General features: G+C 45.1%; 1 protein-coding gene across 2 annotated transcripts; it reads right to left on the bottom strand.

Moving 5' to 3' along the window:
• Positions 1–16,418: 16,418 nt before the first annotated feature.
• On the bottom strand, positions 16,419–63,074 carry LOC122556870 (M-phase inducer phosphatase 1-B-like). 2 transcript variants are annotated; one of them, XM_087995503.1, is made up of 16 exons: positions 61,472–63,074; positions 58,601–58,788; positions 54,417–54,499; positions 49,438–49,480; positions 47,326–47,359; positions 44,592–44,693; positions 43,277–43,372; positions 41,173–41,295; positions 39,907–40,020; positions 34,406–34,594; positions 32,102–32,191; positions 29,598–29,660; positions 28,528–28,626; positions 27,777–27,910; positions 25,002–25,113; positions 16,419–20,244 (listed from the first exon to the last, which is right to left on the bottom strand). In XM_087995503.1, exons 2-16 carry the CDS (start codon positions 58,777–58,779, stop codon positions 20,104–20,106), a joined length of 1,602 nt encoding a protein of 533 aa, XP_087851629.1. In that variant the 5' UTR covers positions 58,780–58,788; positions 61,472–63,074; the 3' UTR covers positions 16,419–20,103. The 2 variants fall into 2 exon arrangements, with proteins under 2 accessions (XP_087851629.1, XP_087851630.1); XM_087995504.1 differs by having other exon boundaries at positions 41,215–41,295.
• Between the last annotated feature and the right edge of the window lie 9,015 nt (positions 63,075–72,089).

The following is a 72,089-nucleotide window of genomic DNA, read 5'->3' as shown; positions in this document are numbered from 1 at the left end:
GGTCTGTCTCCATGCTGTACAACTCTTTGACTCTATAACCGGAAAAATCATATCATTATTAAAATGATGTCAGAGAGAGGCCCAATCTCTCTGCCCCTGATAACTCTCTGTAACAGCATTTCACCAAAGTCCCATTCACCTGCCGTTTCCCCTAAAACCTTACAGATTCTTTTTACTTGAGATCATTGTCCAGTTCTCTTTCCGATGCTCCAGTTAGCTCTGACTACACTAAGCTCTTGGGATTTGTGGTTCACCATGTGAAAGGTTTGTCATATTACCATAATCTCTTTCCAAATCAGCGCTGCTGTCTCTTGCAGGAACACCTTCATCCACGTGACTTTGAACCCTTCAGTCAGACCACCTCTTCATCTTCTCTTCTCTGATGGTATTAGCTGTAGCTTTTCTAAACTATCCACGTAGCTGTAGTTCCTTATCATCTCTGAAACCATCCTCACGGGGATTTTCAGTGCCCCCTGTTGAGATGAGTTAAAATTCCAACAGATTTTAAGCAAATACAGAGGCAGGGAAGGGGAAGGGTGGGAAGAATATCTGATGGCTATCACAAACAACTGAATAATAACAGAATTGTTACAGCACAGATGGTGGCCATTCATCCCATTGCACCTGTACAGCTTCTGTTATCATGTGTCAATCCTCTGCTTTCGCCCCATATCTCTGCACACCATGACCATCCATTGCCCCTCTTGAATGCCTCGATTGAAGCACATTTGCAGGCAGTTCTGTTTTAGAGATGTTGGTTAAGGGGACAAATGTCTTAGGCCAGGGCAAAGAAACATAGAAAATTGGAGCAGGAACAGGTCATTCAGCCCTTCGAGCCAGCTCCACTATCCAATATGATCATGGCTGACCATGCAATCTCAGTACCCCATTCCAATCCTATCCTCATGCCCCTTGATCCCTTTAGCCACAAGGGAAAACAAAAGTCAAACTTGCATGTAGTGTTTTTTAACTTGAACTGAATGGCAACTCTCCTTTCACATATAAACTGACTGCTGTGTGTTTTAAGAGAAAAAATATTTGAATTTACGAAGCGCTTTTTACCATAGGATGTTCCAAAACACTTTACATCAACAATATCCTTTTAAAGTGTGGCTACCATTGGGATGTAATTCCGATTAATGCAATTATTATGAAAGTGTAAGGAGTACTGTACCTTAAAGAGAGTTGAAAGCTAGCAAGGACTTACAGAGGCACAGAGAGTGCGGAACAAGGTAACAATCTAATGCTTGGTCAGAACAGCTAGCACTGGCTGGGTTGCTATGAGACAAAAACAAAATCAAGTTGGGCCAATCAGTTTAAATTATGCCCCAAGATACCAAACTCCAATCAAGTTTGAATTTGGTATTTTGACAATATTAAAACCAATGAAATGATGTGATGTTTTGGGGTGTAAAACTGGAAAACATGGAACAGGTCGGGAGAAGCACCAAAAAACCAACAGGTAAAGGCTGCTAGTAAGGTCTGTCTGCGAGGTACCTGTCTGGAGAAGGAGTTTGCACAGAAAAACTATTGACACCAATCTGGAGAGCAAATCTTCAGAGGAAGTTACCAAGAGAAGATGAGACGGCCGGCTGGTTTTGAAACTTGAATTTTTCTGTAAATCTTAATCGGGAGTTTTATCGGAACATTATTGTGGAGGAGAAGGTAAAAGATAGGTTTAGATAAATGAGTTGTAAATAATTGGTTCATTATTCTCTGTAAGGCTTTAAAAAATAGAATTGTTAATTTTTACTTTAAATAGAGACTTTTGGGATCGAATTTTCACAGATTAGAGCACGAGGTGAATCTTTTCTGTCTGTCAGGTTTAGCAAGAGAGGGCTTACCTCATGTCATAACACAATCCTATTTTTCTTCACTTTCAAAAATATTGTTAGAATCTTTCTAGCTCTTATTTAACACTGAGATCAATATACACTTTGCTAAATAAAAAAACCGAAAGAACTGTGGATGCTGTAAATCAGAAAGAAAAACAGGAGTTGCTGGAAAAGCTCAGCAGGTCTGGCAGCATCTGGCAGTATCTCAGAACACAAAGGTCACTGGACCCTAAACATTAACTCTGGTTTCGCTTTACAGATGCTGCTAGACCTGCTGAGCCTTTTCATCAATCACAGTGGTGGAGGATGGAGACTGCAAGTCCATCTGTCTTTTCTGTCTTTGGGTTTCAACCTGCTGCATGTTTCCCAAACATACACCACACGACCAACGCCCCACCCAGGGCTTCACCCTATCATATATCACACAACCAACCCCCCACCCAGGGCTTCACCCTATCATATATCACAGGATCCACCTCCAGGGCTTCACCCTATCATATATCACATGACCACATCCCCAGGGCTTCACCATATCATATATCACACGACCACTCCCCCAGGGCTTCACCCTATCATATATCACACAACCACTCCCCCAGGGCTTCACCATATCATATATCACACGACCATTCCCCCAGGGCTTCACACTATCATATATCACACGACTGCTCCCCCAGGGCTTCACCCTATCATATATCACAGGACCAACCTCCAGGGCTTCACCCTATCATATATCACATGACCACTCCCTCAGGGCTTCACACTATCATATATCACACGACCATTCCCCCAGGGCTTCACCCTATCATATATCACATGACCAATCCCCCAGGGCTTCACCCTATCATATATCAGACGACCACTCCCCTAGGACTTCACCCTATCATATATCACAGGACCAACCTCCAGGGCTTCATCCTATCATATATCACAGGACCAATCTCCAGGGCTTCACACTTTCATATATCACATGATCACTCCCACAAGGCTTCACCCTATCATATATCACATGACCACTCCCCCAGGGCTTCACCCTATCATATATCACAGAACCAACCCCCAGGGCTTCATCCTATCATATATCAGACGACCACTCCCCTAGGACTTCACCCTATCATATATCACAGGACCAACCTCCAGGGCTTCATCCTATCATATATCACACGACCACTCCCCTAGGACTTCACCCTATCATATATCACAGGACCAACCTCCAGGGCTTCACACTTTCATATATCACATGATCACTCCCACAAGGCTTCACCCTATCATATATCACATGACCACTCCCCCAGGGCTTCACACTATCATATATCACACGATCACTCCTCCAGGGCTTCACCCCATCATATATCACACAACCACTCCCCTAGGGCTTCACCATATCATATATCACATGATCACTCCCCCAGGGCTTCACCCTATCATATATCACATGATCACTCCCCCAGGGCTTCACCCTATCATATCACAGGACCAACCTCCAGGGCTTCACCCTATCATATATCACAGGACCAACCTCCAGGGCTTCACACTTTCATATATCACATGATCACTCCCACAAGGCTTCACACTATCATATATCACATGACCACTCCCCCAGGGCTTCACACTATCATATATCACATGACCATTCCCCTAGGGCTTCACCATATCATATATCACATGATCACTCCCCCAGGGCTTCACCCTATCATATATCACACGACCACTCCCCCAGGGCTTCATCCTATCATATATCACAGGACCAACCTCCAGGGCTTCACAATATCATATATCACTGGACCAACCTCCAGGGCTTCACACTATCATATATCACATGACCATTCCCCCAGGGCTTCACCCTATCATATATCACACGACCACTCCCTTAGGGCTTCACCCTATCATATATCACAGGACCAACCTCCAGGGCTTCATCCTATCATATATCACACAACCACTCCCCTAGGGCTTCACCCTATCATATATCACAGGACCAACCTCCAGGGCTTCACCCTATCATATATCACAGGACCAACCTCCAGGGCTTCACAATATCATATATCACACGATCACTCCCCCAGGGCTTCATCCTATCATATATCGCACGACCAACCTCCAGGGCTTCACCCTATCATATATCACAGGACCATTCCCCCAGGGCTTCACCATATCATATATCACAGGACCACTCCCCCAGAGCTTCACCCTATCATATATCACACGACCACTCCCCCAGGGCTTCACCATATCATATATCACAGGACCAACCCCTGGCAGTATCTGGTTGAGTTAAAGTGGTCCCACCAACTCTCCTTTCTACTCTTTTAAATAAACCTCAAACAAGTTAGAAAGCCCCAGACCTATTTCTAGTTATTAAAATTAACCTATTTGGACATGTTATGATATACATTCTGGGTCAGGTGGGACTTGAACCTGAACCTTCTGAGCCAAAGGTAGAGACATTACTACTGCTTGAGAATAACCCTCCAATTCTCCATACCATGCTGAGTCTAAGGGCCTATCTAATTAGCAATGATAGACTATCGAGTTCTAATGAGTCACAACAAGAGGAGGTACTTGTTTTAACAATAAAATGTAATTTGTTCCATAATAGCATTAGATACTAGATACATTGACAAGATGGATATAATGATGATGATTACCTTGAGCCAACAGGCAGGCACAACACATCTATCTCCAATGGGAGCTACTGCTAAACTGTTTCTTCTCCCCCCCAAGACAGTATGATGTCATCAGATTGGGTGCATGAACTCTTTCAAAGCTATTATCTTACCCCACACTCTTCTCCCAGGCCTTTCAGATAGTGTGTCCCAATCTCCCATCACTATCTGAGTGAATAAAAATCATCCTCAGCTCTCCAATTAGCCTTATGCCTCTTGCTAAAATCTATTGCTAACCAATTATTGATTCCTTACTAATGGAAACAGTGTCATCCAATCAATCTTATCAATGCACCTCATCACCTTATAGACCTCTCTCAGGTCATTTCTCAACTTCCACTGTTCCAAGGACAGCAGTGCCAGCCTATCCCATCTTTCTTCATTACTCAGACCCTGTAGGTAAAAACAATGACTGCAGATGCTGGAAACCAGATTCTGGATTAGTGGTGCTGGAAGAGCACAGCAGTTCAGGCAGCATCCGAGGAGCTTCGAAATCGATGTTTCGGGCAAAAACCCTTCATCAGGAATAAAGGCAGTGAGCCTGAAGCGTGGAGAGATAAGCTAGAGGAGGGTAGGGGTGTTGAGAAAGTAGCATAGAGTACAATGGGTGAGTGGGGGAGGGCCACCTTCTTTAGAGACCTCAATTTCCCTTCCCACGTGGTTAAAGATGCCCTCCAACGCATCTCATCTACATCCCGCACCTCCGCTCTCAGACCCCACCCCTCCAACCATTACAAGGACAGAACGCCCCTGGTGCTCACCTTCCACCCTACCAACCTTCGCATAAACCAAATCATCCGCTGACATTTCCGCCACGTCCAAACGGACCCCACCACCAGGGATATATTTCCCTCCACACCCCTTTCCGGTGTCCGCAAAGACCATTCCCTCCGTGACTACCTGGTCAGGTCCACGCCCCCCCTACAACTCACCCTCCCATCCTGGCACTTTCCCCTGCCACCGCAGGAACTGTAAAACCTGCACCCACACCTCCTCCCTCACCTCTATCCAAGACCCTAAAGGAGCCTTCCACATCCATCAAAGTTTTACCTGCACATCCACTAATATCATTTATTGTATCCGTTGCTCCCGATGTGGTCTCCTCTACATTGGGGAGACTGGGCGCCTCCTAGCAGAGCGCTTTAGGGAACATCTCCGAGACACCCGCACCAATCAACCACACCGCCCCGTGTCCCAACATTTCAACTCCCCCTCCCACTCTGCCGAGGACATGGAGGTCCTGGGCCTCCTTCACCACCAGACGCCTGGAGGAAGAACGCCTCATCTTCCGCCTCGGAACACTTCAACCCCAGGGCATCAATGTGGACTTCAACAGTTTCCTCATTTCCCCTTCCCCCACCTCACCCTAGTTCTAAACTTCCAGCTCAGCACTGTCCCCATGACTTGTCCGGACTTGTCCTACCTGCCTATCTCCTTTTCCACCTATCCACTCCACCCTCTCCTCCCTGACCTATCACCTTCATCCCCTCCCCCACTCACCCATTGTACTCTATGCCACTTTCTCCCCACCCCCACCCTCCTCTAGCTTATCTCTCCACGCTTCAGGCTCACTGCCTTTATTCCTGATGAAGGGATTTTGAGAGGCCTTTTTGTTTATATGTAAACAGATGAGAAGTCAGGCCAAAGTGGTCACGTTTTAGAAGTGACCTGTACAATGAAAGGGGAGTGGTCAGCTCTCTAGCTGAGTAGTTTAGTTCAGTCCAGAACTGGCAAGGAGTTCAACAGTGAGCTGTGTGGAAACTCTCCCTTCTGCCCTACCAACATCAACCTGTAAGCATTTGACCCATTTTTTTGTCCTGTGTTTTAAAGGAGGTTTGCTTATTGGGACTGTTGTGTGTATTCAGAACAGCATAATTAAGTCTAGTTTGGATAGACTGAGTTCTGTAGGGGTTCTTTATTCGGTTTGTCGTGTTTCATTGTGTAATTTTTGTGAATACAGTTTTTGTCTGTTTTAAATCTAGTCGTCAACCTCGCTTTCTTACTCCGGGTAATTTTCACTGTACACTTACTGAAACAACTTGCAAAGTTATGCTCTGGGCTGCCTGCTTAAGAATGTTTTGAGTGGTCTGGCCTAGTCCATAATACCTTGGAGCTGCTGACTGACCGTGTCTTAAAGTGGTAACGTTTCTAAGGAGGCAAACTCTCTCGTCTCCTAAAACTCTTTTCTCCAGGTAGAACGGATATTTTCCCATCACCAAAGATCCTCAGACAGCACCTTTCAAATGCACGACCATGTTCGTCCACAAGAGCAGCAGATATATGGGAACACCTCTCCCTGCAAGTTCCCCTCCAAGCCACTCACCGGCCTGACTTGGAAATATATCACCATTCCTTCACTGTCGCTGGGTCAAAACCCTGGAATTCCCTCCCTCAGGGCATTATGGGTAAACCCACAGCAGGAGGACTGCAGTGGTTCAAGTAGGCAGCTCACCCCCCACCTTCTCAAGGAGCAAATAGGGACAGGCAATAAATGCTGAGCCCAGTGATGCCCAAATTCCATGATTGAATAAAAAGTCCAGAGAAGTCAAGCTCCCCTGCTGCATTAGTCTGTGTACCCAGTGAGAGATGTCCCACAGTGCTCAGACATCTGCCACCATGGAACAGTATCCTTTTAAAACTCCCAATCTCAGTTCTGCACCGGGATAATGCAATTCGCTTTTCTCAATATTGAAACGGCCCACTTTAAGGTGATTCACTGCACTGCATCATTCGAACAATGCCAGGATTTGTAGCTCGCTTGCCTCACTGGGAACTGTTTTAAAACAGGCACAGGGCCAGCAGCGATCTGAAGCTGTATATAAAGCTCAGTCTCAGCCGGGAATCAGACAATGAAGCAATGACTTAGAAAGCGGTCTGTGTCAGGGCCAATGTGACCTGTCGAACTGACATGTTTCCCGCACCCTGCTCCATTGCTACAAGTGATGACATCTCCTTCCTTTCCCTTTTCGCCACGGCCTCTGAAGAAGTCGCGTGTATTGTGCACGAGCACACACTCCTGTTAACAGAGCTCCATTGTCCGTCCTCTGTTTAGTGGAGGCTACATTAACTGCTGTGGTTCCCAATGCTTCTATCCTCTTTATTCACACACAGGGCAGCACGGTGGCTCAGTGGTTAGCTCTGTTGCCAAGGACCTGGGTTCAATTCCAGACTCAGGTGACTGTCTGTGTGGAGTTTGCACATTCTCCCCGTATCTGCGTGGGTTTCCTCCAGGTGCTCCGGTTTCCTCCCACAATCCAAAGATGTGCAGGTTAGGTGGATTGGACATGCTAAATTACCCGTAGTGTTCAGGGATGTGTCAGTTAGGTGCATTAGTCAGGGGTAAATATAGGGGAATGAGTCTGGGTGTGTTACTCTTTGGAGGGTGGCTGTGGACTTGGTGGGCCAAATGGCCTATTTCCAAATTGTCGGTAGTCTAATCTAGAACAGGATGAGGGTGTCTCTGGCTAGGCCGGCGTTTATTGCCCATCCCTAATGGCCCAGAGGGCAGTTAAGAATCAATCACATTGCTGTGGGTCTGGAGGCCAGACCAGGTAGGGATGGCAGTTTCTTTCCTTAAAGGACATTAGTGAGTTGTTTGGACAATGGATTCATGGTCATCGTGAGATTCTTAACTCCAAATTTTTATTCAATTCAAATTCCACCATCTGCCATGGGAAGATTCAAACCCACTTCCCCAGTACTTTATAAGGGTCTGTGGATTAACAGTCCAGCGATAATACCACCAGGATCAACATTAGCCTCTAGTGTTATGGTCTCTTTGCTCAGTACATACATTTTCTATTAGAAGTTCCCCATCCTCTGTTTAGAAATAATCGCACTGTTTACACTCAAAGCATCAGCAAGTATATTCCTTGCAGCTCTCTGTGTGACTGGTAGGCTGGTATTCAGTTACTCAGTACATCATTGGCAGTAAATGTTGCACTCTGACTGTATACTCTCCAAACAATTGGTTCTTACCTCTTCCTAAATATTAACAATCTGTCAGCATATGAGGCAAGCAAACAATGAGTATACAAACCATGTGGAACAAGAGTAAACACAATGGAGGAGCACATTACTACAGATGCTGGAGTCTGTGGTCAAACAGCAAGCTGGAGATCAGTGGGTCAGGCAGTGTCGGTGGAGAGAGAACAAGCTAACGTTTCGAGTCTAGATGGCTCTAGACGTTTTGCCCGCTGTTATTAGGCTTCTGAATGGACCTCTCAAATTTTAAATCTAATGTTGATCTCACTCTCTGTGTACCTTCTCTACAGCCGGAATATTGTATCCCTTGCTCTCTTCTATTACCCTAATGCACTTTGCCTGGTAAGCTCTGCCTGTACTGTATGCAAAACAAAAGTTTTCATTGTAGCTAGCTACCTGATGAAGGAGCGTCGCTCCGAAAGCTAGTGATTCCAAATAAACCTGTTGGACTATAACCTGCTGTTGTGGGATTTTTAACTTTGTCCACCCCAGTCCAACACCGGCTCCTCCAAGTCAATTACAAATCTAACCAAACGTGGTGGTTTAAACCAGCCCATCTAGCGATGAACAGCATTTGAAAGGTTTCGTAACCTTTATTTTCAGCAGCAAAGTAAGCAAGTGACTTGTGACCGACTGTAAAATGTAAGCAGCGACAGAATATCTGCAGTGCCCTCTCAGCCTGTTCCTACTCCCTGCTCTCCCTCCTCCTCACAACAAGGCGATATTGCCATCTGCTGGCTGTAATTATCCATTACAGGAAGAGAGACTCTCTTTGAGAATAGGGTTTCATTGCATTTTCATTGACTTGACTCCAACTGGGTTGTAGCCTTACTATGAAACCTGGAAACTTTAAAAATGTAGATGTGAACTCTCCATTTGCTCTCTTCCAGGACTAAGAGTTAATGAGAGGCCAGGATTATGTGCATGCATATACAGATCTCCCTTGTTGCTGGGTAGCAAACAATGCCTGTTGGTACTTTAAACACTGGTCTGCCAGTCTCATATATCATCGAGGTATTAACCTATAATTGTCTTACTGTGATATCCCAAGGAAGGGGTTCCTAAACTCCAGTAGGTGTAACCCTGGGAGGTACAGGTCTAGGGGACTAGAGATTGCTAATTACGACAGATTCAAGGTGCAGGGGGGATGTTGGGGAGAGATGTGGAGGGATGTTTAAAAGAGATGTGCGAGGCAGGTTTTTCACACAGAGGTTGGTGAGTACCTGGAATGTGCTGCCAGACGTGGTGGTGGAAGCAGATACAACAGCAGCATTCAAGAAGCACCTGGACGGATACACGAAGAGGAAGGGAATAGAGGGATTTGGATCCTGTAAGTGAAGACAGTTTTAGTATACAAGGGCAAAATGTGTCAGCGCAGGCTTGGAGGGCCGAAGGGCCTGTTTCTGTGCTGTATTGTTCTTTGTTCGTTGTTCTAGAGTTTACATGGGAAAAACTGTGCACTGGTGAATTTAAGTTCTTTTGTAAACGATGAACAATGTCTACATTTATTTTGTAATTCTACATTTCATTGGGCATATGAAGAAATAAAATGTTAAACTTTGTGATCTGCATGTTGCACATTAACCAAGTACAAAGATGTATGACACAGACCAGGTATGGGATGATGGATTTGGCCCGTGGTGATTGGTCTCTGTGTCGTTCAGCTGTCATTGAGCATCTGAGTCTCTTTTTGTGATCCCGATATGGGTCAAGGTGGTGTTTTGGCTCAGTAGTTCCCTGAGTGAGAAGGTTGAGTCCCACAGCAGACTTGATGGTGCGGGAGCACGGTCGGGAGAATGTGGCCGAATATTCTTCTGTTAATTTCCCAAAACGACAGCTGATGGACTATCCACATGATTTAAAAATAAAAATGCCAGTGGACCAATCACGTTTGCTCTTTCAAATGTGCAACATTGTACTGTTCTGAGCCTCTAAGTTTGTGATAATTAATCAGTCTTAACCCAAACTCTTGAAGCTGTCAGGATTGGTATTAGATCACTGGACTAGGGAGGAATCTGTGGACTTCTGTTTGGGGGTGGGGGGGGGGGGGGGTCATTAGAGGCTGAACAAAGACTTTTGATTCGATTGCCATCCAGAAACCTATTTGAAAATTCCTGGTGAGCTGTCCACGTGGCCATGTCTGTGAACCATCCTGGCTACGACAGAGGGAAACGTTTTATAGGGATTACCAAAACCTGCTCCAAAAACAAGACAAAAGGCTTTAATGTGATTTTGAAAGGGACAGAAACTCTCATGTTCATCAAGTCTATACAGAGCCACTCAGTCTGTCCCATTCCCTACTCTATCCCTGTAGCCTTATCGATTTATTTTGCTCAAGTGACCATTGAATTCCTTTTAAAATTATTTATAGTCTCTCTTCCCACTTCCCTCATCGGCAGCAAGAGGAAATCATTACAGCATTCCATGCAAGAACTGCTTCCTCATATTCCATCTGTACATCTTGCCCAAAACTTTAAATCTATGTCCCCTAGTCCTGGTACAAGCATTTAATGGGAACAGCCTCTCTTTGCAAACCTTTGTTAAAGTGAACATAAGAACTCGGAGCAGGAGTAGGCCATTTGGCCCCTCGAGCTGGTTCTGCCATTCAATAAGATCATGGCTGATCTTTCCATAGACCCAGCTCCATTTACCCGCCCTCTCACCCTAACCCTTAACTCCTTTACTGATCAAAAATCTATCTATCTTAGCTTTAAAAAACATTTAGTGAGGAAGCCTCAATTGCTTCACTGGGCAGGGAATTCCACAGATTCACAACCCTCGGGTGAAGAGGTTCTGCCTCAATTCAGTCCTAAATCTGCCCCCCCCCCCCCCCCCCCCTTTAATTTGAGGCTATTCCCTCTTGTCCTAGTTTGATCTGCCAGTGGAAATATCCTCTCTATTTATAAAATTATGAAGGGAATAGATAAGATATATGTTTCTATCAGATCACCCCTCATTATTCTGAATTCCAATGAATATAATCCCAGTCTACTCAATGTTTTGTCATAAACCAACTCCCTCAACTCCAGAATCAATCCAGTGAACCTCCTGTGCACCCCCTCCAGTGCCTGTACATCCTTTCTCAAGTAAAGAGTCCAAATCTGCATACAGTACTCCAGGTGTGGCCTCACCAGTACCCCATACAGCTGCAACATAACCTCCCTGCTTTTAAACTCAATCCCATTAGCAATGAAGGACAGGCAGGAAATCAGGAAAGAAAGGCTAACAGGTTGAGTAGTGAGGAACCAGTGATAATTATAGCTCAGAGCTGTAAATCTAAGAGGGATTTGTAACAATGGACAAACCTCATTCCCGCTCACAAATGATAGACAACTACCATTTCCAAACGACGTGTGCATACTCAAACAAAGCTGATCCATAACATTAAGGGTGAGCAGTACTGTTAAAGCTGCATTTCTACATTATTACCTGCACATTTTGCACCATCCTGGAACTGCAAGAGAGTTACAGTTGAAGGGCAGTATGCTGAAGGAGGGCACAGTTGCAAGTGAATTCAGAACACATAGCTATCCCTTCACTTTGAGGGAGCAGGGAATGATGCAAAACAGCCATTTCTCAATCAGACTTAGCAACGCAATGGGGGAACTATTGCTGCTTCCTTTGAGAGAAGCAGCAATGAACTGTCAATCCATCAGAATCTCCAGGGGTAAATGCTAAGCACCCCATTTTGTTGCAGGTTTTGTGTGATGGTGGGACAGCGAGACCAACCTCCCACTGCCAGCATCTCTATCATCGCTCTGCATAGGGTCGAAAGATTTGGTGTGTCCACTCTAACATGCACATGTCAGGACTTGTGGAATAACCTCAAGATGCAGTTTAAAATTTTAAAGTCAGAGAGCAAACGGACAGGACCATCCAACAGATTTAAAACTAACTTTAAAAGCGTGGCCAGGCCTAGACTCCTGTACTTCATTATAACCAACACCCAACCATTAACAGCATTCCCTTCTCATTGTTAATGTCTGTTCATTTCAAATATCTCAGTAAGGAACATGTGACTGGCTCAGCAGTGAGGGAATAGTGATGATTATAGCTCACACTTGATGGTACAGCCAAGAGGGACTTGTAACAATAGACAAACAATACCATTGGCTAATGGCAAAAGGATGCAGTGATGAAAGTACGTATCTGCTTTTAAGCAAGTCAGGGATTTTACAATCCAAAAGCTTGATACTAATGCAACATAAATTAACGTAAACATGGAGTCTGCCAGGAGTGTACTTTTGTGCTAGAAGTTCTGTCTTTGACACATTGTTTGGGAAACTCATTGACACCTTTTCTTGAAAAGATGATTCCCAAAGGGATCCGTAATATTCAGACAGAAATTCCCAAGGCTTGCTCACAACTCATCCCAGGATTGCCGCGGAGGTACTGGTGTTGGACCAGGGTGGATGAAGTCACATGACACCAGGTTATAATCCAACAGGTTCATTTGAAATCACAAGCTTTGGGAGCGCTGCTCCTTCATCAGGTGAAGGACTGATTTCAAACAAACCTGTTGGAGTATATCCCGGTGTTGTGAGAATTCTGGCTTTATCCCAGGATTTGTAGCTTTGTACGGAGATAGGACAGTGGGCAAGAATACAGGGGTAATACTGACCTGGAGTGAGAGTGGATGTAAAATGATATTTGAAGAATCTGTGAACAGGTGCATTAACTACCATCATTAACAGGAAAAGTAATTGAATGTCACAGAAAGAATATTGCTAACATTTGCACAGTCAGACTAGCTGTTCCTCAGCTTGTAGAAACAATACTGTTGAAAAGGTGGGTATTGTGTCCTGTCAGCCAGGAGTCCGATCATATTTCACACATAAGTAATTTAGCTTAAATATGTTAGCGAACAGATGATCCCTCAATCACTTCTGCTATTGCTGCCCTGAGGACAGGGAAAAGCAAAGACTTTGGAATTGACAAGGGACACAGATGGTTCGGTAGAGAAGAGACAGTGTCAGAGATAGAGAGCAGTTGAGCGCGGAGGTGTACTGACAATGCAGTACCTTGAAGGGATACGATATTTCAGCTCCAAACATTGACTCCCTCCATTAGCCAGTGCTCAGAAATAGGCTTGCGTACTACCTACAAAATGCTCTGCACAGAACCTTCCAGAATAATGATTGTTATTGATAAGGTTTAATATGGAGGAGTACCTTAAGCATTAACCATTATAATGAAATCATACAAACTTGGGACATTGGAGAAGTTAACATCAAGTCCAGGAACTCCCCAGTCTTCTGTAACAGATCTCTTGCTATCCCCTTTGTTAGATGACAGGTTAGTAACATGATCTGTGTGTAAGGACACGAATGAGAGTGAGTCAGGTCTGTTGGTACCTAGTTTCCTGCCTGTCTGTCCAATGTAGTGTTTGCTGCAGGGTATTCTGTAAATGATGTTTGATTTGTTGGTTGTTGGTATAGGGCCCAAATGTTGGTCTAGCCAGTGACGCTCTCATCCCACGAACGAAGAAAGAAAACAAAACATAAGGGACAAGGGCAGCAAATGCATGGGAACACCACCCACCTGCAAGACTCCCTCCCTCACAGCATTGTGGATCTACCTGCGACACCCAGACTGCACTGATGTAAGGCAGCAGCTCACTTTAACGTCAGTCAGTCAGGAGTAATGCATGTTGGCCAAGCCAGCAGCAACCACAGGGGGCCATAGTGGAGTAGGGGCAATATTCAGGATCCTCACCCCAAGGCATGTCCACCCTTCGGCTTTATTTTTTCCTTTTTGTTTCCCTCACCCTTTAAGATTTTTTAAAAGTTTTTCCTTAATAAGGAAACTGACCTTGGAACAGCTGAGAGCAGGAGCGGAGTGGGCCAGAGGCTGGAGGCCTGGAGACGGGTTTTTGGCCTGGGGTCTGGGTTGGTTGGTCCGACCACATGTGGAATGCCCCTGCACTGAGCTACTGCAATGTCACTTTTACCTGCACTCTGTTTCAGACTGTAATGTCTATCCTCCTAACAGCGTCTTACTCCTAATATATTCTATGAAGCACAGTATGATAATACAACAACCTTCCTTCTTTATTCCTCTTTTATGTATCTAAGATTTGTACCTAAAATGGTACGAGAGGTGGGATTGTAAACTTTTCACTATACTCTTGTGCTGGAGTACATGACAATGGAAAAAATCTAATACAGACAAAAGAAAAACATGAAAAATCAGAGATTTCAAAATTGTAGATCAGGTTCTGAGAAGCCAGCCCCCCTAAATACTAACCCATTAGTGAGCTCTGGCCCCACATTTTCTGCATCGTCTGATGCACATTTGAAAATACCTTGTTGGGGGTGGCGGCGGTGGGGGGAAGAGATGAAATTGGGAGTCAGGAGTGGGGAGGAGCATTAATCCAGCCCCACCGTGATCAGACAGACACTCCCTGAACACAGCCATGGGCTATAGGCTCAGGACAAAAACTCCAAATTACACGCACAAGAACGAGGAGCAGGAGTAGGTCATCTGGCCCATCGAGCCTGCTCTCCCATTCAATAAGGTCACGGCTGATCTTTTCAAGGACTCAGCTCCACTTCCCCAGCCACGCACCATAACCCTTAATTCCTTTACTTCTCTCAAAAAAAAAATCTATCTTAGAACATAGAACAGTGCAGCACAGAACAGGCCCTTCGGCCCTCGATATTGCACCGAACTGTGAACTATTCTCAGCTCATCCCCCCCTACACTATCCCAAAAACATCCATGTGCTTATCTAACGATTGTTTAAATCTCCCTAATGTGGCTGAGTTGACTACATTAGGAGGTAGGGCATTCCACACCCTTACCACGCTCTGCGTAAAGAACCTGCCTCTGACATCTGTCTTAAATCTATCACTTCCCTCAATTTGTAGTTATGCCCCCTTATACACGCTGACATCATTGTCCTAGGGAACAGACTTTCACTGTCCACCCTATCTAATCATCTTGTATGTCTCTATCAAATCCCCCCTTTGCCTTCTTTCCAATGAGAACAGACCCAAGTCTCAGCCTTTCTTCAAAAGTCCTTCCCTCCAGACCAGGCAACATCCTGGTAAATCTCCTCTGCACCTTTTCCCAATGCTTCCACATCCTTCCAGTAACAGGAGGACCAGAACTGTACACAATATTCCAAGTGTGGCCGCAGCAGCGTTTTGTATAGTTGAAAAGATTTACTGAAGTAGTGCCAATTACTTCACTGGGCAAGGAACTCCACAGATTCACAACCCTCTGAGTGAATAAGTTCCTTCTCAATTCAGTCCTAAATCTACTCCCCCGATTGAGGCTATTCCCTCTTGTCCTATTTTGACCTGCCAGTGGAAATGTCCTCTCTACTTCTATCTCATCTATTCCCTTCATTTTATGTTCCTATAAAGATTCCCTATTCTAAATTCCAATGAGTATATTCCCAGTCTACTTATTTGCTCCTCATAAGCCAACCCCCTCAACTCCCCAATCAACCCAGTGAACTTCCTCTGTACAACGTCCAGTGCCAGTACATCCTTTCTCAAGTAAAGGGACCAAATCTGCATACAGTACTCCAGGTGTGGCCTCACCAGTACCTTGTACAGCTGCAACATGACCTCTCTGCTTTTAAACTCAATTCCTTTAGTGATGAAGGACAAAATTCCATGTCCCTTCCTAATTACCTGTTGTACCTGCAGACTAACCTTCTGTGATTCATGCATAAGGACACCCAGGTCCCTCGGCACAGAGCATGCTGTTTTTTTTTCAAAAACCATTCACATAATAGTCCTTTTTACTCCTCAACCATCTGAGGATCATTAAGTTTGCTGAAATTCTCTTCCCCTTAGTCTTCATAACAATCATCTTCCCCAGTTGAAAGCAGCTCAATGGCAAGAATTAAGGTGTTGGAAATGTGACAAACTTGAATTTTCTAGAATACATGTTAATAATTCACTCCCAAGACAAAGTAGGCTCACTGCCAAATGCTCAGATTTTATTGCATGTAACAAATTGAAGTGTATCACTGTCCCGAGGCAGCAAGTTACATTTCGATTGAAATAGTTTACACACAGATATTGAATTGAATTATTGACGAGCATCTAGTGGCTATGATTGGCTCAGTTTCGCTTCAAATAGGACACTGGAGATTATGAGCTTGTTATTTTGGAAAAGCAATGACAATTAAAAGGAGGACTAAAAATAAAAAATAAAATCTTTTAATGGCCATGTAAGAAAGACTAACAAAAACAATGCTTACTGAAGTGCACACCAATATGTAGCACTGCTTTAACTGCAACAAAATGCACAATTTTTTAAAAGTCCATAGGCAGCAATACAGAGAGATAGTAACAATGCAAATTTAATTATAAAAAGTTGTGTTGAGAATAAGAAAAAGGACAGTGTTGAAGGGGTAGTTATTAAACAGATAAACTGACTACATTGAGACCACAGTCTGCGTTCACTAACTTTGTCATTGCGGACAGCCGGTATCTAGCCAATGTGGAGACCCAGCACTCTGCTGTGGAATCTGACCCTGCTCCATTCCTCATGGGTATCAGAGGATCAGTTCAAGAGAGCGCGAGCGAGTGCACAGACAGAGCGCGAGCTCGGTATCTCTCCACCAGCTTTGAAATGTAACCACTCCAAAACCAATCACAGGTGAACTCAAGGGAAGGGAACCCACCTCTCAGCAAACACTGTCAATATTTACACGTGTGTCACTGAGACCTCCAAGTCTGAAGCGTATTCTAAGGAAATGCAGGAAGATGTCATGCCTGCAGAAATAATTAGAACATTGAACTTGGTGCCAGTGGGTGGAAGTGGGGAAAATAATTAGTATGTCCCTGGCTGACCAATAGGTCATAGGATCTGATCAACTACATCATGGATTTCAGCACCAAAGATAGATCCTAGACTTGTCAATGGAAAAAATAATTGCCATGTATGGGAAAATGAAGGTCTAATTTACATGGAATGATTACAGATATATTTCATACAACCTTGTAGCTTGAACATCCTCCCTGCCGTCCTCAGGGGTCTGGCTGGAGAGCTGCTGCTAACCAGGTTAGCTGCGTTATTTACAGTTAGCCCCACTTAGAAGGAATTTAGCTTTCAAATAAAGCAGTGCTCTCTCTCCACTGGAAGAGACTGGTGTTAGAGCAGGAGATGGATTCCCAGTAGCTATGGGCTGCCCCAAAATCATTGTATGTTGGTTTACAGGCACCTAATATGGTTTCCCAAAGAATGAAAAACAATGGATAAATAGTCAGTGCTAGGAGTATTCCCAGAGTTCCTCACCACTATCCAGGTGAAGATACCTCACCCCAATCTCATCTCCACAAGCTCCTTCTAGTTGGTTACACTTAATCAACATCATTTCTGAACAGCTTTTTCCTCAGCATCCCAATCATTAATAGAGCCTGTTTTACTTGCCTATAAATATGCATCCCATGAAAAAAAAAACAAATTAAAACATTTATGCTATATTATATTTGTCTTCAAATAAAACCCCTTTCAGAGCTGCATGCCTTAAATTATTTTTGTTTAAAAATATCCAGTTCCAGTTAAAAATTGAACCAAACTGCTAGTCAGCAACCTGGAAGTAAAAAGGGTTTAAAACAACAATAAAATCTGACCCTTCCAAAAAAAGAGATCCCAAATGTTTGAGGGTGAACAGGTCTCTGCACGTACCCAATTCTTCCTGTCTGAAATAAAAATTACATTTCAGCAAGGTAGCAATCAGCCCTTGAGCATTATGCTGACCCTTAAACTTTGGGATAGAGTGGGAGCATCAGGGAACTGGGAAAATCTGTGATCACCATCCAGTGAGTTTTGCGAGAAATCACTGACCAAGTGAAGGTAGGAACAAACTTCACCCAACGTTTTGACACAGAGTGGAACAGTTCAATGCAGTCACTAGACCGGAGGGAGAATGGGTGTGTGTAGAGAAGGCTAAATGGTACTTCAAGTGAGAGCTACAGAAGGAGATGGAGGATAAACAAAAGAGGTGCTATTTTTTCCTCCCCGCAAAAAGGAAAGTCTTATTTTGGATTTCCACTAATTAGAACCACAGTTCTTTAGTTTTCTGTACCCAGAAGCAAGTCTTCCTGTACTGAAATAAATAGCTATTATGGTAAGGAAATCAAGATTTTACCAAATTAATGTATGTTAAAGTAATGGAAACCAGGGTACTAATATAAATGCTAAGCACTTGTCTTCTGCCTTGTACACAGACACTGATGCAGTATTTTAGATACCAGACCCACAACTTGCTGCTACAGTGGGTAGAGCTCACAGCAAGCAAGTACATCACTTGGTACTTGCTTTCCCAGTGCTGGGGAAGCAAAGGGTTGTACTGCATTCGTTGATATTGGCCAGGGCAGCACTGGACAGAGGAGTGTTGCACAGTGTAAAGCTCACTGCCCAGTGCATGCCAGCTGCAATGTCCATGTCAGGCAGGATCAGGCCATGCCCACGCCCTTCACGGTCAAACACCCTGAGCCTTTTCAGGTAAAACCATAGCAGCACAAGTACCAGCCCCTTACTTTTCCATGACAGCCTGATTGGACGTTTTTCAAAAATCAAAAGCAAAAATCTCAGAGGCTGGAAATCTGAAATACAGCAGCATCTGCAGAGAGAGAGAAACAGGGAGTTAAGAACAGACTTGCCAGGTTATGATGAAAAGTCACAAGGGTCCAACGGTTCTGTCAGACCTGCTGAGAATTTCCAATTCGGTTTTTGAATAGTCTGGTTGGTTTCTCTACGGCACATGACAGAGCAGCAGGGTGGTGAAAGTAGACAGTTTTGGTCACTGCTCATTACACAACACTGACATCTACCACAGATGCTCTAAGAGGGTCCAGGGGCAGGTACCACATGGAATGTGATGTTGCAGAAGATCCTAGCACCAACAAGACAGCTTGTGAGACAAAATACAAACCCCGTTTGCCAGCATCTGCTCATAGTGTAAGGGGAAAGTCTACTATAACTGGCCGTTCCCAGTTCCGTAATCCTGCGAGCTCAAGGCAACTATGTGATGGAAGATCAGAGAGGTGGACACGTAGCCAGCTATTCTGCCAACTGAGTCATGAGATTGGAAATTTACAGCAAGGCCAACATAGTGGTGAAAACCATAAAGAACCAGGGTTATATAAACCAGAAACAGACATTGCCAGAAAAGCTCAACAGGTCTGGCAGCATCTCTGGAGAGAAAGCAGGGCTAACATTTTTGGGTCCAGTGGCCTGGTTCTGAGGAAGGGTCGCTGGACCAGAAATGTTAACTGTGATTTCTCTTCACAGGTGCTGCCTGACCTGTTGAGCAGGGGGTCAAGAGAGAGAAAGAATGTCACAAGGTCAAAACCAGGAGCTTCTATTAAATTAATGCGGTTATCCTTAAAATAAAATTCTTTGAAGTGATAGTGATTTTAAATTAAAAAAACTTTTGCCTTCCAAATCCACTTTGCACCAACTTGACACATGGTAATAATTATCCTGCTTTCTGACGTTGCAGGATTTAGACTGTCCTTTCGCTGCTGTATCGGGTTGTACAAGAATTGGAAGGTCAAAAATAGCTTAGGACCAGTTTTGGAGGAAACCAGTAAAAGGGCAGCGCCTATCAAAAGGCGAGAGAGAGTTCATTGGCTGCTCCTCTCAGCTGGTCACATCTTCCTGAGTCTGGAGAGGAGGTCCCGCCTCCGACGCTCTCCCGCCCAGGACTTGCTCTTTCTCCGCAACTTCAGCATCTCCTCCTGGAAGGCTTCATGGTCCATGGGACAGTATCTTGGAGGGTCGCAGTAATTCTGCATTACAGGAAAAGGAAAGGAAAGGATTTTTTTTTTTAAAAAAAAAAGCACATCAGGCAGTCCCAGATTTCAGAAGAGAAGATAATTCATAGTCAGTGCATGGTGAGGCGGCTGACTGAGAGAAGAATGACATGTCTGATCAAAACCCTTCCCCAGCACCCAGGAACCCTCAACATGACAGCAATGGCCTCACAACAGATGATCCACAAAGTGCATGTTTCACAATGGGCTCCTCTCCAGATGAGATTTCATAAAAGAATCCCGACAGTGCAGAGAGAGACCATTCAGCCCATCGAGACACTCACCAACCCTCTGAGGAGCTTCTCACCCTATCCCCTTAACTCCACATTTCCCTTGGCTAACCCACCCAGCCTGCATGCCCCTGGACACTATGGGCAATGTGGCACAGGCCAATCCACCCTAACCTTCATGGGTTTGGACTGTGGGAGAAAACCCACGCAGACACGGACAATGTGCAAACTCCACACAGACAGTCGCCAGAGGCTGGAATCAAATCCGGGTCCCTGGTGCCGTGAGGCAGCAGTGCTAACCACTTTAATTAAAGTGGGATGATTAAAGCCATTTAATTAAAGATTTTCACTTCCCATTAGATATAGTAGAGCAGTTTCCTGAACTTGAAGTTTCCAAAAGCATGTTTAAAAGAGTGGCAATGCTACTTTTGAAATATTGTTGCTCCTCAGAAACATCGGAAGCATTACTGATTTTGTTTTTTAAAAAAAGAAGGGGCCTTTATCAGACAGGTAATGAGGCTGCCTGTCAAAGTTGTTTAACATCTAGCTGAATTTTGGGTGCACCAGTCTCCAAAGGACCTCCACATCTTGGACATAGGCCCTCCCTGAGGATCACCACCTTGTGGTGGGAGGCTAAACCGCCTGGAGCATATCATGGCTGACCCTGCCAGGGGCTAAGGTCAAGAGGCAAGTTCCAGACAAAGTGCAATCCATGACAACCTCAACAGCAGAGGAAGATAGCTGAATTTTATTTTTATTCATTCATGGAATGTGGGCATGACTGCCTAGACCAGCATTTACTGCCCATCCCGAATTGCTCAGAGGGCAATTTGAGAGCCAACTACATTGCTGAGGGTCTGTAGGCCAGACCAGGAGGATAGCAGTTTCCTTCCCTAAAAAAAAGGCCTTAGTGAACCAGATGGCTTTTCTGACTATGGATTCATGGTCACCATTTCACGCTTAATTCCAGATTTCTTCCTATTGAATTCAAATTCCACCATCTGCCATGGCAGGATTCGAACCTGGGTCCCCAGAACATTAGCTGGGTCTTTGGATTAGCAGTTCAGTGATAATAGCATAAGATCATCACCTTGGAGAATCAACGGTTGCTATGATGAATGAAGGATATGACTGAGAAGGGTCACCAGTCATCTTGGTCTCGGAGGTCCATTGGGAGGGTGGACTGTACACCAGCTTCTCCACACCCGGGCGTCCTCCCACCAGCCTTACCCAGGCGATCGTCCTATGGCAACCAGCTAGTGGTGGAGGGAGCAGGACGGTGATATCTGGAATCTCTGGTCACAAGCGGACACACCGGGCAATGGGTGTCAGGTTCCCTCATCGCGCTCCTGGGCCAGAGCATTTCAGCAGCTGCTCCAATGACTGAGCAGCTGCGTTTAGGACCTGGTCTGTTCACCCCAATGGAGGGGGGGGAAAATAGAAAAATTACCCTAAAACTAGCCTGCCTCCAAACCCCCGACTGGATTACCGCATCCAGAGAGATTACCCACACTTGGATAGAGACAAAGAAGGATAGGCTTTGGAGCCTGGAACGTAAGAACCCTGACTGACCCAGCTAACAGTGAACAACCTGAGAGAACAGACACCATAACCAGAGAACCAAAGAGAGATTCAGATTGACCTAGCTGCTCTCGCCTACAGACGAAGGGCAGCTGCAGGTGGTGACACCTTCTTTGGGAAAGGGAAGCCCAGAATTCCTGGTGTTGGATCCATCAGTTGCCTTTGAACGTCCCATGGGGATCAACGTGAGACTCATGACCATCTGCCTGATGCCCACTGATCAGCAGATGGCTACGGTTGGGAACACTTATGCCCCAACCCTTAACTTGGAAGAGTACTTTGTATGCCAAACTTGCCACGCTGTCGTCAAGTATCCCCAAAGAAAACTATCATTCCTCTGGGAATGATCAATGCCAGGGTTGGTGAAGACCTTAACGTTTGGAATGGCACTATGGGAAGGGAAGGTGTTGACAATGTCAACCCCAATGGAGTCCTTCTTCTCAGTGTGCCGAGTACAAACTCACCATCACCAACACGGTCCATCAGAAAGATAAACTCAGTCTCTGGGGGGCACCCATGCCCCGAACAATGGCATCCCATTGATGACACCGTCGTTCGCTCCGGGAGGCTTTGGGACTGGGGGACACACGCGCATGCACACACGCACACACACCCGTAAAAGGGAGCCCAAAAGCAAAATGGCCAACTGACAATACCTTGGAAATGCAGCAGTTGGCAGATGCCAATCACAAGAGGCTTCTCCACCACCACATAGGATCCAGGCCACCATGGCCTAAACCCCTTGCTCTAGAGACAGTAAAGCTGCTCAAGGATATTGAGGCAATAAACATCCCCTGGACAGAGCACTTCCAAGACTTCCTCAACCGTAACAACAACATTAACTTGGAAACCATCAACCAAACTGCCAAGAGATCCATTCCAGTGTGACTCAAACACAGGATGTCATAACAAGGCTGCTGGTCCTGATGGGATTCCTGCAGATATCCTAATGGAGTATGGCCCACAGCTCCACGAACATATCCATTCTCATGAAGAACTTCCCTCGGAGCTCAGAGATGCTCTGATTGTGACCATGTTCACAAAAGGATGGCAAGGCTGACTGTGGGAATTTCAGAGGCTTCTCCTTATCAATCCCTGGCAAATCCAGTCACGATGTGTCTGCTCTGATTGGTTCATCAGGGAGGCTAAGGCTGCTTAATGCCGGTGACAGCACTGAGCAACCACAGATTGGCGTCTGAGCCTTTCACCATGGAGACTGGGGTCAAGTGGGACTGCATCATCACACCCACCCTGTTCACCATCCTCACTGTCACTGTCCTCTATCTCACGGGCCAAAACCTGCCAGAGGGAATTCAAGCTGTTTACCGTGTGGACGGCAGGCTGTTCAACTTTCATAGGTTCAAGGGCAAGGTCTCCACCACCACCACCATCTTGGAGGGTCAAGATGCTGACAACACCATCGCAGCACGCACTCTTCGAAAGACCTGCATCAGTGGCTTTGCCAAGGCATAAGCTCCGGAGCCTTATTCTTAAAACAAAAACTCTAGTACTGCATCAATCACCACCGAGCCCCGCCACCCCTCTTACAATAAGGAGGGGCAACTATCTCCCTGAAAATGTGGACCATTTCCTAGACCACTGCAGCCTTCTCTCTTCTAATGCCAATATCGACGTGCAAATCCAACAACCTGTGAGCCAGGCCGTCGAACCTGTGCCATTCTCAGAAGGGTGTGCGAGGACCATGATCTATAGGCCGACACTCTCCAAAGCTGGTCATCCTTCCCACGCTGCCAAACGGAGCTGAAACATTGACTACCAACAATAGGCACCTTAAAGGCACTGGAACAACACCAGAGATCCCGACGGAAAATCCTGTGGCCCAGCTCCGAAGGCAAGTAGAGTAACACCAGTGTCTTGGAGGCGGCCAACATAGGCAGCATCACCACCACCATTCAACAGCAACTCCAATGGACCAGCCATGTCATCTCCACACCCAGCTCACTCCTCTCAAAACAGTGAATGTTCTCCCCGCTGAAGAAAGGTCAGTGTGCCTCTCGTGGTCAAAAGAAACTCTTCAAAAGATAACATCCAGACTAACCTCCAGAAATTCCACATCAACAACTGGGAGGACATCACCTGGCAGGGAGTCACACTGTACAGAACCGATTTCCACTGAGCAAGGAGAGACAGGCATCACAAAGGCACCGTTCCGCCCAGCACCATCAACCTCCATTACCACCCACCAATAGTCACATTGGAATCAGAGACCCCAGACTTGCCATCTCAAGACCCACAAATAGGCACCCTTAGCACTGCTGCCTCAGTACCAGGGACCCGGGTTCAATTCCCACCTCAGGTGACTGTCCGTGTGGAGTTTGCACATTCCCCCTGTGTCTGTTACAGTTTCCTCCGGGTGCTCCGGTTTCCTCCCACAATCCAAAAATGTGCAGGACAGGTGAATTGACCATGCTAAATTGCCCGTAGGTGAAGGGGTAAATGTAGGAGAACGTGTCTGGGTGGGTTACGCTTCGGCGGGTCGGTGTGGACTTGTTGGGCCGAAGGGCCTGTTTCCACACTAAGTAATCTTATCTAATCTTGTCCTTGGGCTGGGAGTGGTAAAGATTGTGAAATGACAAGTTTTCCTGGAGAGGCTGGAGTGTGTAATCTCACTGATAAACCCACGTTACAGGCATCATCACAACGTTGGGAGGCACAAAGAGCCAAAAACTCAACAAAGGGCACTTACTGGTACTCAGGATTAACTTGGTTTATTTGATTTACACAGAGAAGGATTGCAGTCCCAACAGTGCATCATCCAGTGAGAATGTTCAGTCTGGGTAAGATGCTCTGGAGTAGGCAATAGGCCCAGATATAAAAAAGGTGATAAAACAACACGAATTCAGAATGAGTTTGTCCAGTGTGCTTCACTAGAATCCCTCCAGCCTCCCAGCCATTACTTACCACAAACTGAGGGAAAAAAGCCTTATAGCCTCCTTTCAGGATGTAGAGCTCTGGATAGTACAGGTTTGGGTATTCGTTCAGACTCCTGTCCTCCTCCCGCACCAACCGGCACCTTGGGGATGAAATAAACCAGATTGGTATACACAGTGCAGCAGTAAGACCCTTCAACATGCAAAGCTGCTTTGTGGTAAACGTCTGCGGTCATATGGGCCTTTCCCAACTGCCTTTCACCAAGGCAGAGACCAACACCACACCATCCCATTGGTGCAGCTTGTCCATAGAGATTTAACATCACAGCAAAGGAGCATCTGGGTTTTATTGTGGGGGGAGGGAGAGGAGAAGACAGAAAAACACACAGACAGAGACCAAGTCAGCAGTGGATGGCAATGTCACTAATACTCCTGAGATTCCAGCTAATGTTCCGAAACAAATGCGAGCACTTCAGACATGGGATCCAGGAGCTCCTACCTGCTGTAGCCTTGATACAGCCTTACTTATCCTGCCATTATGAATGAGTTTTAATTAATTAATTATCTTATTCACCCATGCTGCTTTTCATATACAAACTTGTGATAAAGTGTTAATATTCATAAAGATAAAAAGACTGTGTACCAGAGGGGCACCAAGCAGCTAGGTCCTTCCTCTACAGTACAGCAGCAGCCCATTTCCAACGGCTCCCAATGAACAATACTCCCTGTCTCAGATTGCCTGACACAGGATCCTTCATTCAGAGTAAATCACAGGCTCCTCCCCTCATCCACTCCTCTGGGTGATGCTGACTGCCCACCGAAGAGTGCTCCCATCACCTGCTCCAGTATTAGTGTCACCAGCCGTGCACACAGTCCCTTGAACAGAAAGCTACAGTACTTTTCCTGAAGAGACCAAACAGGGAGCTTTGTATTTTTGACGTGGACTGAACTCACCATAACCAGGTCCTGCTGGATTCGTAGGGTCAGATGTACAGCATGGAAACAGACCCTTCAGCCCAACCCATCCATGCTGACCAGATATCCCAACCCAATCTAGTCCCACCAGCCAGCACCCAGCCCACATCCATCCAAACCCTTCCTATTCATATACCCATCCAATTGCCTTTTAAATGCTGTAATTGTACCAGCCTCCACCACTTCCTCTGGCAGCTCATTCCATACACGTACCACCCTCTGAAAAAGTTGCCCCTTAGGTCTCTTTTATATCTTTCCCCCCCTCACTCCAAAACATGAATGTGCTTTCCCATAGTTGCTATTGCATAGCGATCAGGGTCACATCTGAGCTGAAGCTGAGTCAGCAGCAAGTGAGAAAGTTATGGGTTTAAGACTCAATCCAGAGCCTTGAGCACCAAATCTGAGTGGGTGCTCCTGGGAAGCAGTGAGGCAGTGCTGCATTGTCAGGGGCCAAAGCTTCCAGATGCAGGTCTTTGTAGGTTGATGTAAAATAACCCTAAGGTGCTACCTGGGAGAGAGGCAGCAGCTTAATTACCCCTGATCAACAATCACTGGATTCAGATTATGTAGCTATCACCAACTAGCTGTTTATGGGATCTTGCTGTGCCCAGATGGTCTGTTATGTTTCTTGCGTTACATAGCAACACTTCTAAAGTATCGCATTGCTTTTTTTAATGCTCTTAAAGGACCTAACAACCAATCATTTTGCATAACCATTTCCTCTCTTGATCTAGCAATAAAATCACATTGAGTAGTGCACAACCAATAAGCAATCAGGAAGACCTTCATGATACTCAAAAAGGGATGCTTTCAAGTGATCTGTTGAAATTTTAGGCAAGTTCTTATCTCTACACATCCTTGGCTCTTTATGCAAGTAATGTTAGCCTTACAGTTTACCCTAGAGCAGGTTTCTGCCTGAAATGTAAATCTGGGACCATCTCCTCACATTGGATGGCCTGGTGTGAGAATCATTACAGTAATTATAACACTACATTTATATCATGTGATGCACTCACCTCTACACAGGGGAAGATTGAAAATGTCATTTCACAAGAAATGCCCTTTAAAACCATCTGCAAGAGGAAAGTCATCCAGGATGGAAACAGACCCTTTGACCCTACCAGTCTGTACCGACCATAATCCCAAACTAAATCGCCCCACCTGCCTGCTCCCAACTCATGGCCCTCCAAACCTTTCCTATTCACGTACTTATCAAGATGTCTTTTAAATGTTATTGTAAATTGTACCTACATCCAGCACTTCCTGAGGTACATTTTGCACATGAACCTCTAAAAGAAAGGCCGCTCATGTCGGTTTTAAATCTTTCTCCTTTCACCTTAAAAACTCGCTCATCCTAGGGAAGAGACACCTACCATTCACCTTATTCGTGCCCCTCATGATTTTATAAACCTCTATCAGGTCACCTCTCAACCTCCTACGCTCCAGTGAAAGAAATCTCAGCCTATCCAGCCTTTCTTTATAACTCAAACCCTCCATACCCGGCAACATCCTGGTAAACCTCTTCCGAACCCTCTCCAGAGTAATAAATTCCTTCCTCTAACAGGACAACCAGAACTGGACATGGTGCTCCATGGTTGAAGTGCCATTAAATGATGGGATGGAGTACAAGGCTCAGTTTGGTCTAATGAGCTCTTTGTGGGAGAAGCGAGCTAACCCACACCATTCCTCAATCAGCTGAAGGCTTTCCTTCAGGTTTGGGTGGCTGAGAGATCAGAAACTGCTCATGGGGAGGTGCCAAATCCCTTTGCACCCTTCACTACGCTCAACACCCTCCTCATGGAGATCTTGAAAATAATTAAATGCAGCTCACATCTTCGGTCCACGCTCTGATGAAAATTCACAGTGGAAAACTATTATCAACCTCTTGGCATCGGAGCTGGGAATTATGGGTTTCTTGAAGAAATAGTCAACGCAATCGTCAGCTTTGTGAAGGTTCAGGGCACCCTGGGAAAAGCACAGGCAGCAGGAATGGTCAGTCTGGAAGGAGAATTAGCAGGACACATCCAAACAAGCATTATCCAGAAACAGTTACAACTGGGGCAAGAACACAATCAATGGTTAGTAACTGCAAATTCCCAACAATTCACATCCACACCCAACGGGGTAAATTAATTGGGAGTTCAAAATGAGAATTACGGGCAAGGAGACTCTGGCTAGGCAAAGACAGGAGTTCCCATTTGTTAACCTAACAACTGGCCACAACAAATTGTCCTTTCAGGATAAGGGGTAAGCCAATCAGGACTGAGATAAGGAAGAATGTCTTCACTCGGAGTCGCGAACCTGCGGAATTCTCTCCCACAGGGAGCTGTTGGGGCCAGTTTCTTCGATATATCCAAGAGGGAGCTGGACGTTGGCCTGGTGGCTCAAGGATTCAAGTGGCACGGAGAGAGGGCGGGAATGGGATACTGAGGCTGTATGATCAGCCCGTGATCATATTGAATGGTGACGCAGGCTCGAAGGCTGAACGGCCTACTCCATGCACCTACTTTCTACATTTCTTCACGAGGACATATGTAGGGTCACAATTTAAGAAAGAGCATTTCTCTATCCCCTGCACTTACCCGGATATGACCTCCCTCAAACTCATAGGGATAGCGGCAGTCAACGATGTAGCATCCTTCCAAAACATGGTCATATTCTCCACATAGGACCTTCACCATCTGTGGGAAAGCCACACTTTGTCAGCACAGGAAGTATCTATGCTGTACAGACACAGACAATTGGCTGAAGGATGGGAAACTACATCATAACTTGTGACATCATGTGGGGAGGGGTGCGCAGGGAAAACACAACATTTCAACGTCTTGAATTCCATCCTGGTAAAACCTGCAGGCCACCCACTGCAGTGTAATCACTCTGTGGTCTCATTCCCAGTGAGTCTCAGTCAAAAATACAAATGGCATTGGGCAAAAAAAAGTTAACAAAACAGAACAGCACCAGTGATTAGATTAGATTAAATTAGATTCCATACTGTGTGGAAACAGGCCCTTTGGCCCAACCAGTCCACACCGAAGAGTAACCCACCCAGACCCATTTCCCTCTGACAAATGCACCTAATACTATGGACAATTTAGCATGGGCAATTCATCTTTGTGACTGTGGGAGGAAACTAGAGCACCCAGTGCTGTGACTTAACAATAGTTGCAGATGTAGAGGCCAGGGACACTAGACTGCCCCCTGATCTCCCACATCTGACAGGAGCAGCATAGCATTGCATTGGCTGCCATCTCTGCCCCTTTAACAACTAGCAGACTTGTGGGGAGAATGGGGGAAAAAAAAAGACTTTTAGCTTACCCTTACCTTGTTGTTGCTCCCTCTTCACCTACACTCACTGAGATCTAACCAGCAGCACCTCAATCACAAAGCAGCTCCTTGTAGAAATGGCCATGGAACAAGCCACAGCCATGCTTCCCTCCCACACTGAGCTCAATGCCCTGCGTTTACCCTCTCTACCTTGTCACATGCTTTCCCAGATAAAGACCCGGATCTCCTAAGCTAGGGCCCAGAGGGTCTTGTTTGGAATTGGCGGCCCGGATGAAGTCTAAATGAAATCTCTCCACTTCTCTCTCCCAGCTACACAGACACCAGCTCTGTTATAAACACAAGCAGCTCCAGGTTCAGTGGAACATACCGTTTCTGGAGAGATGTACTTCAAATCGCCGTGCTTACCCATTACTGTGGGCAATGCATACACCTGCCAAACAAAAAGACAGAAACCGTTAGCACCTCAAACAGGAAGCTCAGGCTTTCAACATCACATCAGCCGCGAGCCAGCCTATGGAGGGAAAGGTGTCATTAGAATCATAGAACCCCTCCAGTGTGGGAGCAGGCCATTCAGCCCTTGAGTCCACTCCGGCCCTCTGAAGAGCTTCCTACCCAACCCAAATACCTTATCACTAATGCTGCACTTCCCATGGCTAACCCACCTAACCTGCATATCCCTGGACACTATGGAGCAATTTAGCATTAGATTAAATTACTTACAGTGTGGAAACAGGCCCTTCGGCCCAACAAGTCCACACCAACCCGCTGGAGCGCAACCCACCCAGACCCATTCCCCTACATTTACCCCTTCACCTAACAATACGGGCAACTCAGCCTGGCCAATTCACCTAACCTACACATCTTTGGACTGTGGGAGGAAACCGGAGCACTCGGAGGAAACCCACGCAGACGTGGGGAGAATGTGCAAACTCCACACAGGCAGTCGCCTGAGGCGGGAACTGAACTCAGGTCTCTGGCGCTGTGAGGCAGCAGTGGCCAATCCACCTTAACCTTGGACTGTAGGAGGAAACCGGAGCACCCAGAGGAAATCCATGCAGACAATCACCCTAGGCTGGAATCGAACCCTGGTCCCTGTCACTGTGAGGCAGCAGTGCTAACCACTGAGCTGAATCTGGTATTCCCAGGCAGTCTCCCACCCAGATATTAATCAGACCAGAGTCAGCTTAGCTTCAGAGATCAAGCAGCATTTTCAGACTAGCATGGCTGTAGGCACAGGCTACTGGTAACTCCCATCACAAACAACAGAGCATCAAAGCTGCAACACTATTTGCCTGTTTTAACACAATGAAGTTCCCCAAACTCATCCAGTTTCACAAAAGACCCCGATCGGATTTATTTTTCACTCTCATTAATTTTCTGTCTCTCTCCAGTTACTCTCAGGAAAGTTGTTGTGAGCTCTCTCTCTCTGCTGTCCACCTGGTATAGGTTATAATCAATAACACTGTCAGGGAATTCCAAGATTCTGACCCAGCGGAAGCAAATGAGCGGTGATATATTTCCCAGTCAGGATGGTGTGGGACTGAAGGGGGTGATGTTCCCATCAATCTGCCCTTCTCCCTCTAGGAGAGGTTGGTAGAGATGGATAGTGCAAATGGAGGGGGTTTGGAAATCCATGACACCCACTCTCACAACTAGGAGTGAGGGCTCACCATCCGAGCAGGGGAGAAAAGGGTCAGAGTTTGGTAAAGCTATCAAAGCCAAGACAGAGTTCAGGAGAAAGACTTTGACAACGTCAGGGCACAGCAACCGAAGAGTGAGCAATGGAGATATGTGAAACATTCCAAAGGCCTGGTGCTTCAAAAGATTTTGAATTCTTTCAACGAAATGTGAAGTGTTTTAAATATGAAAGAAAAAAAAGGTCACTTTGGATATTTGCTCACTAATTTGCCTGATCCAAAAAGTATTAAGCCAGAGACATCCTGCTCACTACGTGTCACAGGTACAGGTTGTTCTGCTGTAACACTCATTTCGTCAACGCAAATTGTGTAAGGCGATTGATGAATAAGGAACACTTTGTAAAGCGTGACCTTTTAGAAGATGTGTTGGCCCTAACGCAATTAGATTGCCAACACTAAGTGCCTTTTCTAAAGCGTGATTTTTCCATAACGACGTAGAGGAACTGCCTGTACAAAAGGTAAGGCACCAATGGCCGAGTGAGTAAAGGCACTGCGTAAAGTAGCACAAAAATCTCAGTCTGCAGGATTCCAGGACTGCATCATGTCATGGCACCAGGTAAGGCAAGTGATATTGATCATGTTGCTTGTGGGTTAGAGAGATGGACAGGAGAATCAGATACAAAGCCCCTTCTTGAAGGGTCATTTCAGAGGACAGGTTGTTTAAACTGGGGGGATTATTTCCCTGGGTTGCGAAGGTTCTGAGGAAATCTGAGATATTCAAAATAAACAGAAGGATTCAATCGAAGACACAGACAGAGACACACACACACACACACAGACGCTCTGGAACGAGAAGAGAACTAGGTGGCATCCCCACCCCTACATCAAGACGAGGAAATATTTAGACCCCTCTTTCCGCGAGGGGGCTGTGGAATGTCAGATCAATTGAAACGTTCACTAGAGATGGCTGGTTATGAGGTGGTCAGGCATTGATGTATATGGGTTGAAGCTAGGTAATGGACTGTGGCCTAATCATTTCTAGCCGAAAAGTTGAGCACGTCTGTGGAACCACATATCTCAGTAGCTCAACAACATGCATTGACCAGGCTCCCACAGTGACAACCAAGTGGAGGAAAGCATTGGGGACCTCTTGGCATGCAAAAAGCCCCTGGCAGGGGTTGGGAGAAATAGATTGTGTAGCAATAGATTTCAAAAAAGTTGAAAAAAAGCTCACTTTGGAAAAGTTCCCTATCAGCTCTACAGCATTCCTCTCCTCACCGAGAAGTTTGGTCACATCCACGTTGGAGGTGGTCACTGCTTGGCTCTGTAAAAAGAAAGAAGAACATCTAACAGTTTACATGGAATTTGTGTCAATTACAGAACTGAACGTAAATTAATTTTCAAACAGCTCTTGAGAATTAACAGCCAAAGATCAAAACACACGCAGGGCGTCCAAAACCCCTGTAGATTTCCCCAAGCCCCCAATGTGCCTGACAGAAATTATAATAAAGACAATAACGTTATAGCATTCACTACTTAAATTGCAAGGTATTAATTGTGCAGCATCAATCCTTCACAAAAGGCCATTTTCTTGGAATCATTGGCCTGTTTCCGCACTGTAAGGGATTCATTCAGCTCATCGCGCCCATGCTGACTCAACAAACAGCACCCCACCCATTCCCAAAGACCTGCTCTACCCTGTAATCCTGCATCTCCCATGGCTAACCCACCTATCCTGCACATTCCTGGACACTATGGGACAATTTAGCATGGCCAATCCACCCCAACCTACACATCTTTGGACTATGGGAGGAAACTGGAGCACCTGCAGCAAACCCACTCAGACATGGAGAACATGTAAACGCCACAAAGACAGCCACAGTGACCAGAGGGTGGAATCGAACCCAGGTCCCCAGACAGATAGCAGTGCTAACCACTGAGCCACCGCTCCGCCCAGTGATAATTCTAATCATTCCCATGTCTAGGAATCAAAATGCAAGCAACAAGGTCACTCACTAGTCCAATTTCAAATGATGCAGACTAAAAGGAATCAGCAGAAACTGAAGAACAACAAAACCAACAGCAGTATTTCACTAACTTACAGCAAGGAGTAAAGGCAGCCCTCAAGGCTGCTGGGAGGAAGGAGGTGGAGTATTTCCCCTGAGGTGAATAGCCTGAGATTCAAATTATTCAACATTCTGGTTTCTATTGGGAGTGGGCGAACAGTCCTATGAAGGAGGTGCCAGCATTTTCTTGCAGGGTGCTCAGTCTAACCCAGACCGGGAGTAACTGTACTTAAACCACCTCTGAATCTCCAAGCCTTTAGCACTCACCCCTCTCTGCTGTTGAGATAGCACAGCTGATCCAATAATCCTCACCTTCCCTTCCCTGGGTTTTCCCCATAATCCTCTATTCCCTTACTGATTAAAAACCAGTGTGTGATTCATCACCAGATTTCTTCGCTGTTAACAGGTTAACATAGAGATCGGTTTCAAACATCGTTGACAATCTCAATTTGCCCATCAGCCCCGTGGAAATCTGGGCAGGCAGCAGGGAGGGCCATAATGGATCAGCGTGTGAGGCAACATGGAGAGGGCAGCACATTAAACAAGTGACAACTCGTCCATGCTGCCCAAGCTTCCAGAACTAAACTAGTCCCATTTTCCTGTGTTTGACCCATCTCCCTCGAAACGCAACCCTCTTAAAAGCCATCCTAACAAGAAAAACATGAATTTCTTAGAAACTGAAGTATTTAAATTGACATGACAAGCATAAGATTGCAGAAAACCTTTTAGAATTATGCATTAAAATTAGAATCCCTACAGTGTGGAAACAGGCCCTTCAGCCCAACAAGTTCACACCAGCCCACTGAAGAGTTACCCACCCAGATCCATTCCCCTACCCTATTATCCTGTATTTACCCGAGTAATGCCCCTAACTTGCACATCCCTGGACACTATGGGCAATTTAACATGACCAATCCACACTAACCTGCACATCTTTGGATTGTGGGAGAAAGCCAGAACACCCAGAGGAAATCCACGCAGACAGGGAGAATGTGCAAACTCTACATGACCAAGACTAGGGGGCACATTTTTAAAGGAGAGAGGAGAGAGATTTTAAAAAAGACATGAAAGGCAAATTTTTTTATTTTTTTTTAAAAACACAGAGGGTGGTTCATGTGTGGAATGAATTTCCAGAGGAAGTGATGGATGTGGGTGCAGTTATAACGTTTAAAAGACATTTGGATAAGTTCATGAGCAGGAAAGGTTTGGAGGGATATGGACCAGGAGCAGGCAGGTAGGACTAGTTTAGTTTGGGACCATGTTCAGCATGGACTGGTTGGACCGAAGGGTCTGCTTCAATGCTGGATGACTGACTCTGTGGAGGAAGACACACTGCAATAGAGGACAATCAGGGCAGTGGTATCATTTTGGATCACTCCAACAAGGATCTAACAGGTAGATGGGCCAAATGGCTTCTGTTTCTGCTGCCAACTTCAGTGGTTCTAACTGAGTTAACAATTCAGGTTTGTTACCAGGAATCGATTTCCTCCTCTCTCCTGATCCTCATCCTCCAGCGAGCTGTCCAGACTCTTCTGCCGCTTACTCTTCACTGGAGGATCCACTTCCCCAGCTCGCTCCAGTCTTTTCAGGAAGGGTCTGTGCAGCCTCTCAGGCAAGGAGGGGGACCGATATAAGCCCGGCCGACTCTTGCACACCGGCACCTAATTAAATAAAACACACACAAAGCAAATGGCGATCAAAATGTAGAAACCCAATTTTGTGAACACTTAGCATGACCCAGTCTTCAACAGAATCAAACTATTCAGTCCCACTGACTCCCCACACTTTATACAGTCAGAGTCATCCAGCAGGGAAACAGACCATGTGGCCCAACCAGTCCATGCTGACCATAATCCCAAACTACACTAGTCCCACCTGCCTGCTCCTGGCCCCTATCCCTCCAAACCTTTCCTATTCATATATCCAGCCAAATGTCTTTTAAACATTCCAACAGTACCCACATCCACCACTTCCTCAGGAGGTTCATTCCACACGTGAACTACTGGATAAAAAATTTGCTCCTCTTCCCCATGTCTTTAAATCCTCTCTCCTCTCACCTTAAAAATGTGCCCCAACCCTTGAAATCCTCCATCCGAGGGAAAAGACACCTACCATTAGCTCTACCTATACCTCTCATTTGAGAATCCAAAGAGTTTTTACAAATACATTAAGGACAAAAGGATAACTAGGGGGAGAATAGGGCCCCTCAAAGATCAGCAAGGCGGCCTTTGTGTGGAGCTGCAGAAAATGGGAGAGATACTAAATGAATATTTTGCATCAGTATTTACTGTGGAAAAGGAGATGGAAGATATAGACTGTAGGGAAATAGATGGTGACATCTTGAAAAATGTCCATATTACAGAGGAGGAAGTGCTGGATGTCTTGAAATGCATAAAGGTGGATAAATCCCCAAGACCTGATCAGGTGTACCTGAGAACACTGTGGGAAGCTAGAGAAGTGATTGTTGGGCCGCTTACTGAGATATTTGTATCATCGATAGTCACAGGTGAGGTGCAGGAAGATTGGAGGTTGGCTAACGTGGTGCCAATGTTTAAGAAGGGTGGTAAGGACAAGCCAGGGAACTATAGACCAGTGAGCTTGACGTGCTTGGTGGGCAAGTTGTTGGAGGGAATCCTGAGGGATAGGATGTACATGTATTTGGAAAGGCAAGGACTGATTAGGGACAGTCAACATGGTTTTGTGCGTGGGAAATCATGTCTCACAAACTTGATTGAGTTTTTTGAGGAAGTAACAAAGAGGATTGATGAGGGCAGAGCAGTAGATGTGATCTATATGGACTTCAGAAAGGCGTTCGACAAGACTCCCCATGGGAGACTGGTTAGCAAGGTTAGATCTCAGAATACAGGGAGAACCAGCCATTTGGATACAGAACTGGCTCAAAGGTAGAAGACAGAGGGTGGTGGTGGAGGGTTGTTTTTCAGACTGGAGGCCTGTGACCAGTGGCATGCCACAAGGATCAGTGCTGGGTCCTCTATTTTTTGTCATTTACATAAATGATTTGGATGAGAGCATAAGAGGTACAGTTAGTAAGTTTGCAGATGGCACCAAAATTGGAGGTATAGTGGACAGCGAAGAGGGTTACTTCTGATTACAACAGGATCTGGACCAGATGGGCCAATGGGCTGAAGTGGCAGATGGAGTTTAATTTAGATAAATGCAAGGTGCTGCATTTTGGGAAAGCAAATCTTAGCAGGACTTCTACACTTAATGGTAAGGTCCTAGGGAGTGTTGCTGAACAAAGAGACCTTGGAGTGCAGGTTCATAGCTCCTTGAAAGTGGAGTTGCAGGTAGATAGGATAGTGAAGAAGGCATTTGGTTTGCTTTCCTTTATTGGTCAGAGTATTGAGTACAGGCGTTGGGAGGTCATGTTGCGGCTGGACAGGACATTGGTTAGGCCACTGTTGGAATATTGTGTGCAATTCTGGTCTCCTTCCTATCGGAAAAATGTTGTGCAACTCGAAAGGGTTCAGAAAAGATTTACAAGGATGTTGCCAGGGTTGGAGGATCTGAGCTACAGGGAGAAGCTGAACAGGCTGGGGCTGTTTTCCCCGGAGCGTGGAGGCTGAGGGGTGACCTTATGGAGGTTTACAAAATTATGAGGGATATGGATAGGATAAATAAGCAAAGTTGTTTCCCTGGGGTGGGGGAGTCCAGAACTAGAGGGCATAGGTTTAGGGTGAGAGGGGAAAGATACAAGAGAGACCTAAGGGGTAACATTTTCATGCAGAGGGTGGTACGTGTGTGGAATGAGCTGCCAGAGGAAGTGGTGGAGGCTGGTACAATTGCAACATTTCAGAGGCACCTGGATGGGTATATGAATAGGAAGGGTTTGGAGGGATATGGGCCGGGTGCTGGCAGGTGGGACTAGATTGGGTTAGGATATCTGGTCGGCATGGACAGGGTGGACCGAAGGGTCTGTTTCCTTGCAGTACATCTTGATGACTCTGACTCTCAACTTCCTACGCTCCAGTGAAAAAAGTTCCAGCCTTTCTTTACAACTCAAACCCTCAATACCCAGCAACATCCCGGGAAATCTGAGCTCCCTCCAACTTAATATCCTTCCTGTCATGACTTTGAACTCAGAGCCTGGAAGATTGTTCTTTTAACTCTCAAGTAGAACTCTTTAGCGATTTTAAATTTGAGATCAGTACAGTTGGAAACATGATAAAAGTTAAAAATCCCACAACACCAGGTTATAGTCCAACAGGTTTATTTGGAAGCACTAGCTTTCGGAGCACTGCGCCTTCATCAGGTGGTTATGGAGTACGAGAGAGTGGCATGGGAATTTCTGGACATTTATTCACACATTCAAGTGAAGCTTTTTAAAAATCCTTGTAACGAATAGATTGGAGGTTTTGAAACAAAGCGTGATGAGTGTAAGAAAAAGATTACACCGTAAGAAAAAGGCAAAAACATCAGAAGTTGGCTATTTAGCCCATTGAGTCTGCTCCATCATTTAGAGAGATCATGGTCGATCCTCAACTCAGCCCTGAATATAAAAGACCCAGTTTCGACAGCCCTCCACCAGTACCAAATTCCACAGATTTGCTCCCCTTCATCCTGGTCTAAAAAGGACAACACCTTATTCTCAGATGCTGGCCTCTGGTTGTAAACTCTCCCATATCTAACCTGTCAAGGACACGAAGAATCTTGATTGTTTCAATAATGTTATTTCTCAATCTTGAGCCCAACCTACTCAGCCTCTCCTCAAGACTGTTCCTCCAACAGTATCCACTTAATAAACCTGGTCTCCCTCTCCAATGAAGCTTACCTTTTCTTACATAAGGGGCAAAAACTAGAGTCAGATGTACAGCACAGAAACAGACCCTTCGGTCCAACTCGTCCATGCTGACCAGATATCCTAAATTAATCTAGTCCCATTTGCCAGCACTTGGCCCATATCCCTCCAAACCCTTCCTATTTATATACCCATCCAGATGCCTTTTAAATGTTATAATTGTACCAGCCTCCACCACGTCCTCGGCAGCTCATTCCATACACGCACCACTCTGCGTGAAAAAGTTGCCCCTCAGGTCCCTTTAAACCTTTCCCCTCCCACCTTAAATCTGTGCCCTTTAGTTCGGGACACCCCCATCCTGGGGAAAAGACCTTGGCTGTTCACCCTACCCATGTCCCTCAGGATTTTAAATCCCTTAGCGAGTTTTGAGAAGATTTGTAGCTCAGGTTGAGGTTTTGGATGTAGGTTTGCTCGCTGAGCTGAAAAGTTCATTTCCAGACATTGTTATCTTACTAGGTAAGATCTTCAGTGGACTTCATGTGAAGCAATGCTGAAGATTCCCGTTTTCCATTTATATTTTTGGGTTGGTGATGTCATTTTCTGTGGTGATGTTATTTCCTGTTCCTTTTCTCAGGAGGGTGGTAGATGGGGTCTAACTCGATGTGTTTGTTGATAGAGTTCAGGTTGGAATGCCATGCTTCTAGGAATTCTCGTGCGTGTCTTTGTTCGACTTGTCTTAGGATGGATGTGTTGTCCCAGTCGAAGTGGTGTCCTTCCTCATCCATGTGTGAGGATACTAGTGAGAGAGGGTCATGTCTTTTTGTGGCTAGTTTTCTGCCTGTTTATTACAGTCCTTGCACGCTATTCTGTAAATGGTGTTAGTTTTGCTCATTGTCTGTGTAGGGTCTTTCAAGTTCATTAGCTCCTGTTTTAGTGTTGGTGGGTTTGTGGGCTACCATGATGGCAAGGGGTCTGAGTAGGCTAGCAGTCATTTCCGAGATGTCTTTGACATGGGGGGGGCGGGGGGAGTGGATAGGGTTTCTGGATGTGTTTTGTCTGCTTGTTTGGGTTTATTGCTGAGAAATTGGCAGACAGTGTTCATTTATAAATCCCTATAAAGGTCACCCCCTCAGACTCCAACGCTCCCGGGAAAACAGCCCCAGCTTATTCAGCCTCTCCCAGCAGCTCAAACCCTCCAGCCTGGCAACATCCTTGCAAATTTCACAGCATCCTTCCTGTAGCAGGGAGAGCAGAACTGAATGCCATTCACTGTTTTCCAACTGTGGTGTGCCCAGTGACTTCGATAGTTTTAGAAAGACCGCCCTACTGTTAGATTCCATTCCCTTTGAAATAAAAGGCCAACATTCCATTTGCCTTCCTCATTACTGGCTAACTTTGCCTGATCACTTTCTGAGAGTTATACCAGAGGACTCAAATCATGCTGCACTGTAGTTTTCTGAAAAGATCAAAAATAGGAACCCGTTCTGAAAAGTCATCTGAAAATGTTTTTCTCCACTAATTAACTTGAAGAAATTGTGCATTTTTGTTAGGTTTATCTTCGAATTTTTTATTTTTAAAAAAGGAAAGCTTTTTTTGAACACTTGTAGGTTATTAATTAGCTAGGTAAATATTTAACACATCCCAAACAAATAAAGGGCATTATGTTTGCTTGTTCAGTGTCGGGAGGAATGGACAATAAATGTGGCCTGAAGTAGTCAACACGCCAAAACAAAGGAGAAAGAGGGAGACTGCAGACGCTGGAGAGTCAGACTCGAAAAGCGTGGCATTGGAAAGGCACAGCTGGTCAGGCAACATCCGAGGAGGGGAGCGGACGTTTCGGAAGGGCTTATACTCGAAAAGTCGACTCCTCTGCCCCTCGGATGCTGCCTGACTGGCTGTGCTTTTCCAGCACCACACTTTGATACAAAAAACAAAATCAAACGATTGTGAGCAGGACAGCAACCTAACGTACTGCCTTGTGCTTTAATCTGTTGCACTTGAGGGGTCACCAGCTATCATGAAAACTTGGAAATTGCAGAGTAGAACAAAGACATGAGGGGACTTTGTTGGCAAGTTGCAGGTAACATTCAGTTGGACAGTTCTCTGGGAGGAATCTCAGCCCATTGTCAGCAAGAACACTAACTCACAGTCAGACGACTCAAACAAACTCCCAGACACAAACTTCAGCAACCGTAAACACGGGTGGATAAGTACCTTCTCGTGTACAGACTCTATCGTGCTGACCATGCTCATGCTTGTGGTCTGGTTCAGGAGATCGCTGGTGAAAAGAGCAGCCATGCTGGATGACATAGTCACACGTGGATTTCCCTGTAGGACAAACATCACAGCTGATCCATTGGCTTTCCCGGTGTATTTTATTATATATCTATATACTGGGGTCTGCCAGTTCCAGAAACTGCAATTCAACCTCAGTGAACAAGTGTGCAGCCTGAAGCAGAAATTCACAACTCCAAACTGATTAAAGACACTACACTTTACATTGAATCATAGAATTTCCCAGGGTGGAAACAGGCCATCCAGCTCATCGAGTCCACAGCATCCCACTCAGATCCACTCCCTGCCTCATCCCTGTAACCCTGCATTTCCCATGGCTAATCCATCTAGCCTGCACATCCTGAGCACTCTGGGCAATTTCCCATGGCCAATTCACCTGACCCGCACATCTTTGGATTGTGGGAGGAAACCGGAGCACCCGGAGGAAACCCACACAGACAAGGGAAGAATGTGCAAACTCCACACAGACAGTCACCCGAGGCTGGAATCGAACCCAGGTCCCTGGCGCATTGAGGCAGCAGTGCTAACCACAGCCACCGTGCTGCCCACTATAGCTTTGCTGGTCTCAGCTAGTCTCTGTGGTGAACTCAGTATCTTTATTGCAACAGGTTTATTAAAATCTCCACATCATGCCCTCCTGTTCCTTTCATCCCATCTGGCACAGAATTGAGATTTCAGTTACAATGACCTCAGATCCGGAATCAAATAAATTTATATTTAAAAGGTGGTTTCAAAGAAGATCAATTTCTGTTTTACTTCTTCCATCATGAAATCACTGAGCATTGCAGTTCCCCACTTGGCTGCATTTGAGCAGCACCTCAATGCAGCCTCCTTGCTTGTACCCAGGCAGGGAGTCAGCAAGGGGTTAACCATCATCAGGGCATCAGAGCCTGCCCCATTCTGACCTCATGCTCTGTCCCTGTCAGCATGGGGACTCTACCTTCCCTTCTCCTGGAGTCTATCGGTGCTACCCAACCACTCACCTAAACTGAACCTGGTTACTTCAACTGGTGATGACCATATCTAGCACTCTAGTTTCAGTCCCAATATTCTTTGGGAATGATACAGCCAGCTGCAGGAACTCTGTCAGCACGTGTGCCCTGCTTGGGTGTTAGCAGCCAGAACAAAAAAGGAGGGAAGTCTCACCAAAGGATAACAACTACAGCGTGAGGATCTCTGCATTACCTCGGTGTCACGCTGCGACAGCTCAGAAAAATCACCACACACCCCATCTATGTTCATCGGGTCATCCAGGCTGAGGGATTCCGTCCACATCGGGCTCCCGGCTCCTGCCATTTCAAAGTCTGGCTGAAATTTAAGAGGATTACGGTAAGCAGATTGAACATTGGGCTCCCTCTCACTGGGGAGACTCACAGGAATAATCAGAGTTTTTAAAACACTAACAGGACCAGACTTAAACTGCCGCAGGTTCAATTGTCCAGCATAAACCTGAAGACTCAGTGAAACATCATTTTATAGCTCAGTTTGGTTGCCACTTTGGAACAAGACTGTAACATGGGCTGGAGCAGAGATGGATGTTTGTTGAATTGAAGAGATGGGGAGAGTGAGTGTTTGCCCTTTGTGATAAGGGAAGATGTGGTGTTAAGGAATCTAACAACATGGAAGCCACTCCAGCAGCTGGGACCATATGTAACACTAGGGATTAGAATCCTGGCAGCTGGAAAGAAACCTTTCCAACCCAATCCAATGCCACAGGAGACCTTTAAGGCAAAGGACTCTGGAAAAGTAATCACCTCTCCTTGATGCTCAGTCATACGGAACCGACAGACCCTTCGATCCAACCCATCCATGCCGGCCAGATATCCCAACTTAATCTAATTCCATTCACTAGCACCCGGCCCATATCCCTCTAAACCCTTCCTATTCATGTTTTAAATGTTGTAATTGTACCAGCCTCCACCACTTGCTCTGGCAGCTCATTCCATACACGTACCACCCTCTGCGTGAAAAAGTTGCCCCTTAGGCCCCTTTGAAATATTTCCTCACTCACCCCAAATCTACACCCTTTAGTTTTAGACTCCTCAACCCTGGGGAAAAGGCTTAGTCTATTCACCCTATCCATGTGCCTCAGTATCAACATCACTGAATCCCCCGCCATTCTGGGGATAGGGACAGGGATCCATCTCCTAGAACCACAACCACACCACACCACACGTAAATAACTTGGCTGCTGCAGTCGGTCATTGAGCAGGTATTTTGGAGCGAGTAGATCAACTAAGATCACAAAAGGGGCAGCATGGTAACTCAGTGGCTAGCACTGCTGCCTCACAGCGCCAGGGACCCCGGTTCAAATTCAGCCTCAAGCAACTGTCTGTGTGGAGTTTACACGTTCTCCCTGTGTCTGCGTGGGTTTCCTTTGGGTGCTCCGGTTTCCTCCCACAGACCAGTGATGCGCAGGTTATAATGGGTTGACCACGCTAAATTGCCTGTAGTGCTCAGGGATGTGCAGGCTGGGTGGGTTAGCCATGGGGAAATGCAGGGGGCTGGGTTTGGGTGGGGGTGCTCTTTGGAGGGTAAGTGCAGATTCAATGGGCCAAATGGCCTCTCTCCCACACTTTAGGGATTTCTATGATTCGAAGTCCCAAAGCCCCTCCTCCACCTACGCACAGGTCAGGACTGTGTGTGTGAAGGAATGGTGGCTGCTGCCTGAATTAATGCAAGAACACTCAGACTGACAGAGGCAACCAGCATTTATCCATTTAACCATTCCCTCTGTACCCTCCACCTAGGGTACAGAGGGAATGATACACTACACACCCCAAACCTCAGCAGCTGAAGGACCATGGTCTTTGGTACATGGGAGAATAATCACCACCATTATTGGGTTAAAATCCTGGGATTCCCCTCCCCTTCCCCCAACACCACCATGCTGAATTGCCCCACTGCACTGTAGTAGCTCAAAGAAATGGCTCAGAACATCCCCACAAGCCACTGGGGAATGGATATTAAATATATCAGCCTTGATTACCTGATAAAAATAACCAAATTAAAAGTCTACTCTCATGGCTCAGTCATCAGACAAACCGTACGGGGCAGACGATTGGATTCAGGATGGTTAAATCCACAATTAGTCTTAAACAAGTGCATCACTGCTCCAACTAGCCTCCAGGGAAGGAGGGATCAGAGCCAATTCAACAGCAATCAACCAGCTTGGAGCAATCGTTTACGTCTGAACTGCCGCAGGTTGGGAGAAATGGAGGAGAAGATACAAAAGTGGAAAGCAGAACTGTTCCAATTCTCCAACTCCTCGGTTTAAGATGGGACTTACCACAGAGGGCTTCGACGATCCTATTCCACAGACACTGGGATCTTCTAACGGGATCACGGGTGTTCGGGAAATGGGTGGTTTCAACCACTCTACTTCCTGAGCATAAAAAGGATCACAAGAATTGGATAAAACATAGAAGGACAGGTTAGTTAGTTTGCAGACAATACAAAGATCGGTGGAAATTGTGGATAGTGTAGAAGGTTGTCAAAGAATACAGTGGGAGATAGATCAGTTCCAGAAATGGGTGGAGAAATGACCGATTGAGTTTAATGCTGTGCTGCACGTTTGGAGATCAAATGTTATGGGAAAGTTAATGGCAGGGCCCTGAACAGCAATGATGTACAGAGGGATCTTAGGGTTCAAATCTGTAGCTTCCTGAAAGCAGCCACGCAAGTGGATAGGGTGGTAAAGACGGTGTATGGCATGCTTGCCTTTATTGGTCAGGGAGTTCAGTAGGGGAAGAGTCAGGATGTCATGTTGCAGCTTTATAAGAATTTGGTTAGGCCACACTAGGGCACTGTATTCAATTCTGGTCGCCATACTACAGGAAGGATGTGGAGGCTTTGGAGAGGGGGCAGAAGAGGTTTACTAGGATTAGAGGGTATGAGCTAAAAGGAGAGGCTAGAAAACATCAGGTGGTTTTCTCTGGAATGGCAGAGGTTGAGGGGAGACTTGATGAAATGACAGTCAGTCAGATTCCCCTCCTTCCACCCCCCCACTCCCCGTGTTGAAATGTCTAATACTAGGGGGGAGCATGCATTTACTGAGCGGGGGTAGTTCACCAGAGATAGGAGCAGCATGTTTTTTTTTGTAAAAAACACATAGGAATCTACTGCGTAGGATATAAGAGTGGAGGCAGATAAAACAGGGGCATTTAAGAGACTCTTAGTAAGCACATGAATATGCAAGGAATGGAGGGATATGGACATAGAGCAAGCACAAGGGATTAGTGTAATCTGACATTATGTTCAGCACAACATTGAGGGCCAAAGGGCCTGTTCCTGTGCTGTGCTGTTCTATGTTCTAAGAATTCTGAGGCATTGATGATGAAAACAATACATCACAGTCAACATCAAGGCTGGGCCTGTTACCTGAACATTTGGATTCTGCACACAACCAAACTTGACCCAGCTTCCTCAGCTGACCTTTCAGACAAGGTAGTTGGAGAACATGCCCCACGTTAATAGTACTGACTGCGATTGAGCTGTCAAAGTTCAACCAGGTAAATGACTGAAGAAAATGAAGCAATGAAGCTCCGTGGTAGGATGCTTCCAATGAAATCAATTTCAGAACAGGAGAAAAGTAAATTCCTCACATTTTCCTTGTTGTGTCCAAGACTTTGGAAATCCGCATGGTCCAGGACCAGACTCTGATGACCAGCCACACTGAACATCGGGCTGCTGCAGAGAATCTTTGGCTGCAAGGTAAACACATCAATGAGTTAAACTCTTCATTCTTCGGAGTTAGCTGTTTGCTGTGGAGAGGGTTTGTCTGCCAGCTATCCAACAGAAGATTGCACAAAGGGCACTAGTGGGACCATTGGGGTTATAAAGATTAACATCATTGTCTTTAGGGGTTTCTATTGACCCAAAATGATTGCATTTATTGAACTGAGTTTCTTCACTTTGTGGCAGGATTTGAACTCCACCTCAGACACCGCATTAACACCAGGTAGTAGATATGCATCAGAATCTTGACCAATCTTAGCAGCGTGTTACTCTTGTAAATCTTTAAAACAGTGCTTCAATTTCTTTCTATCCCCTCCCCTTAAAAAGTGGAAGTCACTTTGATCAAAGGCTGTTCTTAGATAAGCAGAGGTTCCATTCAACTGGTTTGAGTGGTTGGTTAGAACAAGGTCGGTCATTAATGCAACCTCACCTTCAGGATTCCTGTATGTCACAGGTTCCCAGAGATTTTCTTTTAAGAAAAGCAAAATCTGAAATGGCTGGTTTGTTTGAATTAATCCTACATTCCAAATTCCATCAAAAGACAGCTTTAAAGCTAGCTCTTTTTTTGTTTTTCTAACTATTTAAATAGTATGATGACGTGGTGTAATCGATTGTTATTTTTGGAATTTGGATCAATTGAAAAAAGATGGAGAAGGACTTTTTTTAAAATCACTAAATATAGAACGTACTGTAAATCCAGCATTGCTCAGAAAGAGAGAAACTTTAGACCCCTGGGGTGTTAATGAAATAAGATGTTGATACTGTCCAGTCTATTACTGTCCAGCCACATGAAGCCATCAGTTGGGTTTTTATTTCAGAGCAGAGAAGTCAGCTTGGACAAGTAATTGCATTCATAATCATTTTTTTTTCAAAGGCTTAGTTCAGCAAACATCAGGGTTGGCTTCAGAACAAAGTTTTAGTTCTCTCTCCTAGCAAGGGTTCATCATAGAATCATCAAAGAACCCCTACAGTGTGGAAACAGGCCCTTCGGCACAACAAATCCACACCGACCCATCGAAGAGTAACCCACCCAGACCCATTCCCCTAGTATTATCCCACATTTACCCCTGACTAGTACAGCTAAAACTATACATGCCAGAATTTGGTATGGCCAGTTCACCTAACCTGCACATCTTTGGACAGTGGGAGGAGACTGGAGCACCCGGAGGAAACCCACACAGACACGGAGAATGTGCAAACTCCACACAGACAGTCACCCGAGGCTGGAATCAAACCCAAGTTTCTGGCGCTGTGAGGCAGCAGTGCTAACCACTGAGCCACCATACATTTCTTCTCTCTCTTTGGGCTCTACCCCCACCTATCATTCACTCTTTCATCCCTCCCTCCACCCTATCTTCTGTGCATAAACTGACATTTTCCTCACTGCCAGTTCTGAGGAAGTGTCAGAAGAGCTCAGCAGAAGCCAGTTACCTCAGCAGAAGAGTCGAGTTTAAGCAGCTTTCAGGTCAGGAGAGTTGGATAGAAACCTCCAAGTTACTGCAGCTGAGGAAGTGTAGGCTCTCAGATTTGAGAGCAGACTCAAAGGTATCATCAAATTGTCTCTGCAGTTGGTGAGAAAGATCTGGAAGGAAGTTCTTGAGAAAGTGCGTAGCTCAGGTTGTTGACTTGCACGCTGAGCTGGTAAGTTTATTTGCAGATATTTTGTAACCATACTAGGTAACATCAGTGTGCCTCTGGTGAAGCGTTGCTTTAAAAAAATAGCAAGTGGGTCAGAATACTAGGGTGGCACAGCGGTTAGCACAGCTGCCTCCGCACCACAGACCTGGGCTCGACTCCAGCTTCAAGAGACTCTCTCCCGGTGTCTGCATGGGTTTCCACCCACAATTCAACAACATGCAGGTCAGGTGAATTGGCCAGGCTAAATTACCAATCGCGTTCAGGGATGTGTAGCATTAGTCAGGGGTAAATGTAGAGTAATAGGGTAGGAGAACGTGTTTGAGTGGGTTACTCTTCAGACGGTTGTTGTGGACTTGTTGGGTCGAAAGGCCTATTTCCACACTGTAGGGATTTGATGATTCAACACCAACATTTCACACTGATGTTACCTAGCATGGTGATGAAATGTCTGAGAACAAACCTACCAGCTCTGAGTAAACCTACAACCTCATGTTGGAAGGAGACAGTGAGTAAAAACCGAAAGAGTTAAGATGGAGACCTAAAGAGTTAAGATGAACTGGAGTCTCTTTAATGACTGGTGTTGATCAGCAGAGTAAAAAATACTTTGTTGCATTGTTTGAGATTTTTTAAACTGAGTATTATTCAATCTTTGTGTAATAAGCCTATATTCTGCTAGTAAAGAACACCTGCAGATCGATGTGGATGAGAGTCAGTAATGAAAACAAAGAAAGAAAATCAAACTATGTTTCTTCTGGATTGAGCTTGTCATATAGTACCATCAGCTTGGGTCATAATGTAAACAGATTAGAAACCACATTCTCCTCATCACACACCTCTCTCACCTCACCACAGCTCAGAAAAGCACATGCCCATCTCAGACGGATGTGTTCTACAAATTAGACTGTGCTTATGCTAATTACTTAACAGTCTGAAGAGCTGCTTCTCAACAACGTGGGTTCTTACCAAAAGTGGCTGTGCTCTTCCTGTGGGCAGCTTGCTGTTAAAAGAAAACACAAGCAAAATCAGCAAAGGCAATTGCATAGAGAGCAGCAGACAGTGGAAGGTTAAGCATTGGGGAAGCAAAAGGCTGCAATTGCAGCTACAACAGGAAATTCACAATCAAATTCTACAACAAATTGAACCACAGGAGGTGGGAAATTCCACTGAAGATGGGAATTGGACAGCTCCATACACAACTGTCAGGGCTCTTTCCAGAAAACCCCACAGGACATCTACAGTACTCCTACACTTTAATTAATGGAGTGTGTGGACACCCCTGGCTAAGATACAATTTAAAGCATTAGATGCCCTTGAGAAGGTGATAGCAAGCTGTCTTCTCAATCCACTACAGTCCATTTGCTGTAGGGAGGCCAACATGAAGGAAGGGAATTCCAGGATTCTGACCCAGCAACAGTGAAGGAACAGGGATATATTTCCAAGTCAGGATGGGGACTGGCTTGGAGGGGAACTTATAGACTGATGTTCCCACGTATCTACTGCCCTTGGCCTCCTGGTGGAAAGTCCTGCGTTTGGAAGGTGCTGTCAAAGAGGACTTTGCAGAGTTGCTGCCGTGGATCTTGGGGATGGTATATGTTGTTACGAGTGAATGTGGGTGGTGGTTGGGATGGCTGTTTGACAACGTGGGGCTGCTTTGTCCTGGATGGTATTGAGCTTCCTGAACAATTTCTCAGTCGCTGGGTCAAAATCCTGGAATTCTCCCCCTCAGTGTTGTGGGTCAACCCACAGCAGGTGGACTGCAGTGGTTCAAGAAGGCAGCTCACCCCTACCTTCAAGGGAGCAATGAGGGACGGGTAATAAATGCCAGTGACACCCACAGCCCTCAAGTGAATAAATTCCAGAATTCTCCCATGCCAAGCAGGAAACATTAAAGGAGAGATGAGCACGATTTCACAATAAGTGGAAAAGTACTCGTCTCAGAATCAGAACCTTGCAAGGACAGGTCCCTCACTCGACACAAGTACATACTCTTGGCTGACACATCAGTGCGAGACTGAGTCAGAGCCACACTGTCAAATACATCATCTTTAGGATGAAACATAAAAGCCAGATTCATCTGCCTGCTTAGATCAATGCTAAAAACCCCACGGCACGGCGTACAGGACAGAGTGCACACTGGTGCCCTGGAAAGGAGTTATCCCTTGAACACCACAACATATCCTTATCTCACTGCACTCTACAAACTGGCTGAGAAAAAAACAAACAAACAGCAAAGTCTTTTCCAGCATCCAGAGGACCTGAAACACATGAACGGAATGCACTCTTTAAAACAAAGAGGCAGGATTGTGAAATTTGGCACGTGGTCCAGGATTAGCTACGGTCAAATAAGTCCTGTTTTTATCACACAGAAGCTGCAGAGAGACGGGGGTAACTGCAGCTGCTTATAAAGCTCCAAGCTGATCCCACAGAGATGCTACACTGTGCCAGCCAGGAACAAACGTGAACTTTCAAAGCCCAGACTCAGAGGCATGTTCAATTCCACTCATAAGAAATGCTGACCTCTCCTCCGAGCTTCTCGATACACAGGAGAGAGCATCTTGCCGTAATTGCTATATTTTCATGTTCTTTACAAGAAGCTCGGTCTTCAGTCAAACAGGAAGTTGTGCAGCAGCATTCAGACAGCTACGTCAGGGGTAATGCTGACACTTATCTAGCTTTGAGAGAGAATATTCCAAGCAAGATACTTTCCCTGCACAGCTCCCACAGAACACAATGGTATCCCCTGCATAAGTCAGCTGTCAAGAAAGCAGGACATGAGGAATGGCACTAAGAATGCTGGCCTTTCACTCATTTTCCCAGTTTTTAGTTTCTCATCATGAGTGAAAAGCACATTTTTCTTTAAAACAATTCCCACTTTACTTTGACAACTCTGCAGTCAGGATACATAACCATTTTAGTTTGCAGATTTCACTACCTAATCTACATCATAGAAATTTACAGCAGGCCCTTTGGCCTAATCTGTCCATACTGCACATTTAAACTAGTCTCCTTTGTCTGTAGCGCACATCATTAAACATTGTCATCTACTCAGTGGCAATACTTTATAACGTTACTTACAATTCACTTGCATCAGTTAGGCTGGGTGAGTCTAGGCATAGACCTGAAACAAAGATTGTATGTATTTATTCTCTCTTGCAATTTTAATTTGTGTGTTTAGCCCTCACCCCCCAACCCCATGGAGACAGTATTGGTTTCACCGTCAGTAAACAGCTGCAGTTCTGTTTAAAGATAACTGGAAAGATCTAAATCTCTTACCACGCTAACCAGGTCAATACCAGAACCACTACAGGACCAGCTTTAGAGGAGACCAGCAAAGGACAAAACTGAAATAGTTATCCTGATAGCTTTAAATCAAAAAGGTGGACATGGGTTCCAGCTCAATACACGAGCCTGATCCATAGAGACACCCCTTAGTGAAAATTCTACCCATTTGACTCCAGTAAATCTCTTCAATGAGCACACCAACTGGATCATCACAGCCAATCACTCAATCCCATAGAGGGACAAATATCATTAGTTGCAAGGCAAAATTAAATGTAAAGAACCTACAAAAAAAAAAGTCTTAACTATTGGCAAAGCCGAAAATTAATAACAGGTGCAGCCAAGAGACTTCACGGATTGGAAGATATTGCTCTTTTACAGACTGGAGAGCACAAGGCACTTTAATATCCATCTGGCTCTGTAGCAGGAATGTGATATATTTGTAAGTAAAAGGGGCAAGGCTGGTGGAGCTCCACATGACATAACAGCAACATGTGAAGGCCATTCAGCCCATTGCTTTCAGTGTGGCCTTAACTCCACGTAACTCCCAGCCCTCTGTAACCCCCCCTGGTAAATGTATCTTTGATAATGTTCAATGACCCAGTAGTCACTACTCTCTGGTGGAGAGAATTCTAAAGCTAGCAGTCCTCCAAGAAAAAAAATTCTTCCAAACCTTGGTCTTAAAACAGGAGACCCTTAATTTTTAAACTGTGACCCCTACGTCCAGACTCTCTCCCCCCTCCCCCCCCCCATGGAAGGAGACATAGCATCAGCACCTTCACTATCAAGTCCCCTCAGGATCCTGCACATTTCAGCACAATTCTTCTCAAATCCACTGTGTATACTCAATCTTTTTTCCTATCCATGTACTTATCCAAATGTCTTTTAAAGATTTGTAACTGCACCCACATCCACCACTTCCTCTGGCAGCTCATTATACACATTAACCACCGCGTAAAAAAGAAAATTGTCCCTCATGTCCTTTTTTTTTTTAAAAAAATTGTTCTCCTCTCACTTTGAAAATATGCTGTGCGATTTTGAACTCCCCTACTCTGGGGAAGAAAAGCCTTAACTTTTACATTATCTATGCCCCTCGGGATTTTATAAACCTCGACAAAGTCACCCCTCAACCTGCTATACTCCAGTCTATTCAGCCTCTCTTTATAACTCAAACCCTCCAGTCCCAGCAACATCTTTGTAAATCTTTTCTGAACCCTCGGCAATTTCTTCGTAACCCTTCGATTCCTTTACCGGTCAAGAATCTCTCCGCCTCAAATAGAAAGAAGGCCTCCATCTTCTTGTGACAAGAAGTTCCAAAGACAACCTTCCAAGAAAAGAACTTGCTTCCCTCAGTCTTAAATTGTTGCCTTTATTCTGAGACTATGCCCTGTGGCTGAAGGAGCACCAGTTGACACTACGCATTTGATTTGCGAGTATGCGACACACTTATGTCTTAAAGATACTGAAGTTGACACATTTTCTATGGGTAGAAGATTAGCCATTTAAAAAAGCAGCAGTCAGGGTAAATGGGACACTTCTAGATTATCAAATTGCAAATAGTGGAGTGACACAGGATCAGCACTGGTCCTTCAATTTTAAGAGTCTCTACTAATACAGGTATAATTACAACACGAGAGACATTTGGATAAGTACATGAACAAGAAATGTTTGCAGGGAGTTGGGCCAAGTGCATGGAGGTGGTACTAGTTTAGTTTGGGATTGTGATGTAGGGACAGACTGTACTGATGACACATGGGCAGGACAGCACGTGTTGATGAAAATACAGAGAGAGTCTGCAAAGGAATGTAGGTTAAGTGGGTGGACAATAACGACTGACAAAACTTGAGGAAATGTAGGCTGTCCACATTGGCAGGAAGAACGCAGCCCGCTATTTAAAACAGTAAGAAAGCAAGTTATGACATCGAAAAGGCATCTGGATGGGAAAAGTTGAGGGATACGGGCCAACCATGGGCAAGTGGGACTAGTTTAGTTTGGGAAACCGGGTTGGCAGGGACTGGTTGGACCGAAGGGGCTGTTTCTATGTTTGGATGGCTCTATGAAGAGGCAGAAAACTGGACTGGAGGAATGAGAGCGCAGCCTCAAACCACACTGAACGATAGAGCTGAAAACAAGGGCCAGTGGCCTACTCTGGTTCCGGCTTCTTATTGTCTTATCCATTCTGCTTGTCAAATCCTCAAAGAACCAAGAAATTTGCCAACTATGATTTTTCTTTCCGAAGACAACATTGATTCGGCATCAACGTATCATCAGTTTTAAACTTCCTGCTGCTCACATTTTCCCAGTGACTGGTTCCTCTGCATGCAATATCGTTTACTATTTGGTGTTGCCCTCCTTTCATGAATCGAGGTGTTACATTGGTGCTTCTCCAGTTCACAGGGAGCTTGCGAGAATTCAGGAAACTCTGAACATTCCATCAATGCACCCAATGTCTCTGCTCCCACTATCTTTTAAGATCCTACAAACATTTGATATCAAGTGCAGGAGACAGTTTGCAGTCCCATGGATTTCCTGGTACTTTTAAGTTGTTCCTTTCCTTTAGCCTCTTGACTTTAATATGCTCCAGATGCTTTTTCCTATCATCTATTAACAAAAGGAGGAGATATAACAAGTTTACCATAACTAATATTCCACTCATCCTCCAAGGGAGCAATATTTACTTCAACTGCTCTTTCCTTTTAAGATTTTAGAGGCTGCAGTGGCTCAGTGGTTAGCACTGCTGCCTCACAGCACCAGGGATCTGGGTTTGATTCTAGCCTCAGGTGACTGTCTGTGTGGAGTTTGCACATTCTCCCCGTGTCTGTGTGGGTTTCCTCTGGGTGCTCCGGTTTCCTCCCACAGTCCAAACCTGTGCAGGTTAAGGTGAATTGACCATCTTATACTGTCCACAGATGTGCAGTCTAGGTGGGTTAGCCATGGGAAATGCAGGGTTGCAGAGATGGGGTCGGGAGGTAGTTCTGGGTGGGATGCTCTTTGGAGAGACAGTGTGGACTCAGTGGGCTGAATGGCCTGCTTCCACACTATAAAGATTCGATATTTCTTGCTAGTTAACTCTCATGTTAACTTTTTTTTTGCAATTATCTTTTGCTGGTTTCTAAGTTCTCAAACCTCTTGCCGAACATGCTGAGTCCTTTTTCTCTTGGAATCCTTCTTCCGAAATGGAAACATGTCTGGCGAAAGACGTGAAGTATATCCTTACATTTCTGCAGCCACTCCTCTACCATCCGAGATCTTCATCCACTTCCTCTAGTCTGATTCGGTCTTCATTCTTCTCGCCTTAGAACCACCTTTCAGTCAAGTTTCAGTTGAGACTTTCAGACCCCAAGCCTCCCATCTTCAAAAGAGCATTCCAATCCAGAGAATTCTTTCTTTAAGGTCATGACGTTCACACTGTTACATTACACATTCCAACTCCAATTATAACCTGTCCCAATTAGTTCTTGAATGTATTGTTCTAAGAAACTCTTCCAAACTCACTCTACAAACTTATTCTTCACATTACCTTTTCCAGTTGGTTTTGTTCATGATTAATATGTCCACAATTAATATGATCTCTCACAGATCCCCACTTCTCTCTTGCTTTTTATTCTATCCTACACTCTAGGAGTGCCTAAAACTAATCCCACCAGCGATTTATTTCCTTGGCTATTTGTTATCAACATATGAACTGATTCTGTCTCTTCTGAGCAAAGATCACAACTCACTACTGTAAGATCCTGATCTTTATTGACTGACCAACCTCAGCTTATTTTTCTTTCTCCTCATCTTTCCAATAGCTTCGAATAATCTGTTTCTAATCTTGATCACTTTGCCATCATGTCCATTTGATAGGAATACTGAAGTATGTTGACTATTTCTATAAATTCATCCATCACACTAGAGATTCTCTATTTGACGTCTTTTTTGTTAACCTTGCTTGCTGGTGCACTTTTATGTTAATAAGCTGTCCCTTTCTGTTCAACATTGGTTATCTAGCTCCAAATTGTGCTAATTGTTTTCTTTAAACTTTCCAAAACTCCCTTAACGTGAACCCTCTGCAATGCCAGTTAAATGCAATTTGCTACGACACTGGCCCTAGTGAGAGTCACAATGAGGCCATTCCAAAAGCAGAGCTCCCTCTTTCCCCAGTATTCAACTGTGTTCCGGGAATCAAAATCCATCTTTCCCACTTCCACCTTCGAGCCACACATTCAATGCTTTGAGCTTATTTAGCCCACACAAATTGCATATGGTTCTGTTTGTAACCCAGAGGGGTTTACTTTTCCAGTTTTGCCTCATTATTTAGTGGCCAGCTTCTCATCCTTGGCAGAGCCTCTTTCTTTGCCCTGTCAAAGTCACTGGTACCACCATTTCTTGGTGGTTGGATAAATAGAGAAGCTGTTGCAGAATTAAACTTTTGACATAAATAATCCTTTATTTTGTTTATATTTTACTTTAAGATATCAGTGGTTCAGTTATTTCCCTAGTTTTGTTTGCTGGGGACCAGTCTCAAAGAAAAACATTTCATTTTCTTGTAAATTTGAGATATGCATCATCCAGCCTTTTACTAAACATCCTGAATATAAAACCTCAAAGATGGACTTGGATGAAAGCTTGTTGACTCAAGATTCTGCTTGTCTCCCTCTCTCTATCCCTGTACAGATGTTAGTGTTTTCTAATTTTTTTTAGATTCCAAAAAGATGATAATAAATAGCCTGAAGGAAGAGGGGCTTTGCCATTTCACGTTAAAAATAATAAGTTTGAAAACTTTTACTGACCCCTGCCCACGTAGTCCGGAGATGTTGATGTCTCACTGCCATTACTCAGGTTCGACATATTCAGGCAACGTCTTGGAGTCTCACTGAAAAAGAGCCAGTCACATAGCTGCAATTTATACAATACTCGTCTCTGCTCAGTTTTAACCAACTGTGCAAGTTTTTAATTCTCCCTTAAACAAGTTAATCAAGTTGATACTTATGCAGACTGTAGAGAATTGCACATTTTGATTCCAAGTATTTGAAACATTGGTTTCCTTTTCGTTTAGATACAGAGGAGGACACCATTTGGATGGGGTGACATGGTGGCTCAGTGGTTAGCACAACTGCCTCAACACCAGGGACCCGGGTTCGATTCTAGCCTAGGGCGACTGTGTGGAGTTTGTACATTTTCCCTGTGCGTGTGTGGGTTTCCTCCGGGTGCTCCGGTCTCCTCCCACAGTCCAAAGATGTGCAGGTTAGGGTGGGTTGGCCATGGGAAATTGAGAGTCATAAGGTTACGGGTGAGTCTGGGTCAAATGCTCTTCGGAGGGTCAGTGTGGACTCGATGGGCCAAATGACCCACTTCCACTCTGTCGGGATTCTGTAATGGACTTGGCCATCCCATAGCACATATCCAACTTCAGCCACAACTTCCTCAACACTCTCCCCTTTCCACTCGTGCTTTGCATCCAGCCCCTTCATTCTAGATTGAGACAGGTCTAGAAACCTTACTGCCTCTGGTTTTACTTCTTCCTGACATAAGTGACAGAAAAAAGAAAATTAACACTGAACACAAAAGAAAAACTGCAGATGCTGGAAATCAGAAACTTGGAAGCTGTTGGGAAAACTCAGCAGGTCTGCAGAGAGAAAGCAGAGTTAACATCTCAAGATCCTTCTGCAGAATGGAGTGTTTTCAGTGATTTCGGTTTGTTTCTGAATTTCACCTCTGGTTTCTTTGACCCACTCTCCTGAAACAAAAAGGCAGTGCCTCACATTTGGAACATTCATTCTAGGTCCTTGTTCAATCCCATTTGTAGTGATCAAAGTTCCACCCAAAGTTTATTCGCTTGCACCTTTTCTTCAGAATTTTTTTTTTTTAAATTCATTGTTTCGGTTTCTTCAACTTCAGTCCAATCTGCAACTAAACCACTTTCTTTTTCTCAGATTTCAGTCTCTAATGTTAAAGAACCTCGATTGTTGAGCTCAGTTTTTCACTGAAATACTCAATTATCTGCAGACCTTTAACAATGTTGCCTCATTCCTCCATTGCATCGCAATAAAAACAACTCTAACATCTCTTATTCTGTGCAGTGAAGACACCTTGAAAAAGTCTCTTTCTGCAACTATAAAGTTGCTGTTAATCACTCATTTCATTTCACCACCATGAGCAGGTCACAGAGGTTGTAGCCTCTTTTCCAAGCCACTCTTGGCTATACATTCTCTAGCCTTCCTCTTAAAACATACTCTTCACCTATCACTTCTTACCAGTCTCCATGTCCTGAAGCAGCAGAAAAGATTACCAGCTGACAAACATTCCAAACAGCTCCAGTAGGATTCCACAAAACTTGGAACTTCTGAGGAAGGGTCAGTGGACCTGAAAAGTTGACTCTGATTTCTCTCCTCAGATGCTGCCTGACCTGCTGTGCTTTTCCAGCACCACTCTGATCTAAACTCTGGTTTCCAGCAGCTGCAGTCCTCACTTTGGCCGAGTTCCACAAAACATAAGCCAACCCCAAATCAACACTAAAGTAATAAATGTCGCTCAGAATGTGTCAGAGACCTTTGGACTGGATCCCAATTGAATCTTCCATTTTCTCGCAATGACACTCCTCAATCATGATTTAATATTAAGCGACACACTTCCTGAGCATTTGCTGTAAAATAAACAGTCTTCCCGTTCAGTGGAGGGTTTCCACCAGGGACATAACATTTCTTTGTCAGCTTTTGTTCATTATCAACGTCCCAGAGGGCTTTTAACAGCTGGGCAGTATTGAAGCTCACTCATGACTGTCTTTGCCTTCAGGAAACCCAATTACATGGTTAAAATCAAATTACCCAAACTTGGGATGGCTGTTTATTATTTATCTCAAAACAATCTCCCTGACAGTCAACTGCAAGAACTTTCCTCTTCAACATCACCCTTATGCTAATAAATCACTGCATCCTGATTTGGTCTTGAGCTGCTATCATAGAGAAAGTGATGGTCACTACCACCAGGGGACCATAGACTGCTCTCTCATTACAGAGAGTAAGTTTGACCCAACCTCGAGTCACCAAACCTCAGGCAAGGGGAGAGTTTGAAAAGGGCAGGGACTCCAAGATTATCTCGGCCAGTGCAGGAAGGGAACCCACGCTGTTGGCATCACCTTCTAAACTCAAAAACCAACTATCCGGCCAACCGAGCTACAAGATGCCAAAACAGAAATTGCTGGAAAAGCTCAGCAGGTCTGGCAGCATCCGAGGAGAGAAAGGAGTCAACGTTTCAGGTCCACAGACCCTTCCTCAGAAGTTTGAGGAAGGGTCACTGGATCCAAAAGGTAAACTGATTTCTTTCCACAGATGCTGCCAGACCTGCTGGGTTTTTCCAGCAATAGCGGGTTTTGTTACTGATTTACAGCACCTGCAGTTCTTTCGGTTTTTATTGAGCTACAAGACAATTGCTCCCAATAGCTCTTCGAAAGCTTCAAGAGCTGTTGTGATTGTTCTAACAATGGAATCAAACAAGGTTAGCTGCATCTAGTACAAAAACACAATTTGCATTTATTTAATCATTGAAACATTAGATGATGGTTGATCATCCACCTCGCACCATTGCCCTGTATCCCCATGTCTTGCGAGGTCTTTAAAATTCAGTAATCTGTCAATTTCTGTCTTGAATCTAATCGATGGTGAACTTCTATAGCGCTCATTCCAAAGATGTAAAACTTTCCAAGTGATGAATTTTATCACCTGCCCCACCCCATTCGTTCTGCATCCACGGTGTCAAGCCCTTGAAGAACATTCTAAGTTTTGGTAGGATCACCCCTAAACCCTGAAGAAGTCAATCCCAGTTGGTGCAATCTCTGTGGGACAGCCTCACCGTCACAGGAATCGGTTTGGTCAAACTTCACTGCACTCCCTCCACCACAAACACCTTCCTTCCTTCAGCAGCAACTCGCATCTACAACCCCATTTCCCCAAAACATGACAGGAAGAGCACTTTGACACCAGGCAGGAGAAGAAAGATTAAGGGAAGTGAAATTCATGGGGTAGGTCAGAGAGGGCGCGAGAGAGAGAGAGAGAGAGAGAGAGAGAGAGGGAGAGAGAGGGAGAGGATCCACAGAAGTCAAAACCAAAAGGAACTTTAACAGCTTAATATGCTTGTGTTACAGATCCATCGCCAATTCAGTCCATATTACTTGCTCCCAACTAGATCCTGTTAAATTAACTATCCGATTGCCGTAGCAACATCACCAGCAAAACACTGTAATCACCCTGCTGACCCCAGTCTTCACACCAGTCACACAAACAGCTCTGGCAGGAAAAGTTCAAAAGAATAAGCTACAAGATTGCACAAAGCAAGCCTGTTTATTCAATTCATATCCTGGACCTGCCCAACTCAGCTGGCTGGAGCCTGGGCAGACTTGAGCGAGATAGCATTTGGCTCCTCATTTCCTAAGTCTTTGTGAACCAAGGCACAAAGGAGCTTTAAAACTGTAATCTTTCCCTACCACTTAATGGGAGGGCAATGGGCTAGCGCTATTGTGGTTAGACTGTTAATCCAGAGACCCTAGTAATGTTCTGGGAACCCAGGTTCAAATCCTGCCATGTCGGATGGTGGAATTTGAATTCAATAAAAATCAGTAATTAAGAGTCTGATGATGACCTTCAATCCACTGTTAAATGTTGGAAAAACACATCTGGGTCACTAAGGGAACTGCCATCCTTAGTTGGTCTGGGCCTACATGTGACTCCAGACCCACAGCAACGTGGCTGGCTTTTAACTGCCCCCTGGGCAAATAGGGATGGGCAATAAATGTTGGGCCTGGCAAGCGACACCCTCATCCTATGAATAAAAAAATCTTTCCTGATGAAGGGTTTTTGCCCGAAACGTTGATTCTCCAGTTCCTTGGATGCTGCCTGACCTGCCACGCTTTTCCAGCACCACACTCACGACTGCCAAGATGACACAAAGAAGAAGTAGCTCTCTCACTGCCTTTGCTTACCCATCAGAGGAGCTAAGGTTACTCGTGTTGACTGTGCAACTGGGGGAGGTCGTAGGCACAGGGGAGAAGGGCATAGAGGTGTCCTGGATCACAGACAGCAACTTCCTGGAACCCAGTCGGAAACTCGGACAGAAGTCAGGACTGAGAGCCATGGAAACATCTTCACACTCATCCATCATTACAATCACCTGAGAAAGAAATCAAACAAAGAAAGAAGGCTACGTTACATTAGCTTCAGCTGTACAAGGTCAGATTCACCCAGAGGTGGAAAAGCTTTAATACCATCAATAGGATTTTTAAAAAACCCTGTGAAGGAAAAAGGACCACCTGGAAATGAAAGCTTGAATACTGTTGAACTATAACAAACTGGTATGATTGGGGAAAGTTTAGCAGTTTGTGCAAACAAATGCAAGACAATGCTTCAGAACAATATCCCTGCAGCAACACTAACTCTGGGAAAGGCAAAGTGAGGCTCTAGGATTTTTGCTCCATTCTCCTCAAAGAAAGATTCATCCGCAAAGTTGGACCACAGGCTGACAGGACTCACTTCCCTTAAAGAGAGTTGCTCTGTAAAACATTCAAGCAGCATTCAATGATGTCCATTACAACAGAGGAAAGGTCAGTCAATACAACCAACTGGAGGTAGACATAATTCAGGACAAAGTGATGGTGTATTTTTAGTAATGTAGGAATTTTCTCATCTCATTTGGAAATGAAATTTCCGCATTGGAAAGAAATCTGTGCCGAAAGGAACTTCGTGATAGAAAATAGGAATAAGCCATTCAGCCCTTCCAAACTTGCTCCCTCATTACAGAGAGTAAGTTCGACCCAAGAGTCAACAAACCTCAGGCAAGGGGAGAGTTTGAAAAGGGCAGGGACTCGAAGATTATCTCGGCCAGTGCAGGAAGGGAACCCACGCTGTTGGCATCACCTAAACTCAAAAACCAACTATCCGGCCAACCGAGCTACAAGATGCCAAAACAGAAATTGCTGGATAAGCTCAGCAGGTCTGGCAGCATGAGGAGAGAAGTGAGTCAACATTTCAAGTCCACAGACCCTGGTATCATGGTTGATCATCTATCTCAATATCCTGTTCCTGCTTGCTCTCCATACCCTTGAGCATTCAAGAACACTACCTTACTCCTTGAAAACATGGAATGTTTTTGGTCTCGACTGCTTTCTGTCAAAGAGAATTCCACAGGCTCTCACTCTCCAGGTAAAGAAATTTCTCATCGTGATCCTATCTGATCAACCACGTATTCCTGGACAGTGATCCCTGGTTCTGGACTATCTGGTCATCAGCAGCATCCTGCCTGTACTTATCCTGTTGGAATTTATATAGGTTTGTGTGTAACCATGCCTCCTCCCCCCCACCCCCCCCCCTGCTAAACTCCAGTGAATATAGAGCTAACTAATTCAGTCTGTAAGTCAGTCCTGCCATCCCAGGAATCAGTCTTCACTCACTCCCCTAACGCCAGGACATCTCCCCTCAGATAAGGAGACCAATACTCCACGTCTCACCAATGCCCTATACAGTTAGGCATCTCTGCTCCTGTACTCAAATCCTCTCACCATGAAGACCAACATTCCATTTACCTTCTTCACCGCCTGCTGTACCGACACATTTACTTTCAGCAATACTCAGATATTGTTTCACCTCCCTCTTTCCCAACCGATTACCATTCAGATCATAGTCAGCATTTTTTTCTCCAAAGTGGATACCCCAACATTTACCTACATTCTACTTCATCAGTCATCCAATTCAGCCTCTCCAAATCACACGGAAATGATGAGTTATTCCGAATGAATGAGGGCAGCTGATGGCTCTTCCTGACCTTTTGTGGATTCTGCTATGGGCTGTTGGTTTCACTTATCCGGGTACCTACATGGACAGCAGCCAATTGCTGCTCTACAGTTGAAACACTGGTGGTTGCAATTAAGTGCAAGTCTAAAGATGACTAGTTGTTTATCCATCTTGTACATCATTTGTAAACGCAGCATGAAAGTCCTGAACATCCCCAAACGAAGGACACACACACGTCCAACTCATACATGTCAGATATCCTAAATTAATCTAGTCCCATTTGCTAGAGTTTGGCCCACATCCCTCCAAACCCTTCCTATTCATATGCCCATCCAGATGCCTTTTAAATGTTGTTATTGTACCAGCCCCCACCACTTCCTCTGGCAGCTCATTCCACACACGCACCACCCTCTGCATGAAAACATTGCCCCTTAGGTCTCTTAAGCCTTTCCCCTCTCACCCTAAACCTATGCCCTCTAGTTTTAAACTCCCCTACCCTATGGAAAAGACTTGGGCTATTCACCCTATCTGTGCCCCTCATGATTTTATAAACTTGTACAAGTTCACCCCCCCCTCAATCTCCAACACTCCAGGAAAAACAGCCCCAGTCTATTCAGCCTCTCCCTGTAGCTCAAACCCTCCAACCCTGGTAACATCCTTGTAAATCTTTTCTGAACCCTTTCAAGTTTCACAACATCCTTCTTATAACAGGGAGGCCAGAACTGAATGCAGTATTCCAAAAGTGGTCTAACCATCATGTAGGGCCACAATATGACCTCCCAACTCCTATACTCAATGCCCTGACCAATAAAGGAAAGCATACCAAACACCTCCTTCACTATCCTATTTACTTGCAACTGCACCTTCAAGTATCTGTGAACCTGCACTCCAAGGTTGATAGACTACTTTATAAAAGTCGTGTGCTACTGACAACGTAAGTAACTTAATTTAAAGTGCAATTAACAGATAGTGGTCACAAAGCATTAGATATTGAGCATTAGTTTATTTTACAGCACATTAAAACCAAAGTTATGTAAACATTGGCTTTTCCCTGTGTGATCACTTACCCCTTCAGATGTTTGAAGTAGAGCTCTGAAGTTTCAACACTCTACAGAGATCCAGGGATTCCTTGTTGGCTCTGACTAGTCACAAAAATGATACAGTTCCCACTAAACTATAATTGACCAAAGCCAAGAAGAGATGGCAAATCCTGGAATATACACAGGGTAATTCCCCGTTTGTTCGAATAGCACTATCCAGCACCTGATGAAGAGTTTGGTAAACCTGTTTCCACCGATCTACTACCAAACAGGGTGGAGTGTGTTTTCTTTCCACCTTTAGGAATGGGTATAAGCAACAAGTTTCATTTATATTTTCTCTCAATTCATAGCACAGAAGATCTTCACCTCTTCCTTTCCAAGGGTCAGTGCCAGATCACAATTTCTGTCATTCCTTCTCCTATACTCACAGCCTGAAGCAAGTAAACAGGGCCCTTTCTCTTCCTTGGTAGAAGTTAACAGGGTCTCCAGTCTGTCTCTGCCCATGTACAGTATAGGGGTTTCTCTCCCTCACAGTAGAAAAAGTGTGGTCCTGGTATGTGTGTCTCTCTCTCTCTCTCTCTCACTCACACACACATACAGCCAACATACAGGGTCTAGTCTTTCTAGCTCTCTCCCACTCCCAATATAGAATGTCTACGCTTCCTTTCTTGTTCTCCGTTCGAGCATACAGGGCCTAACCTTCCCCTCTCTTTCACTCCCTGTACAGAATCTAATCTCCTCTCGGTCTCGCTCTCACACACTCATGGATCGAATCTGTCTTCCTTTCTCTCATTCCCGCAGCATTGACAATCTAGTTGCCTTTCTCCAGGTATACAGGGTCTCGTTTTATCCTTTCACACGGCATACAGGATCCAGTCATTTTCTCTTCCTTACTCTCTCAATTCCAGACTGCATCGACTCTCACTTTCAGTACAAGAGCCCAAATCTCTCTCTTTCTCTCGCACTACACAGGACCCAATCTCTCAGTTTCACCCCAATTCTAAGCCTACAGGCTTCAGTCTCTCTCTTTCCTTCTCACTCTATTTCCCGGTTTATAAAGCCCAAACTCTCTTTCTTTCGCATTCTGTCCTGATTAAGCAAGGGCATACAGGATCTGGTCTCACACTCTGCATAAATTACAGTTATACACGTGTCATCACTCACCCCAACCTTTTCTCTCTCTCTCTCTCTCTCTCTAGGAAACCTTAAAGACAGGCTCAGTCAAATCCCTCTCACTCACTCCAATTCAGAGTCGAGATCTCTCTACTGTCGCTCCCAGCAGGGAACAGAAAACTCTGAACTGACTGACTGATTGATTTTGTCTGTCTTTCTCTACCGCTAACTCCCAGTACAGGGGATCTACTCTCTTTCACTCCTATCTCTCTCTCTCCCCAGCACAGGGACCTTTTCTCTACCTTTCTCTCTCTCTCTCTCTCTCTCTCTCACTCACACACACTCTCTCTCTCTCTCGCCCCAGCACAGGGGTCTTTTCTCTCTCTTTCACTCTCTCTTTCACTCACTCACTCACTCTCTCTCTCTCGCCCGCCCCAGCACAGGGACCTTTTCTCTCTATCTTTCTCTCTCTCCTAGTACAGGGGATCCTCTAACTCCCAACACAGAGTCCTTTTCTCTGCCATTCTCCGCTAACACGAATATACAGTGTCTCAGTCCTCCCCTTCAACAGAGATTCAGGCGGCCTTTCCCCAACCCTCCATCCGGACCTGCTAGCCCTCTCTGTGCTGCGCCGGCTCCTCTACTTCCGCCTCCGAGGGGATTTTAAATCTGCCGCTCTGACTCCGTTACATTCTCAGCCAATGGCGGCTCGGCCTTTGGGCTCAGCCAATCACAGCGCGCCTCCACCGGCGCTGCCGGCCCGCCTCCCATTCTCCTTGTTTGGTCCGCTGCCGGGCGGACCGGGCGGTCTGATTGGATGGGGAGTCTGTCAATCTACGCCCAGGTCGTTGGGAGGTGCGCTGGGTCCAAGCGCCCGTCCCTAACATTGCACAGGAGGTGAGTTTGGTGTCTCCCTGTGCCAGCCTCTCCATACCCTGTCCTGTTGGAATATCTGGTGTTGCAGGGCTGAAAACAAACATGCCATGGTGTGTTTGAACTAGAAGGGCACAGACTGGAATGGTTACAATACAGAGGAGGTACCACCAATCCAGAATCTGGTTTCCAGCCTCTGCAGTCATTGTTTTTACCTAGTTGATTTTAACCCTACTGCGAATCCTCTTGCAAGGATGCCTGCCTTGAGGAAGTTTTCCTCCTCACTCTACAAGAATCTCAGGGAGTCCCTCTCCCACTGCAACTCCACGCTTCAGGCTCTCTGTCTGTATTCCTGATGAAGGGCTTTTGCCCGAAACGTCGATTTTACTGCCCCTCGGATGCTGCCTGAACTGCTGTGCTCTTCCAGCACCACTAATCCACAATACAGAGGAGGACATTCGGCCCATCCATACAGTGTGGCAGCAGGCCATTCAGCCCAACAAGTCCACACTGACTCTCTGAGGAGCATCCCACCCAGATTCAACCGCCTATCCTGACCCTGCATTTCCCATGGCCAATCCACCTAGCCGCATATCCCTGGACACTATAGGAGAATTTCCCATGGCCATGCATAACTTGCATATCTTTGGACTGTGGGAGGAAACCAGAGCACCCAGAGGAAACCCATGCAGACAGAGGGAGAATATACAAACTCCAAACAGACAGTCACCGGAGGCTGGAATCAAACCCGGGTCCCTGGCACTTTGACACAGCAGTGCTAACCACTGAGCCACTGTGCCGTCCCATTGTGAATCCACTTTGAAAGCTTCACAACTGATACAAACCCTGTCTTTTCCCCATACCAAAATATTTTCGGTAATTAGATTCCCTTCTGAATCAACTTCACTCCACCCCCCACCCTTCCCTCATCCCCCATATATCCCAGATCCTGCCAGAACTGCACAGGGATTTTCTCATTGTTACGTTTGGGTTCCTTCGCCATACATGTTATATCAGCAATTTCTGCTTCCTGAAAATTTAACCAATAAAATTAGTTTCTCCCAATCTATTAAGACAACTGTATTAATGAGGCAGAAAACTCGGAAAGGCATCATGCTGTAAGGTTGAGTGAAATAAGGGTTGATGGGAAGGGTGAGAGCAGTAACAAATTAAAAATACTATACATGAATGCACGAAGCATTAGACATAAGATGGATGAGCTTGAGGCTCTTTTGGAAATTGGCAGATACGATATTGTGGGGATAACTGAGACGTGGCTTCAAGTGGACAGGGCCTGGGAAATGAATATTCAAGGCTACACGTGCTATCGTAAGGACAGACTGACGGGCAGAGGGGGTGGGGTGGCCTTGTTGGTAAGGGAGGATATTCAGTCCCTTGCGCGGGGGGACCTAGAGTCAGGGGATGTAGAGTCAGTGTGGATAGAGCTGCGAAATACTAAGGGTAAAAAGACCCTCTTAGGAGTCATCTACAGGCCCCCAAACAATAGTCTGGATGTCGGATGTAAGTTAAATCAGGAGCTGAAATTGGCCTGTCGCAAAGATGTCACTACAGTTGTTATGGGGGATTTTAACATGCAGGTAGACTGGGAGAATCAGGATGGTATTGGGCCACAAGAAAGAGACTTTGTGGAGTGCCTCAGAGATGGATTCTTAGAGCAGCTGGTGCTGGAGCCGACCAAGGAGAAGGCAATTCTGGATCTGGTATTGTGTAATGAACCAGAATTGGTCAGAGACCTCGAAGTGAAGGAGCCATTCGGAAGTAGTGACCATAATACAATAAGCTTCAATCTGCAATTTGAGAGGGAGAGGGTACAGTCGGAAGTGACAGTACTTCTGTTGAATAAAGGGAATTATGGAGCTATGAGGGAGGAGCTGGCCAAAGTTCAATGGTGCAATACCTTAGCAGGGATAACAGTGGAGGAACAATGGCGGATATTTCTGTGTATAATGCAGAAGTTGCTGGATCAGTTCATTCCAAAAAGGAAGAGAGATCCTAGGAGGAGGCATGGACGGCCGTGGCTGACGAGGGAAGTTAAGAAACATATAAAGTTAAAAGAGAAAAAGTATAACATAGCTAAGATAAGTGGGAAAACTGAGGACTGGGAAGCTTTTAAAGAGCAACAGAGGATTACTAAGAAGGAAATACGCAGAGGAAAACTGAGGTACGAAGGTAAACTGGCCAACAATATTAAGGAGGATAATAAAAGCTTTTTTAGGTATGTGCAAGGCAAAAAAATGGCTAGGACAAAAATTGGGCCCTTGAAGACAGAAACAGGGGAATATATTACTAGGAACAAAGAAATGGCAGAGGAATTAAATGGGTACTTCAGATCTGTGTTCACTGGGGAAGACACAAGCAATCTCCCTGAGGTAACAGTGGCTAAAGGACCTGAACTTAAGGGAATTTATATTTGCCAGGATTTGGTGTTGGAGAGACTGTTAGGTCTGAAGGTTGATAAGTCTCCGGGGCCTGATGGTCTGCATCCCAGGGTACTGAAGGATGTGGCTCGGGAAATCTCCCAGTCTACCTGCATGTTGGTGATTATTTTCCAGAGTTCAATAGATTCGGGGTCGGTTCCTGAGGATTGGAGGGTGGCTAATGTTATACCACTTTTTAAGAAAGGTGGGAGAGAGAAAGCAGGTAATTATAGCCCAGTTAGTCTGACCTCAGTGGTGGGAAAGATGCTGGAGTCTATTATAAAGGATGAAATTACTGCACACCTGGATAGTAGTAACAGGATAGGACAGAGTCAGCATGGATTTATGAAGGGGAAATCATGCTTGACTAATCTTCTTGAATTTTTTGAGGATGTAACTATGAAGTTGGACGAGGGAAATCCAGTAGATGTAGTGTACCTGGATTTTCAGAAAGCTTTTGATAAAGTCCCACACAGGAGGTTAGTGAGTAAAATTAGGGTGCATGGTATTGGGGGCAAAGTACTAGATTGGATTGAAAATTGGTTGGCTGATAGGAAACAAAGGGTAGTGATAAACGGCTCCATTTCGGAATGCCAGGCAGTGACCAGTGGGGTACCGCAGGGATCCGTGCTGGGACCACAGCTTTTTACAATATATGTTAATGATATAGAAGATGGTATCAGCAATAACATTAGCAAATTTGCTGATGATACAAAGCTGGGTGGCAGGGTGAAAAGTGATGAGGATGTTAGGAGATTACAGGGTGACCTGGACAAGTTAGGGGAGTGGGCAGATGCATGGCAGATGCAGTTTAATGTGGATAAATGTATGGTTATCCACTTTGGTAGCAAGAACAGGAAGGCAGACTACTACCTCAATGAAATCCATTTATGTGAAGAGGCAGTACAGAGAGATTTGGGTGTTCTTGTACACCAGTCAATGAAGGCAAGCATGCAGGTACAGCAGGTAGTGAAGAAGGCTAATAGCATGCTGGCCTTCATAACAAGAGGAATTGAGTATAGAAACAAAGAGGTGCTTCTGCAGCTGTACAGGGCCCTGGCGAGACCACACCTGGAGTACTGTGTGCAGTTCTGGTCTCCAAATTTGAGAAAAGACATTCTGGCTATGGAGGGAGTGCAGCGTAGGTTCACGAGGTCAATTCCTGGAATGGCAGGATTACCTTACACTGAAAGACTGAAGCGACTGGGCTTGTATACCCTTGAGTTTCGAAGATTGAGAGGGGATCTGATTGAGACGTATAAGATTATGAAAGGTTTGCACACTCTGGCAGTAGGAAACATATTTCCACTGATGGGTGAGTGCCGAACCAGAGGACACAGCTTAAAAATACGGGGTAGACCATTTAGGACAGAGCTCAGGAGAAACGTCTTCACCCAGAGAGTGGTGGCTGTGTGGAATGCTCTGCCCCAGAGGGCAGTGGAGGCCCACTCTCTGGATTCATTTAAGAAGGAGTTGGATAGAGCTCTCAAAGATAGTGGAATCACGGGTTATGGAGATAAGGCAGGAACAGGATACTGATTAGGAATGATCAGCCATGATTATATTGAATGGCGGTGCAGGCTTGAAGGGCTGAATGGCCTACTCCTGCACCTAATGTCTATTGTCTATTGTCTATTGACTTTTCAACATTCCCATCAAATCTCCCCTCAACCAACAACATATTCAACTGCTCTAACCTATCCACAGCAGTTGGTGGAATTAAAAGTGAAAGTTATAAGATTTGGAATTAATATCTTAGTCTTAGTAATGGCAGCTGAAAACAATTATTGGTTGTATTTTGTAAAAGCCCAGTCATTCATTAATATCCCTCTGGAAAGGAAATCTGTGCTTATTTGCTCTGGCCTGCATATGACTCCAGGTACACAGCAATGCAATTGACTGTTCATTGTCCTCTGAAATGACCATTCCTGAAGAAGGGCTTATGCCCGAAACGTCGATTCTCCTGTTCCCTGGATGCTGCCTGACCTGCTGCGCTTTTCCAGCAACACATTTTCAGCTCTGAAATGACCTACAAAGGCATTTTCAAGAGCCATTAAAGATGGGCAACAAAAACTGCTCTGCCAGAGAAGCCCACAGGAACCTTTTAAAATATCATTGTAGCTGAAGTTACTCATCCCCTAAACCATTTCCATATAGCTTTTCTGCACCTTCTCATTGAGTCATAGAGATATACAGCACGGAAACAGACCCTTCACCCCAACAGGTCCATGACGAACATAATCCCAAACTTAACTAGTCCCATCTCTAATGTCTTCAGATCCTTTCTGATTTGTGTTGAAGTGCTTTAGATCTGACACAATGAATGAACTATTCCAAAGAAATAACAATACAGTTAATACAGACAGAATATTTGTTCTTGTGCACTGACACGAGATTCATTGAAGTCTCGGAGCAGTGCAGAGTCAAGATTAGAGTGGTGCTGGAAAGGTACAGTAGGTCAGGCAGCATCCGAGGAGCAGGAAGATCAACGTTTTGGGCAGGAACCCCTTCATCAGGAAAGCGTTCCGTTTGTCTTATACACACCCTACTTATGACGGGGAGGAGCCAGTGTTGGACTGGGGTGGACAAAGTTAAAAATCACACAGGTTATCGTCCAACAGGTTTACTTGGAAGCACTAGCTTTTGGAGCACTGCTCCTTCATCAGGTGGTTGTGGAGTAGTTGATTGCGATCTTATACTCCATAAGCACCTGATGAAGGAGCGGTGCTCCAAAAGCTAGTGCTTCCAGTTAAACCTGTTGGACTATAACCTGGTGTTGTGTGATTTTTGATTTTGTACACCTTAACTTAGCTTTGCCACGTCCTGCACGGGGAGTGCATGTTATTAGTTTGCTGCTTGAAAATTTCTAAAATATAATCTGATCGCCAGAAATCCTTTTTTAAAAAATATATATGCGTAAAACACCTTCAATGCAAAATAACATCACAACTTTCTTTAAATTGTCACAAAATAGGATCCTGAATAAGGATTAGAGAGATTTGGTAGGGTCCGGGATTAGATTAGATTAGATTAGATTACTTACAGTGTGGAAACAGGCCCTTCAGCCCAGCAAGTCCACACCGACCCGCCGAAGCGTAACCCACCCAGACCCATTCTCTTACATTTACCCCTTCACCTAACACTACGGGCAATTTAGCATGGCCAATTCACCTAACCTGCACATTTTTTGGATTGTGGGAGGAAACCGGAGCACCCGGAGGAAACCCACGCAGACACGGGGAGAATGTGCAAACTCCACACAGAGAGTCGCCTGAGGCGGGAATTGAACCCGGGTCTCTGGCGCTGTGAAGCAGCAGTGCTAACCACTGTGCTACCGTGCCGCCCACTGTGCTACCGTGCCGGGATCTTAGTGGAAGATTTGAAAGATTTTTCAGTGTAGTGAAGGAAATAACTCAGTAACTTATTCTTATTTACCACTTTTTAGTGAGAAGAACTGTAATGTTGAACTTTTAACTTATTTCTTTATTTATCTACCTTTTATCTAAGACTCAATACGTACCACAAATGATGTCACCATAAATGGCGACATTGTAAACTTTTCACTGCACTCGTGAGTACATGTGACAATAAAGTTAATTCTAAATTCTGAATCTCTATCACATACGTTGGGACAAGAGTGGTGCTGCTTGAGATTTTCGAGATTGGTGGAAAAATACAATGAAGGAATTTACAGATGAGTTCCAGGATTTTTAATGTGAACATCAGTGTGATCACCAAGTAGACTTTAACACAGGAAAGGGTACACATGAAGATATGGACAATTTGAAGTCTCTGGAGCTGGAAGGACCATATAAAGATTTTAAAAAACTAAACAGAAAATGCTGGAAATACCCAATAGATCCAACAGCACACGTGGAGTCATAGTCGTAGGGACTCTTCAATCCAACCAGTTCATGCTGAACATAATCCCAAATGAGGTAAAAACAATGACTACAGATGCTGGAAACCAGATTCTGGATTAGTGGTGCTGGAAGAGCACAGCAGTTCAGGCAGCATCCAAGGAGCAGCGAAATCGCTGCTCCTTGGATGCTGCCTGAACTGCTGTGCTCTTCCAGCACCACTAATCCAGTAATCCCAAATGAAACTAGTCCCAGTTGCCTGCTCCTGGCCCATATCCCTCCAAATCTTTCCCTATTCATATACTTATCCAAATATGTTTAAATGTTGTAATTGTACCCATATCCACCACTTCCTCAGGAAGTTCATTCCACGCGCGAACCACTCTCCGTGTAAAACAAAACTGCTCCTCACATATTTTCTTTTCAGTAATGACTTTTCATCTCTGATTCACCCCCTGGAAATTGGATCTGATGGTTGCTGTGTGTTTGGATTGGGTGGGGAACTACTCAAGAAATTGCACCTTTGAATTAGAGTCTGGTAGCTATTGTTAGTTAGTCTGAAAGGGTCAATGCTGCGTAATGCCAGAAGGTGAAAAACAGAGAGCTGAGAACATAGCCCAGTCCATCACACAAACCAGCCTCCCATCCACTGACTCCATTTACACTTCCCTCTGCCTCGAGAAAGTAGCCAACATCATCAAAGACCCTTCCCACCCTAATTATACTCTCTTCCACCTTCTTCCATTGGGCAGAAGATACAAAAGTTTGAAAACATGTACCAAGAGATTCAAGAACGACTTCTTCCCTCGCATTTACTTTTGTAATTACTTTTTTTATTGGGAATCGGTTTAGCACAGTTGGCTGGTTTGTCGGTTTGGAGAGCAGTGTGACACCGACAGAGTGGGTTAAATTCCCATCACTGGTTTGAAGTTACCACGAAGGGTTCTCCTCTTCCCTCACCTGAGGCCTGGTGGCCCTCAGGCTAACTCACCACCAGTCGCTTGTCTCTAATGAGAGAGCAGCCCCTATGGCCTGGTAAGACTATGGTGATACATTTTTTTATTCCTTTGTAGTCTGGGGGCTAAGTCCCATGTGGACAAGAATGGAAGGACTGTAATTCTGAACTTTCTCTTTCATTTTTAAAATTTTATTCCTTTGATTTTGTATTTTTCTCATTTATTCCTAAGAATCTGTAACAAGGTACCTTGTACCTAAGATGGCGATGTTGTCAACTTTTCACTGTACTCATGTGGGTTTCCTCCCACAGTCCAAAGATGTGCAGGTCAGGTGAGTTGGCCATGCTAAATTGCCCATAATGTTAGGTGCATTAGTCAGAGGGAAATGGGCCTGGGTGGGTTACTCTTCAGAGGGTCGGTGTGGACCGGTTGGGCCGAAGGGCCTGTTTCCACACTGTAGGGAATCTAATCTAAAACTAATTCTATTAGAGTTGCTCTATCTCTACCCGTTCTCTGTAGCTGTAACACTATAGTCTGCACTCTGTTCTATTACCCTGATGTACTTATGTAAGGTATGATTTGTCTGCATAGCACACAATACAATGTTTTTCACTATATCTCAATACACATGACAATAATAAACCAAACCAAGTCAAATCAGAAGCATTAAAAGAACATTTTTCCTAAATGTCTGTTTTCTTTGGAAGTGCACAGAGAATCATGGCTGAAAATATTTGAAGTAAAAACCTGAGAGCACTTTTACCATCATCTCATTGTTCTCTGCTGTGGATTGAGATTACTGGAGATGTTGGGAGAACTAAAAAAAAATTTCAAACAGCTTTTTGAAAGCAGGAGTGAGGTGACACGAAAGAAGAATCTCAATAAGATGTTCCAGAAGATAACAGCTGAAAGTGTGGCAGTCAATGGTGGATGGGGAACACACATTATTTGTGGAGAATGAGAAACAGGAAGATCCACCTGTAAAAAACCAGTTGCAATAAATGACTGCATGACATATTAGGTAACTTCTACACATATGAGAACTCAACACCATCACATAGCCTCACTCATTTCTTTGCTGGAACATAAGAATTCAATTGGAGTATGAATTGAATTGGGGCAGCACGGTGGCTCAGTGGATAACACTGGTGCTTCACAGCACCGGGGACCCGGGCCGATCCAGCCTCTTGGGGGCTGTTTGGAGTGGAGTTTACACATTCTCCCCGTGTCTGCGTAGGTTTCCTCCCACAGTCCAAACATGTGCAGGTTAGTTGGGTTGGCTGTGCTAAATTGCCCATAGTGTTCAGGGATGGGTAGATTAGTCAGGGGTAAATATAGGGTAGGGGGTGGGTTACTCTTCAGAGGGTCGGTGTGGACTTGTTGGGCCAATGTGTTTCTATGCTGT

This window comes from Chiloscyllium plagiosum, unplaced genomic scaffold (assembly GCF_037043375.1).
Source record: "Chiloscyllium plagiosum isolate Xiang-an unplaced genomic scaffold, Cpla_swu_hap1 HiC_scaffold_16, whole genome shotgun sequence".
Taxonomy (NCBI): Eukaryota; Metazoa; Chordata; class Chondrichthyes; order Orectolobiformes; family Hemiscylliidae; genus Chiloscyllium; species Chiloscyllium plagiosum.
This window is presented reverse-complemented; position numbering and strand designations above follow the sequence as displayed.

What these genes read in the sequence shown, in the direction of transcription:
- LOC122556870 (XM_087995503.1), bottom strand. Translation starts at nt 58,779, where the DNA reads ATGATGGATGAGTGTGAAGATGTTTCCATGGCTCTCAGTCCTGACTTC. An exon ending in CTAACTGATGCAAGTGAATT is followed by an intron (nt 47,360 to 49,437) that starts GTAAGTAACGTT and finishes TTCTTTTAACAG; the next exon opens with CAAGCTGCCCACAGGAAGAG. An exon ending in TTGAGGGAGGTCATATCCGG is followed by an intron (nt 27,911 to 28,527) that starts GTAAGTGCAGGG and finishes TGCTTTTCCCAG; the next exon opens with GGTGCCCTGAACCTTCACAA.